The following is a 72,089-nucleotide window of genomic DNA, read 5'->3' as shown; positions in this document are numbered from 1 at the left end:
GACTTAGACAGTCAACTACTGTGGGTTGATGAAAGAAAAAGAAAGTAGATCTTGATGATAGTAGGTCACAATAATTATTAAACATAATATTTTTACCTATGAAAAAGTATGGACCTATGGACCAAGTGCTATTAGGTATACTGTTCCTTTTAATCTTCATTAATATCCTTCGGCACACAGAGAAAATATCATTGCTTCTGTAGAGAGGGTAATTCTTATTGGAAATGGAATCTATTGCATTGGAAAAGAGAAAGGTAAGTTAGTGAAAATACAATGAATTAAGTTGGCAAATGTATTTTTAAAAATTATATCAGTCAATGAGACTTCATAGAGAAACAGACACAATGGGAAGAGAGAGAACCCAGAATAGTTTGCACTCTTGTGATGATAAAATTGAGGCGAGTCTAGAACACAAATGAATTCTAAAGAATGGAGTTGAGTTCTTTGTAAGGACTAGCTAAGCACACACCACTCCCATTACTCCACAATGAGCCCCGTAGCCTGATGATAACTTTGAAAGGAACATGGGCTAATATAAACGATGTAAAAGCAAAGAAGCATGTTGGGTATGCTAATTCCACTCTAGGGAAACTTCTGGGGAGGAGCTGGGAAGGCAGCTAATGCCATTAAATAATGTCATAAGTGGAAAAATTAGTAATAGTAATATATGTGTACCACAAAGTGTAAGCTAGGTCTCAAAGCTCAGGAACTTTTTGGGTGATACGTGTATGTGTATCTGAGTTGTCTTCAGTCATGGTCAGGGCAAATAAGCTTCATTTCTTGTCAGTGATGCTATTGGTTCAGAGAAAGAAACCGTAGAAAGAATGTGCTCCCATGACCAAAGACCAGGAAACTGAGGCACAATATTTGATGATGAATCTGTGATCATGCAGTTAGAAGACCTAGCAGTAGTGTTCTCATGATTGGTAATCCCATGATTTGCTTCCTTTCATCTATGGAAGAAAGCTTGAAAACCATTTTGTAGTGGTCAAAGGGGCATTCAGTTCATGAATTTTTACCATTAGGAAGGAAAGGAAGAGAGCCACTTTCAAGGCTGCCTCAAAGGTAAACAAGCTTGCCCAGAGTGTGTGTCCCTCCCTAATACCTAAGTCCACTCTCATCTATTCTGAAACTGACCATGGGTTGGACGAGAACAGTGGATGAGATTCTAAGGAAATGGTGTGCCTAAAACACCTAGAGATTCAAAAAAGTAGAGAAATGGGGACTTCAGGAAGAGCATAATGGAGAGCATAAAACCTGATGGAGTAAAAGATTGATTACATTGAACAGAAAAGGGTAAGAAATAATTGAACCCTTCAGTCAGAGTTGCTGCTCTTAAGTGGCAGGGAAGAGAATCAAAGCTAAAACTAATCTTAAAAGAAGCAAGTGAAAACCCTGGTTTCAGGGATTTGACTTTTCCATTTCCTAAATTGATTTGGAGCAGAACTCCTCAAATCACTAGGTCCTTTCTTTTCAAGAAAATGGTATTGTTGAAGAAGCCAAACCCAGAGGATGCCTTTTCCATCTTAAACATTGAATGTTATTGTAGAGTACAAAAGACATGGTTTATAAAGAGTTGTTTTTGCTAGATATCTTCTTCCTGGTGCCTATTAAGGAATCCAACTGAATGTACTTTAAAACTAAGACATCTGAGATTACCCTTTCACCTGAGAAAATGTTAGGTGACTCTAAAAGTGTCTAGACATCATTCAGATTTTTGCTTATTCATACTTCTGAGATCCTCCCATCCTATCAAGTAGGAAGCTTCCTCCCAAATTCACAATCTAGTGGGGCGATATTGCCAAGCAAACAAGCAGTGAGGATAGAATGTTTCTAGGGAAAGCGCACTTAGAATTTCCCACAGGGGATTTTGGAATGTTCCCCACAGGAGAACTGTTCTAGAATGTACTTGTGTTTTTGTATCACAAAATGCACTTGAATGCTTTTCTGTTTCAGTTTGAATTCTTTTGGGTACAAGTTACGGAATCTAGACTGACAGTGACCTAAACAACGGTGGTGTTATTATCGCACATAACAAGAAGTTCAGAACCAGGAGTCCTCGAGGTTGGTTAGTTCAGCAGCCCAGCGATGTCAGGACTCTGAATGGGCTTCACTGCGATTCTCTTGGCTCTCTCCTCATGGCCACAAAATGACTGCTCCAGCTCCAAGCAGTCACCTCCTCACAGGAAGAGGTCCAAAGGCAGGAATGAAAAAGGGTTTCTCCTGTTTTGCTTCACTTTTTGCTAGGAAGAAAAGTCTTCCCAGAAATCCTGTCTGTCTTTCCATTATGTTTCATTGATCAGAACTGCCACCCCTAAACCAATAACTGGCAAAGAATGGGATTGACGATACTGGTTTAAACCAATCACAATTTGTCCCTGGAGATGAGCCTATCTTTCCTGAGCCCATTACTATCCAATCCCTTAAAAATTGGGGTTCTAACAGCAAGGCAAATAAAAGAGACGGTGGTTGAGTAGGCAGTTAACAAGTTCTGCTCATCACCTATAGATGTTTTCCTTTTTCTGAAAGGTCTATGTCAAAATTTGCATTTAGCATTTATTTAAAAAGCACCATCTTAGAAACTGTTCTGAATAAAGCAAATACATTTCAATACTAACCTCAAAGGAGCTTATGTCAAGAATGAAGAGAGAAACATGTACACAAAATAGGACAAGAGAGTGGACAAGAAGTGAAGGGGAAAGAAAAAGTAAAGTGTGGGATGAAAGTAGAATGTCCTACGTTCTAGCTTCTGTCATAGAAAGACTCATTTTAAGTCTCATCATAGAGGCATGGTTCCTACTTAGAGTTGCATGTCCCTGTTGTATTCTAAATAAAAATATAGATGTGGAGGAATGGCTTAGGGGAAAGCATTTTACCTCTCTGTTATTTATTATATTTTATTTCCTCAAACGGACTAGGTGCCTATTCAAGAATAGAGGGTAATCTTAAAAAAGAGATGTTGTCAGCCCCTCAGTTCCTCGCTGTAGACCCTGGAGGCATTGCCTCTGCTGCCTATGCATACGTGCCACAGCACCTGTCCATGTCTTGGGAGCCACCACTAGGAATGTCTTTCTGGGGACTCTTTCTGCTCCTATCCAGGGAATCCATAATCCCATCTGTAAGGATATACTGGAGAAGGGAGATATGCGCCTCGTGTTCTGTTTACTGAAATAACAAGCATTGATTGAATACCTGCTTTGTGCCAGGCACTGTACTAGCACTGGAGAAATAATAGCAAATAAGACAGGGCCCCTACCCTCATCATACTTACAATCTAGTGGCAAATATAGTGTATCTGCAAAGTAATGCATTTATAGTTCCCAAGATAGACAACCCAAATTTCCATATTTGTTTACTGAAACATTATTATAAATGTGGGTATATTTTCTTGAACTGTTAGAATAACACTCTCATCATATATACTATGAATTACAAATTTTCTTACATGCTCAATAATTAACCACCATTTCTTTTTTAAAAATCAAGCTTCAAAACTAATCATAGCTAGTCTTCAAAATATAATCCATTGGCAATTGAAACTATGAAACTACACCCCTTAATCTCCAAACTTAAATCTGTCCTTTTTATGTGTACTTGTCATGAAAAAGGTACCTCTTCAGTAACATGTTCAAGTATTCCTTCTTTTCATGGAAGACACCAGGTTTTTGATGGAAATTTGTATTTGAGTTTGCTAATTTCATGAGGGTCTGGGTATTGATTGACAGAACAATTAGGACGAAGTCTAAATGAAGTAAATAAATAAGTGCTTCGAAGGCCTGTCTGGTAGGCAGCCTGCTTAGGAAAGGGATATTAGGAGATTGTGGTGATTAATTTTATGTGTCAGCTTGGCTAGGCTGTGGAGGTCAGCTGTTTGTTCAAACACCAATCTAGATGTTGCTGTGAAGGCATTTGCATATGTGATTAACATCTACCATCAGCTGACTTTAAGTAGATTACCCTCAATAATGTGGGTGGGCCTCATCAGATCAGGTGAAAGCCTTAAGAGCAAAGACTGAGAAGGAATTTTCCCTCAAGACTGTAACATAGAAATCCTCATTGAGTTTCCAGTCTGCCAGCCTGCCCTACAGAGTTTAGACTTACCAGCCCCCATAATCACATGAGCCAATTCCTTAAAAACAAATCAATCAATAAATTGCTCAATCTCCCTCCATCTCCCTCTCCCCCTGCACTCCTCCACCTCTCATTCCCTCCCTTTGTCCCTACCCGTCTCCCTCTCTCCCTCCTTCTCTGTCTCTCTCTCCCCTCATTGATTCTTTTCTTTGGAGAACACTGACTCATACAAGGATCAATTCAATAAAAAGGAAAGTGACCAGAAGGGGTTTAAAATAATGTAACTTCATAAAACTAAGAGATTAAGGGAAAAAAGCCTCTCAAAGAATTGACCCGAACGGGGAAGAATCAGGAGCATCCACAGGGGGTTTTCCTTGCAGAACCTGAGAGAGCAGTTCATTCATCAATTGGCTGAGCTCTAACAGTGCCATTTTGCCAGGAAATTGGGGGTTGTGCCTGAGGCCCAAAATGACAGAACTGAGGGAACCCAAGGTCTAGGGCTCACCTCTGGATAGCTCATTTAAAACCTGCTAGCTACAAAAGCAGATCTACATTTTAATCCTTACCGAATGAGATTCAGTATTAGGCTGGATACTACAAGAAAATCACTAAGGTAGGTGGTAGCTGCAATGCCCCGCAGAAGCAGTGGTGCCTAGAGCAAAAGGTGGGTCGCCAGGGGTCTCCTTGTGGTAGTTGATCGATCCTGTTTGGGAGGACTTGGGCACCATCTGGAGACTCTCAGAAATCCCTGAAGTGACTTTGCATGAGGTGTGGAGTCCTACACGAGCTTGCCTGTGGTGTGTGTTGAAAGCCAATAAAACATAAATTTCATATAGTTTTGTTACTAAACCAAAATCACTTGAAACATTTGGAGGAAATAGCTGCTGTGGGTAGATTATAAGCTTAAACACTGTGTTGTATATGTTATATAATCCCCAGGTGCTTATTCACTATTCAAATCGTCAATATCCACAGCAGTTACACCTGAGCTACTAGCACACAGATCAGCCAATAATGAGGGTTTTCTGTCTTGCAAGGTATTAATACAGGAATACCCAAGTAAAAATTATCTTTTTTATTGCACCCAAAAATCCAGCTCTTGAGAATTGGCTCCTTGCTTTAAAGCTTAAACAATTTCAAAATCGTCACAGGTTTAACACAAACAACCATGCAGGGCCCAAAAAGAAGAGTCTTTTTTCTAAGTGATGATTCATTGTCTTCTGTGACTAATTGAGCACAAATTTCATAAACCAGAGCATATGTTACACTTTTAAGTCGGGGCTGGAGAAGGATGATTTTTTGCAAGCCACTTTACTTATCAAAGTAATAAGAAGTTCAATAAAGAGTATATTTTGGAGTCGTCATTATTCCAAGTCTTCTCCCATCCCCCCAAATTGGGTCATTGAGATTCAGATAAAAATTACAGAAATGGCTGAAAATGCTATTTGACCACATTGCTTCTGACATATACACATAAACTAATATTTACCTCTATAATGTTCAAGATTCCTCTGTTTTGTTTCCTTTTCTCCCCCTCTTCCTTCCTTCAGTCTTTCCTTCCTTTATCTTCCCATGCCTCCACTACACCTCTCTGACCTCAACTCTTAAACTCTTTCCTGCCCATGAACACCACTTGCATCAGCAGATGATCCATTACTAAGTCTAGAGCAAAAATATCACTCAGATTATCTACCCACCAAAATAGGAAGAATTCCAGTGGCTGGGAAGTCATGGGCAGGTGACATTCTGCCTTCTGTTTCTGGAGCATTGCTTCCCCTGGTGCTCTCTGGGTAGGAGTTACAGAGAAATGCCCAAGATTCCATGCGGCAGGAAGTTGTGTCCTTGCTGAAAACAGCATGAACATCTGTGGCTCATAAATCGTTGAGGAACAGTTGACGTCTTGGATCCTCCAGCGGTACATACCCAGCAAGAATTACTTAAATCCATCCAATTGTTTGAACTGCATCTACAATGAGCCAGCCATTCTGTCAAGTGCTGGGTAAACATAATGATCAACAAGATACAGAGGTCCCTTCCCTGAAGAAACTTATGGCCTAATAATGGCAAAAAGTTCTAGGCACAAACATCTAAAATTTGCTAAATATTTTCCTTCATTTGCTCATGTACTAGATGCTCAAATAATAATAAACATAGTTTAATATGTCACAATGTGAGTTGAAAGTTAAAGGGATCAGATTGATGCTTCCCACGCTTCTTATTTAGATTCAGTTACATTATGTACATTGAAGATTCATGTTCCTTCAACAATGCATAATTTTAGTTTTTATTCCCTAAAATTAGACCCTTGGTCTTTCAGAGACTAGGAAGACTAATGGCAGGGAGCTGGAGAGCAGAGTACATGTTTTTTGGTGACACTTTATCCCTGGTCGCCAGTGCCTGGGACCTGAGGTCAAAGAGAGCCTACTACCACCAGCTTCCCATTCACACATTCCAGGCACATCATGTGAAACAACACATTCTTGTGTCCAGATGCCTGTTCTTCTCCAAGCTCCTTCCATCACCCTGGATGAAACTTGCCTGAAGAAACCAGTATTTCTAGAGTTCTTTTCTTCCTCGTGGGTTTCAAAATTGTAGAATCTTATCAGGAAGGGTTTTCCAAGCTAGCCTCGAACCTGAAAGAGCCTACAGATCTACTAAAAGTCTCCCTGGACTAGTAAATTTCCAAAACTCAGCTTTGGAATTGCTTTCCCTTTGGAATTAAGGGCAGCTATTATTCAAAGTGATACCATCGAGGAGAGCGAATTTGTTCAGGATAGAATAGACTATGCTGTGGTGAACATCACTCTCAAAATCTCAGTGATTTAACCCAACAAAGGTGTATTTCTCATGCATAGGAAGTCAGCAGCTGTAAAGACTTCACCACTTTTGTGATTTTTGTTCTCTTAACAGGAAAACAAAGTCTCAGGTGGAGAGACTAGACGATTGTGCAGGGATATACTGCCTTAGCCCAGAAGCGATCCCTACAACTTCCACTCATATTTTAAAGGCCAGAATATATCACATGGCTCCACCTACCCACAAACTGGCTGGGAGATGGAATCATCATATGCCAGGACTGAAAATAGCAATATGAGTCAAGGACCTGTGAAATGGACGAGGGTGGGAAGGAGAGCGTGAATGGCTCAAACCTAAAGAATTGTTACCTCCCCATTGTCCCTTCTGTGATACATGACCCAGACAGGTTCCAGGCACTTGAAGTCAAGATATTCTCTGCCTTTGCAAAAATTTACCAAACCATCCCAGTCCTCCCCACCTCCACCCACAAACAACTAGTCTTTGCTGGGATTGAGATTAGATTGAGGATGACTTGTATCGCCAAAAAATCTGCATTGGCAGAAAGAGAGGAATAAAGGCAGGGTGGCAGGGTTATAGAAATCAAAGAGAATTAAAAGTGATGATGTAGGTATGTACTTATTAACACAGAAAGATGTTTGCTACAAATTTATAAGTAAGAAAAGTGCGTACTGGTACATACGGGTATGTGTGTATGTGTGTGTATATATATATATTCCCATTTTTGTAAATAGACTATTCCAAAATGTGAATGGTTATTTCTGGTGGTAGTATCATATGTAATTTTTCTTGTCTGTGTTTTCTAATTATTATATCATAAACATGAATTATGTGTAGAAAAATTAATCTTGGGTAATATAGGAAGCCAAACCTTCCCTCAATGTGGTCAGCACTGAGGAGGAAGACCCGAGTGTATGCATGGGTAGGAGGGAGACATATTGGACAGGACCTTCACATCAGTGTCGTGCCAAGCCATACTGGATGCAAAAGGACAATCACTAATACTGATCCTGTCTTCCTTTAAAATGTTATTTTGTTCATCATGGATTTTTGCATTAATTTTGATTTTGAAATTATATCATTAAAATATTATTTATTTTCATGACTGAGTTTTGGCACCCCCTTAAATTTGGGGGGCCAATACAAGTACCTCCTATCCTCATCTTCCTCCTGCCCTGGACCTCATGTGGGACAGGGAGGGAGGTGTCTGGGACTGGTCAGAAAACCAGAGAGACTCTGAGAAATGACCCCGCCAGTAAATACACAAGGCCAGTTGTAATTACAATAATGTGATCCACAGAAAACAGGAGACAATCTCAGAGAACTCGAACTAGGAAGGTGGGTGGGGTAGTTTTGAAGCCCAGAATACACAAATTCATTGAGTGCTAAATAGTAGAGTAGGGGTATAACAGCCTCTTCACTTTGAGATGTAATAGAAGGGCAGAGTTACCCATGGATAAATTAGGTGGTGTTAAACGCATTGATGTACAAGTAGATGACACTGGCAAAGTCAGCAATAAGTTGTTAAATAAAAAGAAAACATAACAAAATATCAAATATAATACAGGACAGGCTTAACTTTTTTAAATGTATACATTTAAGACTGGAAGGATATACCTAAAAATGTGACTGGTCATTATCTCTGAGTAGTATCATTAAAAACTTAATTTTCTTCTATAGATAACTGGAGTAGCTATTGTTCCGTCTACCCAGAACCCTTCCGTTTTCCACTCTTTTATGTAACACAACCTCTCTATCTTATGGGTAACTCTTCTATGAGCTTTAGAGAGCTTGACCTTCTCATCACTGAGTGCGGAGGGGAGCACGTGATCCAGACCCAGCAGAGAATGCTGGTAAACCACTGGTCGCAGTGCTTAGTTCAGGGATGTGCACAGGCTTTCAACTTGGCTCATCAGCACCCTTCCTGGAGCCATCAGAAAAGAGGCCCTCTCTTCTCCAAGGGATCACTATCAGCTGATAAGGCCACTGTTAACCTAGAGTTTTTATATATTGTTTTAGTAATCAGCTAGTAATAGCTTATTTTTTAAGATAATTATAAAGGCAAATCTAAAATTCTGGTTAGAGTTGTACCAATTATTATTCTAACTAGTCTACTGCATCTTTTTCTTACTTCTAGTATATAGCATCCTGTTAGTATATCTTTCATAAGTGGCTCAAAAGCATCAAAGGAGTAAACCAGATTTTCTCAAGCAGACAGGGGACAGTCACATAAGTGACTGCAGGTCAGAGGGCCCTGGTATATGATCCACAGGGTCCAAGAGGTTGTCTGTCTCATCCTAGTTCCACAGTCCTTTAAAGAGGTAGGATTTTTTTCAGGTATCATAGATGCCAACCCCAGAGCTTATCCAGAAAGATTATCAGAAAGCCAAGAATAATGTGTGCATTTCAACTACAAATCAAATAAGGAAGGAAAACAGACTACAGTAATTTAAAGATTTGTCCTCTTACTTGTATGTCAAGTCTGCTTTTTAACTCATAGAAGACAAGGCTGGAAAAAACTTGCAAAAGAAAAAGTCTACGAGGATGTTTGGAAAATATGATATAACCATAAAATCTGCAGGTCCATATGGAACAAATCCTAAGACAACAAGGGAACTATCAAGTGGGTCTACCTAAGCCTTAAAGTTTATTGCAAACAATATCATTGAATGTAATATGGAATATTTCAAAAAAGAGAGAGATCTAATTTTCTCTGAAAGAAAGATGATCCCATAAATCTGAAAGAGAAAAACCTTCGAACATCTCTACAATGGTCATGTCCTGAGTAATTGAACCCTAACTAAATTAAGAATCTAACATGGGAGAACAAATTTATGGCCCTTCTACATTGAGAATCAGTTGATCTGTTTCAAAATCATTTTGGTAATATGTATTAAGAACTTTAAAAATGTGCATACCTTTTGACCTGGTAATTCCATTTATAGAAGCTTATTCTTGGGAAATAAGCTGAATTTTTAAAAAGTAAAATAAAGCTTTTAGCACAAATATACTCATTTCCCTGAACAATTGGAATTAATGTAGTTGCCCCAACAAGAGAGGCAAGCAAGCTGGTAGGGAGATTTGTACCTCCATCAATGTCAAACTTGACCTAACTAATTTATAGGTTAACTCCCAATGATCTGCCCTTTTGCAAAGGAGACTGAGCACCATCATTTTACTCATCAGATAACCCAAGAAAGAAACCACTGTGGCAATCAAAAGGAGTTTAATGTGGCATGTGCCCTCTTATTGCATGCCTGAAACAAGTTTTCTTCTCCACATATACAAACACACACCTTGAGAGTTAGTACTTAACAAGATGACGATAAGACAACAGAGCCAGACTCAACTTCGCCCCACAAATCATCAACACATAGATAATTCGTAAGCATGGTTTTTGAAAGGTCATGTTCATTATTTAATAGAAAACTGAAAGAAAGTTTTATTTCTTTATGCCAGATGTTACAAGTGAGTTGAGACTCCCCAAACTTAAGATGCTATAGCACGTTCAATCAAGGCTTTTTGGTGAGTTGGTTGGTTGTTTGGTTTTCATTTGTTTATTTTGGGTTTTGTTTTGCTTTTCTGTTCAGACTAACAACTTAAGAGGGAGAGGGAAACTAATATTTTGGAGGTTAAAAAAAAGTAGGCAAACTAAGGCAGAAATGTACTCATCTGATTAAGCCAGCGTAATGGTGCTACTGTAGGGAAGTCATAGAGGAGAAAGCTCACAATAAAGAAAGAGCGTAAGTAATCATTACTGAAAAGATTAGGCAGAAATTAAGGCTAAATGTTTACTCGGAAGAAGGTTTCTGAATATGCCTGATACTGCTTTTCAACAGCTAAAGTGACACCTAGTGTTGAGCAAGAGAATTTAGTCAGTTCCCAAGTGCAGAGCCGCCTGAAGCTTTCTTCATTTGCTGCACGTCCTTCGGTCAAGCGCTAGTTGACATGGACCCTCCTGGCTCCTTTCATCTCAGAAACATTAATAGGAAACTGTAGGTAGAGCTGTTCGAGTCACCAGCACCGACAATGTTAAGAATCATGGAGAAACTTAACTCTTTCTTAACCGTAAGACAAGGCACATTGGATATTTATTGCAAATTCAGGTTAAAAATCGTTAATATAAAGGTAAAATAATATCCTCCGATAGAGGATTGATTAAATAAATTAGGACATATCCTTTCAACAAAACTCTATGTAACTCAAAGGTTAAAATGTTTAATGATATGGGGAAAACATTTATGATATCCCGCTAAGTAGGAAAAAAATTAGTTACAAAAGACAAAGAACATTCCAATTTTGTCAAAAATTTAAAAATGCATATACCTGTGTGTAAAATCTCAGAAGTTAATAGTAACACCATTTGCCTTTGAGCAATAGGATTAAGGGTGATTTTTTTTTCTCTTTTTATAAATATATATATTACTTTTGCAATAAAAATACAATTTAAATTTTTTTACCAAAGGCAAAAATAAGAAGAGAACTAAGAGACACTAAACTGTCATAAATTAAATAAATAAAAGTGTGACTGATTTTTGCTAAAATTAGGAGAAAATTATACATAAAATAGGGTAGGAAGAAAGTATTGATAAACATAAAATTTATAAAATGTCACATTATTTCCTGCTCATATATTCATCATTTCCGTACAACTGGATCTATTCAAACCTTGCCCCTCCCTCCTCTGTGCAGCAAATTCTGGGGTCAAGTTGCCAACTCAAATGTCTTAGGGTTTGGGAGCATATTGAAAATGGGTGAATGAAATCACTGCAGGAAGTGACAAAGGCTGTGGGGTCTGAGAAGGGCATGCCTGGTCAGAGCGCACGCAAAATCAAATGCTTTAACGTCTTCTTTCCTGCTGTCCGAATGCATTGAAGGCACTTGTCTCAGGAATTAGACTGAGACCTCCTTAAAGCAAATGTGTTTAATTCATTACAGCCCTGGCGCGTAGCACCACATCTTAAAGTTCAGAACACAGTACGTGAGTGAATGTTTTGCCAAATGTCCCTACTGCTGTACTTGTTCTGTTTAGATATCCTGGGTCAACTGCACTTTTATCTGTTGACAGTATAGCCAAGACCTGGCCAAGGTTCTGGACTCTGGAGACAACAGACTCAGATCTAGATTGCAGCCCTCCCACTTTTCTAGGATACTCAACAAATTCCTTACCCCCCTTTAAGCTTTAGCTTTCAAATCTGTACAATGAGCATGATGATATTTAATGTGGCTTTGCTGAGGATTAAATGAAATTATACTTTGAAAATACTTGGAATAGTGGAAGCTTAGCAAATGTTATTTATTACTATGTGGCTAGGCTACCTGGAATCGGTTTTTTGCCTTGCATCATGCCTCACACAGTGGTCTCAAACGATTCCTGGTTGAAACCTGGGTCCATATCCCACACCTCTTCCCTTCCCTCACTCTTCCACTAGCTTCTTTCTGAGGCTTACCAGGCCTTTCACTCACATGGAACTGAACCCTCCATTATATCAAGCTCTTAACTTTTCTGAAAGACAGTTTTCTCAATGGTTGACCATCAATCAGTAGTTAGTATAGGAACACTTCCACTACTCAGGGCAACAGTCTGGACCTGTTATACACATTGTACCTACTCAAAGCTGCATGACTGATTTGTATCCCCTCCTGGCTTCAGGCTTTGTGACTTCTCACTAATAAATGTCATTGGATACTGGCCCCTCCAAATTCTCTTATTTTATATTAATAGCCTGTGGACTCTCTCAGCTCTAGCATACCTTTAGGGAAACTTCACCTTAAGAGTTTCACAAGTATCCCAAGGATGGACCTACTACTACTAATACAAGAGATAGTTTATGCTCTTAATGCACATGACAGCCTGCATTATATTAGTTTTCCTTTTTGTTGGGGGGTGGGCACTAACATGTTAAACTAATCAGAGATTAATCCAAATGTGGGAGTTAATTTTTCAAGGTAAGGTGTAGACACACTACAGGGTTAAATTCAAATTATAGGCATAGCATGAGCAAAAATATTTATTGATGTTTATCTAAAGCTCCAAAAGCCTATATACAAATATTATATATTAGATTATATTACACACCATTAACGTTGTATAGAACTGGCAATAAACAGAAATAAAACTAATATTCTATTTTTTTCTTTTAAGAAGGAGAAGAACTGGAAAAGGCAAAACAAAGGTTAAAAGGGAAAAGAAACCAAGATATATGAGGTAATTGTATCAGAGTGATTTGTTGCTTCCAAAGGCACTGTACTATATCATGTGAGGACAAGAATAATTAAGACATGGCCTGTGCCCTAGGAGAATTTATAATCTAGCAGGGGAGATGGACACTTCGGTAGACAATTGCCAAGAATATGTGGTAGATACTAAGACAGATGCATCTCCAGGAGCTTCAGGCACACAGAAGGCCATGTTTGGAACAATCTCATCAACTGAATGAACGAAAATGTAGCAGTGTAAGAAATACTTTCAGGAAGATAAGATACTTCAGCTAATTCTCAAAAGTGAATAAAAGATTCTAAGATAAAAGAGGCTGGGGAAAATGTTCTAGGCAGAGGAGACTACATGATCACAGACACTAAAGTGCGAAATCAAAGAGAGACTACAAGTATTTTAGAATGACTAGAGCATAAAGGTAGAAAATGGCAGGAGAGGAAGCTGAACAGGTAGAGAAGGCTACAATTTACAGAGTATTTTCGACATGAAAAACATATTTTTGAAATCCAAAAAAATTAAAAATTTTAATTTAGAAAGTTTATTTAAAACAATGACTTTTCTTTCCTTTTCTTCCATTTCTCTAGTTCATAAAGAATTTCCCCTGAAATATCCTTTCCTCCATGGAACCTTTTCTGCTCTTCTTCATCATTTTGTATCTATCTTAATAAACCTATTAGTTTCTACTTTATATTATATGTATTTGCATAAATAATATTTTACCTCCCTTCCCTTTCCTCCAACTTAAAAACAAGTTGCAAATTAGGATTTTCACACAGTACCTAGTATCATAGGTTCTGAATTGAATGAACTTGTGTGGTACTTTGAACCTTTCTAACTAAGCGTATTCGTTGACACAAATTCTTGAACTAATCCTCTAATGTAATGTTAATAGCACACCTCTCCCTCTAGAGGGAGTGCGAGGCACTTCCTTTCACTCCACCTCAAAAGAGTTCTTTTTTTGTAGGTTTAAGGACAAAAGGAAATCCTCATAGATCTATAACTAGGTCATCAAGCAGGGAATACAGCTTTTAAGAGATTGGATGTAGCTTTTATGTGTAATATAAGCAGAAATGGATTGGAGAAAAACATGTTTTCTTGGAACTCTTTTCTGCATGGGACCAACCTTTTGATGGTTCTCACACTCTGAGACACATGGGATGAAAAGACCTTGTCAAGGATTTCCCCTATCCTTGGAGCCCAGAAAGAATGAAGGCAGACTTAAGAACAAACCACAAAGCAAGCGTACAGGAGGATACCGAAGCCTTCTACTAGTCTAGGTAAAGAGTTTATCCTGCTTGTTTAACCAAGTTAAGAAACCACATAGTGGTCTTGGCACTGATGTCTAGCTAGTATTAAGGATGCATTTGCCTCAAGAGCTCTCCATTGGTTTAGTTCTTGGGACCTTGCCCCCCAGGACTGAATTTAATGCCACCAACATTCAGACACTGATCACATACTAACATAACCAATAACAAGTGGAACTGCTATTATGATCCTCTTTTTCTAAAATAATGAAAACAAACACTAGAAAGACAAGCTCATTTGCTTAAGGTCACAAATCCAATTAGTTGTGAATAAATAGCAGCAGCAGAGTGGTTTACAATAGCTTAATAATTATATTATTTCAACATGAACTCGGATTTTCAATAAACTTTTAATTTAATAAAAATAAGTTACTTGAGACAAATTAGGATATTAAGCTATTTCAAAAGGAAAACTATTTTACAAGGATGATGGATGGCATTTTTGTTGTGTATATTTCGTTTTGTTCTGTTCCATTTTTTCTAAAACAATAGGAAGGCTCTGAGTTCATCACTCAATTTGAATGAAAGAATTCTCTTTGGAAGTTTGGCTGGCAACTTTCCAGGAAATCAAGAGGTCCTATGTTTGAAGGGGACTATATTTAATTGTCCTAATGCCACAGAGCTTCAGTCTCTGACAAGAATAAAAGTCTAAGTAATTACTTTTTATGAAATCGTTTCTGTTTAATACTTCTGTGAATTGTTACAAAATAGCCCTACTTTTCATTTATAACCAAGACAAAAAAATTTACTTAATTTCATCTTAAATGTGCATGTTCAGACTTAGGACATAAATACACCCTAACACACACAAACATACATGTGTATGCATGTAGACATGCACATACATGCACATTTCTACACTGAGCATAAAACTTACTACTTTCCTGATTCACTTTAGCCTTCTTTCCCTCTTTTCTCTCTTTCACCTCTTCTGCTTTCATAGTGGATTCAAAATTATTAAGGGATGGTGATGAGGCAGAAGCTTGGTGGAGGTAGGAAAGAGATTATTGTAGAGGAGTACAACAGGGTTTGCAGAAAGATCAACAAAAAACACAGAGATGAAGAAGAGTTGTTTTCTAATAGTGATGGATTCCTTTATGACCTACCTCAAGCATAATGTTAATCCACTATAATCCTATCAAAATTTCCTCCCTGCAAAGAACTGTATATCAGAAAGCACATCGGTAGAGTAAATTGTTACTCAAGGTTGCTTCCAATGTTGTGATTCTCAAACAAATGAGAGTGAAAACTGGATTTTCGTCCTCATATTTGATCCAATATCATACACGTGATCTGTAAATGGTACAATAACACTGGTACTGACATGTAAGGATTCATAAAGTCATAGAATCAGAGGATTTCTGCTTCTGGGAAAGATGTAAGCCCCATGCTCTCACTGTAGCAACTAGAAAAAAGAGTGGATAAATTAAAACAAGCAGACTTTAAATAAAGCAGTGTGGTGTGGAGGCAATGGGAACTAGATGAACTGGAAATCCAGATTAGGGGAAATCTTTCCAGGGTGAGCTGATAGCACCAGGGGGAGAGGAGGGACATCTTGGTGGATTCTGGGTGAGAACTGGAGGAACATGAAATCAGCAAGGTTTTTGGCAGTCAGATGGACTGAATGGAAACTTGAAGTATCCAAAATGAGGCCAATTTTCCCCCAGAGGACTCTTGCTGAATTCTGGCATTGCAAGTAGGAATCTGGAGGACCAACAGCTTTGAAAGGCAGAGTGAAATTTCCCATAATCTCATGATGCTTAGGAAACAAAGTCCCTTTAGCAGGATGAACCCTGCCTCAAACATATGAGCAATAGAACTCTGACACATTACTAGTAGGAGGATAAATTAGTGTACCACATGAGAAACCTCTGTGGCAGAAGCTAGTAAATACATATGCACTATGACCCAGGAGTACAACTCCTAGGTATTTACCCAAAGGAGATGACATATACCTACCCAAAGATACGTACAAGAATATCTGTAGCAGCCTTATTTGTAATAGTCAAAATTGAGGGGAAACCCTAATAGAATCAATAAATAAGTGGTGGTATATTTAAATAATAGAAAACAGCAAATACAAAGAATAAATTACTATTATTTGCATCAACATGAGTGAATCTCACAGATAAAATGTTGAGGAAAAAAGGCGAAAAATTAAAGTATACTGCATAATTCCATCTACATGAAGTTCAAAAATGAGCAAAACTAATCTGATTTTGTAGGTCAGAATGGTAAGCTTTGGGGAGGTATCAAATGGCGGATGCCTAAGAAAATGTGCTGGGGCGGTGGAAATGTTCTATATCAATCTGGTGGCACTTACTTGGCTAAAAATACATAAAAATTCATCAAGCTGTACACTTACATGAAACCTCAATAAAAAATAGAAAAAACACAGACTAATTTAATTTTAGAACTAGAAAGAAGCTCAGTGGCCACCTTGGCCAACTTCTATTTTACAGATGAGGAAACCAAGGCTCAGAAAAATTAAGAAGCTTGTTAATGTCACACAGGTAATTTATTCATTTTTTTTCAACAAGTAATTACTAGACACTTACTCTTTGCTGAGACCGTATTAGGATACAGGTTAAACCAGACAGACACATTACCAGCTTTCATGAAGCCTACAGTTTAGCTGTAGAAACAGAAATTAAACAAATAACCTAAGAAATAAATATGTAATTGCGGGTTGTGATAAATGTTGTGAAGGACCAACCAACACAACATGTTTTCAGCAATAGCACCCAGGCAGGAGCCCAGCTCACCTGGCTGACAGAGTAGTGCTATCTTGACTCCAGCAACACTGTCTTTTACCATCAACTTTGAACTTTTTAAAAACCAGGAGCAAATTACAGATCTACATGAATCTATTTCTCCTGACTTCAAAGGGCAACATTTAATTCTAAATTTAGCATAAGCAAAAGAATAAATAAATTTAAAAGGATGACTCTCTCCCAAGACTTGCCAAAAAGGACTCAATTTCAGCAGGGAAGGCATTCCTAAAATTATTGGATTTGAAATTTGTTCCGTGTTTGCTAAAACCAAGTTCTTTAGATTCATAAGGTGTATGCCTGGCCGTGGTCTCTCAACCACTTTCCCTTAGCAGAGCAGCCTCCCACGCCTGTTTACTTGATATTTATGTGGATCCAATGGTTATAAATTAGCCAACTTAGAAAAGAGAACTGAGAAAAATCTATCTTAAGACAACCAAGATAGCTGTAATAAAATTAAAATACACAACACATCTGATTTCTTAACCAACTCAGAGTCTATTAACTTGGGGATTTGTTTTGAAAGATGCCAGCTACTGCTCAATATCCGGCTGGGGCAGATTGCCTCTGCAGAAAGCCTGGTCCAATTTTCCTGCAACAAAACACAAGTCATTAGTAACCTCAGTTTGCTTTGATAAGAAACAACCATAATACCACCATCTCAGGTTTGGTTCCCTGAGAAGTATTCCCTGATTTGAGTGAAAGTAGTTCATTTGGGAGCTCACCTAGGAAGCTCTGGTGAGAATACAGCAAAGTGAGAGAGAGAGAAAGGGAAAGCTGTGCACACCTGGGGCTTATCAGATTGGCAGCCTCTAGGAGACTGTGGACCGTGCCTCAGAGTTGGCCCACCTGAGGGGCCAGGAGGCTGGGGTACTTATGTTCCAGCTCCCATCCATCAGCATTTGAGGCTACTCCTGGGGACTTAGCTCCCTGGTGCTTCCAGCTACCCCTTGTGTGGGCTGAGCACACAGCTTCAACTAGAAAAAGCCCACAGGCAAAAAGTGAAAGCTATTTGCAATGAGAAGCCGTCTGTGCACAGGAAAATGGTGAATGCTGAGGGAATATGAATGGCCACCAACAGTGTCAGCTATACCTGTAACTCAATTAGTGGAGCCTTAGTGCAAGGGCGTGCAAGAGAGTCGAGTCTTAGACACAAGTATCAGGCATGTGGAAAAAGCACCAGTTAATTAGAAATCAGCTAACAGAGGATCTATTACGAACTAGCGACTTGCTTTAAAATTGAAAAGCACTATGCTCATAAAGCTATTCTTTTCTTCTGCTATTACTTAGACCATCTGTAGCCTGTCTAATAACCAAAGGAATTACTTTTCTCAATGGGAAGATCACCCTGGGTCTTCGCGGGCTGCAGGTCTTCCTGGTCAACTTCAGTGGAAGAATGAGTGAATAGTGGTCACGCATGGTATCAAGGGATTTTATAGATATATCACTTAATTTATTTTCAATTTAATGAAAGAAAAGGAAACTAAATGGAAGCTAAAGGAATTGTTAAATTTTAAACAAATCTTTACCATAAGATATTATTTTCTAATACATTCCTCTAAGGTTAAGAAAAGGAATTATGAAATCTGTTAAGAGGTTGGTATCCTTGGGAGTTTTTAACTAAATCATGCAACTTAAGATCATATAAATTCCTTCTTTCTCCAATAGATGAAGTCATTAGCATGATGTCATTTCCCTTGCCCTGACTCCTGCTTTTTGTCAGTATAATTTTATACTGTCAAGATATAACAATTTACATTCTTTACCTAATTTTCCCAATTATGTCGTATTCACTTGATATTTAAATGAAGGCACTGCTCCTCACCAGTCCTTTTACTGCAGCTTCCCGACCTCTAGATTCTTTATTTTGATTTATACTTGTTGCCAAAGTTCACAGTCAAGCAGTTTTTTAAAGAAGGGCCCTTGAGTACTGGTAACGCTTAAGATTTTTGCTGCTTTGTTTGCCTTTAGTCTTGGGTGACATCTTAGCTGGAAATAATACCCTCACTTCACACTCTGCTTCCTTCATTGCTACTCTGCAGCCTTTTCTCCCTTAGGTCAGGGTATTGAATGTTGCTGTGAAGTCTTCTGATGCCAGCCGGAAGTATTAGCTTTGTCAATGACTCTCTCAGCCTAGAAGTTTCAAGAATTTTTCTTTTATTCTGGAAATACGGCTGTTGATCATTTGTACCCATTTTCCTAAAATATGATGAGGGGATTTTTTAATATGAATTTTCTCTTTTTTCTTTTTTTCATTTCTATAAGACGACGTTGTCACTTCTGTCTGAGAGGAGTCCCTTCTCCTATTTCACCTATTTCTTCCCAACAGTCGTTTCCACCACACTGTAGCAGAAGACAAATAATAAAGTCCCCCCTTTCATTCGTCCTTCTCCATCCCTGGTCAGGATTCCGTGGGCTTCTGAGGAACAGAGGAAATGGAATTCCGTGTGCCATGCTCTCTTGTGATTTTCTGTTTTGCTCCCTCTGGAGTTTGCTGTTTCTCTCCTCAGCTCTCACTCTTTGAGGGTGATGGCATTGAGGTTTTTCTATTGATGATGACTTTTGCTGGCCTTTTGTTATTTTTGTTACATTTCTTATTCAGAAAGGCTTTCTGTAAGGCAGTTTTATTCTTCCTTCTTAACATACATATCCCTAGAATTGATATTCATAAGCTCCCTAGCTAATTCATAGGCTCACAAAGTTCTAGATCAGTGATTTATGCATTCTTACACCCAACAGTACTCACTTTTCTCCAACCAGCAGAGGCTTATCCTCTCTGAGACTCAGTGTGACTTTATCTGCAAGAGGAGAGTAAGATCTTGCTGGCTACACCTTAGTGCGAGGCTGAGACAATGAGATAAATGAGTTAATGGGTAGTAATATACTTCAGAAAACTTTCTCACACTTGAGAGAGATGATAATATTGTTGCAGTTTCCACGTTCTCCTTACATAAACTGAGGAATTACATAAACTGAAGTATTTAGGTTTTACATCTGTTTGGGCACTATCGTTGCTAAACTAGTAGCAGACTTTTCAGAGATTTCATTCTCCACTGTGTTTTACTAGAATAGCTATTACAGTGGACACAATTAGAATGCCTTCTTTTTGTATTTTTTTATGGAGATCTTAAAACCTTGAAAATAACCTGAACAGCATAAATTTAATGATTATTTTTGAGTGGTTGATTCATTTATTTGTAACCTGAAACCGCACCATGAGGGAAGACTAGCAGCTGAAAGAGAAAAAAGGAGGAAGCCCAGGAAGCGGCAAGTTGTTTTGTATCTGTTTATAATACTATTCACACTGGATAGGTGATTACAGAAAAGCAAAGTATCATAAAAGGATTTCTTTCTCTAGTTCTACCCCAGAGACAGGCAAAGCAAAAGATGAACAGCTGAACCCACAGAGCTGGGAGGCCCACACACATTTTACCGTGTAGTAGTCGAGAAGATAAAGGACGTTACGTAAGTGTTCCCACTAATTTCTAAAACTGAAAGCTGTGTGCTGTTTTGTGGTAATAACCAAGTGGAGGCCACCTTCATCCTATGCCAAAGGAAGTTCCATGAGCCCCTTTAAAGCCAATAAATTTATACTGGGAGAGACCTAAGTAAGAGTTTGATAGATGCATGCAGTTTTATGGCTGAGCTTTCATAGGATTCTGCCAATATGGCACCTACCTATGGAGAGCAAGGGTTGATTAACTCTTTTCTTCTTCCAACAACTTCTCAACATCTCTGTTCCTTGCTGTAGACTTTCTGTCTCAGAAAGATCGTGAGATCACACGATCGGAAAGATCACACTCAACTTTCCCGACCCAATTACTTTTACTTCCTGAGAACAAAGGTCACTTCTTAGCACCTGACTTTTTCCCATCAAGCCTCAGGAGCCACCATCCCACAGCTTTCCTCAGACAGTTACAGTGAAGAAGCACTTTCAGGGTCCTGATTTCTAGAGGTTTGGAAAACAGACTTGGGATGCCTCGTGGTGCCATATGAATGTGAGGTCCACATAGAAAATGAGCCAAATGGTAGGGCATAGAAAATTTTGTTGAAAATGAACATATTTCAAAGCTGGATATCTTTTATTTTTATAAATAACATTTAAATACAGAGGTTAATCAGATGTTCTCAAAGGCTCCCATTGTATTAGCACAGACACTTCAGAGAGGAAAGACAGCACATTTAAGTGTTTCTGCCATATGACAGCAAGATCCAAGGCTGGTTATATCCAGACATCTTAGTACACATAGTACCAGATCACTTGCAAACTACAAGTTTTGGGTTTATTCTTTTTATTTGTGGATACTCCTGGATAATTTCCCTTAATACCTTCATTCCAACTGTCTACACTGTGCAATTATATCACACCAATTATATGACTTCCAGTTGACTTAAACTCATTCTTCAACTTTCATGAGTTTGCTAAAAAATTTATGAATAAACCATATTTAAATTTTAACCCATCTGCTCCCTCCTGCTACCATTTTCCCTATGAATTTATTCCGTCTGTGCATGTATGAGATAGTCTAAAAGAGCTGATAAGAAACTGTTTTTATTCATTTAACAATAGTATCCATTCTGGAAAGCGTAACGTATTGGAATTTTAGAAGTATATCTTAATATCAGCCACACTTTATATGCCAATACTTTACCTTTTAAAAAACTATTACATTTAGACATAGATATTCTGAAGCCAAAAGGTTTTTAACAAAAAAAGTTCAAATTCTTTCTTTGTCCTCAGTAGCACCAACGCAATAACTTTTGTGAAGTGGGACTCTAAGGACCCAGAAAGATGTACATTATCCACATGGGAGCGGAGAAGAAGTCATACTGTTGCAACAGATATGGCTTTATTCATACACACACATATATTTCCATGACTGCATTCACAACACTGTTACTTTATTGTGCCCACTGTATTTTCATGTTTCAAAGAGTTGAGATAGTGATTTTCCCATTTTAAGTGTTATTCCTTTCTGAGATATATGATTTTTAAAGTCTAAAAAAAAATTCTAATTTGTGGATGAGAAAAGAAATGTTTCTGTTAGCATGATACTAGTGCATTGCATAGCCTGATGGCAACATAACATTTAGAAGGCTCCAGAGCTCCTTCCAAGGACACTGCATCCCATAATCAGACCCTAGTGAATCTCCAGGATGGAATCTACAATTCTAGTTGCTCTTCACGGAGCTGCTATGACCTGAGTCACTGGCAACTTGTGCATATAGATTCACTTGTCTTGTTTTAATCTTGAGATGGAAAAAGAAATCCATAATATTTCCAAAGGATTTCTGCACAGGGAGGAAACACCAACTATTTAACAATTGAGAGAATTGAGACTAACAGACTGAGTTCTTAAAAACCTGAACCCCTCCTCTCGTAAAAGTAATATAAACACATGCCTTAAGTAAATAAATATAAATACAGGGAAGATCCTGAGGGACTCGGTCTTAGAATTTGCCTTTGCTAAATTTGATCTTGGACCTGGACCTACTTTATAAAAGCCCCCAATTCTATATTTGAAGGTGGTGAAACTCCATTCCTTCACCTTTCCAGCACATATTTTTAAAATATTATAAAGAGCACAGTACTGCATTCAGTATTTCAGCAAAAAGGACTGCTGGTTGAATTCACAGAAAGAATGCATAAAAGGCAGAAGTAAATAAACAAGACAGGATCATTTTTTTAAAAAGAACTTTAAAAATAAATGGTGCTGCAAAACTACTTTTGCAATTACAGTGTCATGTTTGGCCCCACTATGTTTCAGAGGCACTGCATTAAGATAAACAGAATCATCTAATGCACTTTTTCACAACAGTGCTTCTCAGCCAAGGGCTAGTGCGACTTCATTCTACTGCTAGGTGCCAATGACACTTTGGTTTGCTTTACTGGCAACATTTTGGCGACGCATCCTATACTAAGAGGAAGGCTGGAAACCAAGCATATGACAATAGCCGAATCCACTGCGTTACTTCTTTTCATGCTTCTTGGTTAATTCCCCTACACCCAGCTGGAAGCTGCCCCGGTTGCCACTGCCTTTCTCTTCCCTCTGCCGACTCTCCTGGGAGACTTGCTGCACAGCTTGCAGGATGGCATTCTGCACAATCTGTTTGCTGGCATTCTGCAGCTTCACCTCTTCAGGCTCATTTCCAGGTTTCTCACCTAGCCAAAATACAAGAGGGAGGGGAAAAGAACAAAATTAATTTTGGGAACTGTGACAGGGAGGGCAGGTAGGAAAGGTAGAAGGGAAGGTGAGGCTATAAGAACATACTAGAGTGGCCCAGTTAATTGTGAGGAGCCCTCTGTAGCAGATACCACCATTGTCTCCTATTCCCTGTTTCCAACAGATTCTCCATTTGTTTGCCCCAGTAATGTGCCCAACTTACATTCTCATCACCTCAGAATCCTCTGCTGCTAGTGGTGGTCATGAGACACAGTCTTGGCCAATAAGGACCTCTGGGAAAGTTTTTGGAAAGGGACAGACTCATGCCCCCTTTGGCCTTTGGCACCTTCTCCTTCCTCCTACATGGGATGCAGACATAATGCCTTTAGGTACTGCAGCCATCTCACAATAAGCATGGAGATGAAAGCCAACATTCTCAGCATGACCGGGGAAGAATACAATAGTCCAGTTTTGAAGGCATCATTGAGCATCTGCACAGCCCTGGACTCTGCACCTGTAGACTTGCATGTGAGATAAACAAACTCCTTTTTGTCTAACCCACTATTAGTCAGGTTTTATGTTGCTTGCAACCAAACATATACCTAAAGATATAACCTCACGGGGGCTGGAGAAGAATAGATTATTACTGAATCCACGTTAAGCTAACTCTGCTGTTACAGTAGCATCTCAAGGAATAAAGCCATCCATTCATCAGAATCTGTCCTCCTTGATCTAGAACAGGAGAGGGCAAACTTTTTCTATAGAGGATCAGACAGGAAACATTTTAGGCTTGTGGGCCATACAGTCTCTGTAACAACTACTCAAATATGCTGCTGTCGCATGAAATCAGCTGTAGACAATACATAAATGAATGCATACAGCTTTGTTCCAATAACTCTTTATTTACCAAAAATAGGGTACAGGCCAGATTTGGCCTATGGGCCATAGTTTGTCAAACCCTGATGTAGAAAGGTGAGAATTTTCTAGTTGGAAGGCAAGGCAGTCTACCCACCATTGATTCTTCCTTAGTTAAAAACAAGACAAAACCTTGATTTTATTTGGACTGCTAAGTAACTAGGTATAGTTAAGTTCTGACCAATGAGGTAGAAATTCATTTAGTAAAAATCCTGTAAAAGGTTTTTAAAAGGGAATAGGTAGATACAGGCTCTTTGCCCTCTCCACATCCTACTGCCTGCAGTTCTGACACAATGATTGTCATCACACGAGCTCTTGCTAACCATGAGGGAACCTTTAGAGTAGAAACCATTTTCAGGGATAGGGGAGGAAAAAGTTAGAAGGAGCCTGGGATCCCAATGATCAAAAAGCCACCGTATCAGTCCTTGGCTGCCCAATTTTAGTCCTCTTTCCTGTTAGAAAATATAATATATCTTATTTAAGGCACTGTTACTTTGGATTTTCTTTTATTATGCAGAAAACTTATTACTAATTCATATATGGCAGAATGATCATGAATTTAACATTTGAATAAAGTGCAATCATGAAAATTTTAAATTCTGCCAGCTTATATGTATAGCGATAAATGGAATGGGCATCATTCCCTATTCAAAATCATCTTTTCAGATGTTTCCTCTACTCAAAGTCCCTGCCACCATGAAAATGTATTTTAAAGGGCGGGGGGGGGGCGCTAGTTTTCACCAGGATTGATTCATTAATAGAATTCATACACTCATGAGAACAACATCACATAAGAGAATATTGAGTCGTTCTGAACACCAGACAATTCTGATCTCTAGACGTATAATTGTCATTTATTCAGCATTCTTGTCACCAGCACCATCTCCTGATGGATTTACAATCTAAAAAACAAGGCAAGATGAATATATTCAAAACTAAAGAATATTCGTGCCTGTACCCCCAAAATTAAGATAAAATGAGAAATCTATACCAAACTGAGCAGAAAAGGAGTCCAGAGCTACAACATGTAACAGACTGAAACTTCAAAGTGGCAGAGAAGAATACTTTGCATATTCTCTGTAGAAAAAGGGTAAACAGTAATGTTAAGAGAAGTGAGGGTGTAGCAATTAAGAATATGTGTTTTGAAGTACTTCAGAGCTGAGTTCAAGTCCTTTCTTCCACTTATAGTCATGCCATCTTGGGCAAGTTACCTCGCCTCTCTAAGCCTGTTTGCACATCTGTAAAATGAGAAAGTAGTAACTTAGGATGATTGCTAGATAGTTAAGTGACATAACACCTATTCGGTTCTTAGTGTGGTTCCTGACACAAAGTAAGCACGCAGTAAGTGTCCACCATTGTGTATTGGTTACAGTATAGATGAAGCTATCGTGATAGAGGAACACAAACATAGAACAGCTCACACAAGGAAGTGATATTTGTTATTCGTTCATGTAACAGCCTAGAGGTACCCAGTTGGTACGTGGCTTGGCTCCATCAGGTTATCTGGGGACTCTACTTCCTTCCATCTTATGGCTCTGCTATTTCCTATTATATTACCCTTAACTGTATGAGTGAAGCTGGTGAACCAAAATCCCATCTGGGGCTGGAAAGTAGCAAAAGAAAAAAATGGAGGGCAAGCAATTTCCTTTTAAAGAATTGTCATATCATCACTCTGCTCATATTCTGTTGGGGGAAACTGAGTCACACAGCCACACCTAGTCACAAAGAAGGCTAGGAAATATAATTGCAAACTGGGCAGTCATATGCCCTACTAAAACTCAGTGAGGTTCTAATGCTAAAACAAAGAAGCAGTTAAGGATTTTAAAAAATTATTTCCATGCAAGGACCAAGGCTCAACTGAAAAAGGAGAGCATATACTTGCAGCAGGTCAAAGCTGATACTCAGGGAGCTCTGTCTGCTACCACTGTACAGTATCCATGTGTAGACAAACAAAAAAAAAAGTTCAAAAGCTTCAGGCTTGCTCCTGGAGAGAGTATCTTAGCCAAACCAGATGTGTGTTAACTCTAAAATGTCCCTGCTGTGCAGGTATTTTTCTGTCTTTGAATGGAGGAATCTAGGGATAAGAGTAAGCTGATTCCTTAATAATAGGCAGAGAGAGAAGAGAAAATCTACTCTAAATTTAGCTTCAAGCTAATATCTGAGCTAAATTGTCATGTCCTCATCATCCAGTATGAAGATAAATTGATTAAAAAGTAAAAGGCAGTCTGTGCCAAGTTGTGTCTGGAGGACGCTTTGGTGACTGGCAAGGTTGGTTTAACCCTCACTGCCCTCATTACCACTTTGCTCTGGGTCATGAATATCTATCTATCTGTAGTGGAGGATGTAGGACATAGAAAGTGGCAACTGACTGGAGCAGAGAAAGTGAGGAATGAAGATAAGGGAGAAAGCCACCCAGAACACCTAAAAGACAATGAAAATAATAAAAAAAAATTATGCAAACCATCTACAATCACGCTCTGCAAAAGGATGTTTTGGTCAATGATGGACTAAATATACAATGGTGGTCCCATAAGATTAGTACCATATAATTTAGGTGTGTAGTAGGCTATACCATCTAGGTTTGTGTAAGTACACTTTGATGTTCACACAACAACAAAATCACCTAACGACGCATTTCTCAGAACACATCCTTGTCATTAAGTGACACATGGCTGTGCATACTTGTGTGTTAGGCACTTTGGCGTGCAAGGAAAGATACTCTCTTCTGTTACTCAAAGTTATGGTGGTGTAGGGGCAGCAGTTACTATGGGGATACACGTGTCATAGCCAGGAATCATGGAAATATTTAGTTGAGCCTCACATTGCAATTCAGAAATTGGAAGAATCCAATATAGCTCCAGTAATGGGATTATCTAGATTATCCTCGGCCATTAGAGTCTCAACTCCCCATCTGCTACCACCAGCTAACAGCTCTCCCTTTCTTCCAGAGTCTCCCCAACTTCATGGTATTTACTTACTCTTGTTTCTGCTTATTTGTGACTTGCACTACTTCATGATTTTATGTACTGCCTTCTCTCTGAGGGCATTTCAGCTAAGGTTCTGCTTGCAACTGACTGACTCTTGCCACATCTTCAGTTAAAATTCCTGAGAGAGAACCTGAAAGACTCAGTATACCACCATTATCCCTGAAAAACAGCATTTTCATGCCAGGCCACCTCTTAGGCCAGCCATAGATTGAATGCCCATGGCTCATTCTGATCTAATCAGCAGTGGCCCGAAAGGTTGGATCAAGACGTATGAACACGTTCACTTAGGAGGAGGGAACCACCACGTCCCATGGCTTGGCAAGACACTGTGGGCAGAGCAGCCATTCACAGGCTTGGCTTCGTCCAGTATAATAACCAACTGGTGCTCCTATGGCATTCACTTGAAAGGACAAGGTATTTGAGAACATCCTGGTGGAGACCGTTAATATAAGTACAGTGTACAGAGGTGCATGATAGCCTGACAGAAGGCAGAGCCAACCACAGAAATCCTCAGGGTCTTGCCATTTACTCACATGTGTTACATTTACTTGAAATTAATGAATCATCTATATGCTGTAGGTGGCCAATTGCCTAGTTTTAAATAATGCAAATGTCCTCAGCCTAATTAGAATTTACAAAACCACTTTTGTATTTCACAGAATATGATGAATTGACTTAATTAGCTTTAAACTCTAAATGCCCAATATAAACACATTGAAAGCAAGAATGTGGTGTAATTAAATTTGTCTTCGGTGTCTTTCCACCTTCGATCATTACCCACACCCCTCCACACACACACACACACACATACACACTCAGCCATCCTGTGGGCATGCTTTCCTGTGACCACCCAGCCCACCCATGGGGGCCAGCCTTCCACAGGCTGCCCTGAGCTCTGCAGTTCTCCTTGCTCCCCTCAGAGCTTGCTGTTCCACGTGCCATTCTCACCTGCCCCACTGGAAGGTACCTGAGGAACTCAATTGCAATATGCTTGATAATTGGTCTGAATTCCTTATTTATATCCATTAAAGTCATGCTTCTAATGACCATAGGAAGATCCTCCTGATAAAAATTTACCTTGTTTCTTTCCCCCTAAGAACCTAAGTGCCATTTGCCTTTATTACATTAACCTTACTTCATTCCAGTGAGGTGGGTTTTAGAAAAGGTCGGTGTTTCCCACTTTGAGGCAGAACCCAGTTAGTGATTTTCCCTCACTTGCACAGAATGTAGCAGAGGCTGTATCATAAGCAGCACTCTATCTCTCGTCTCTCCAGACTGGGTCACCAAATAAGCAAATTACAGACACAGACGTCCTTATCAGAGCAGGATAGGGCTGTGCCCCCACTGCCTGTCCAACTCTGCAACGCATAGTGCTGCTGAGGGTGACCATGCAACATACTTTTTATCTTCTCCTGTGATTGCTTAAGACCATAATGACAGTATTATCATTCATCAATGACTAGCATATGAAACACAGAGAACAAGAACTAATTCTGGGCCCTTTATTAATGGAATGATAGTCTACTTTCCAGCTCCGTAACTACAGGAATTTTCCATGAAAGACCAGATGTTAGAACTCATTCATCTATGCCAATTGCTGATGAAGCCATCCTGGCTGCCCTCCTTTGCCCCTGAATAAGCTCAAGTTGTGTGACTTCCCAGGGACAGAAAGTCACAGCCTCCAAGATTCCAGCTTCCTCCCAACCCCACCAACCCATAACCAAATGCTGTGTACCCATGTGCTACAACCAAATCAGAAGTAGCTTTTTAAGATTTCCAAAAGGTAAACTTGAGACACAGAAGGCAAGCCAGGTATTTGCAGATGTAGGACACTTCCAAATCATATTTCAGTTATGTCCCATTATTATCACCACTACCCCATCAAATTGGGTATGGGGAATTAAGAATCACCCGTTACTCTGCCTGGGATGGCCAGGCACGTCATTTCATAATGTGGCAAGCTACTTTCATAATTATATGGAGCTCTTTATTAAAAGTTCTTATCAAACAAGGTGAGATGAATTAGAATGATATGTATTGAGCATCTATACGTATGGTACTATGGAGAGTAACATAGGCCACCAAGCCAAAGTGTTTCATTCATTCATGCATTCATTCATAAATGAACTGCAGAGCACTTACTACAGGACAAACACTAGGCTAGAAATTAGAAATTAAAATGTTGAGCAAAACATTTGTGGATCCGGTCTTATTGGAGCTTACAATCTAATGAAAGAGTCAAGTGTTAATCAAATAATCAAACAAGTTTATCATTTTGAGCTGTGACACATGCCATGAAGGAGGTACAGGGAGCACATTCCAAGAGGAACTGATCTAGACCAGGGGTCAGGGAAGGATGCCTGGACAGGGGACTTAAGGGTTAATGAGGCACTAACCAATAAAAGGAAGGTGGTGGGAGCAGGAAGAGAAGAACATGTCAGGCAGGAAGATCCAACCCCAACATGTGTAGGACCAGGATCCTGCGGGGAACTGAAGGCAGCCTGAGCGGCTGGGCGCCCACTGGGGGAGGGGAAGGCTGGAGATGACACTGTGGAAAGTAGGCCAGCCCAGACGCACAGGTCCTGGGAGGCTGGGAGGCGTTGGGTCTTTTGCTAGGAGTAAAGCTGCAGTGTATCAGCAAATCTGTGCCACGCAGGGCAGCTGGAGGAGTCGGAGGAGAGTTATATAATGGAGGTGGAAACACACAGGATTTGGGGCAGGCCTTGAAAGACAGATGGAATTTGGAAAGGCCAATGGGAAAAGAAAGGGAATTCTTTCCCTAGCCTTGGAGGGAAGGACAGACATGTGACTCACTGACTCACAGTGTCCTAGAAAGCTTTCACCTTGTAGAGCTATTGTAGTACATTAGAACACAACTTATACAATATTACTGGCCTGCAATGTTACTTTTAGGAAATACATAAGGAATAGTGCCATAAAATTTGACAAGGAAAAGACAGTTTTAATCAAGAAATCAAATTTGAGTATCTTGGCCAATAACAGCAAAGGTAATTTTGCAAAAGAATAACAAATAGGAAGGACCCAATTTACAAGCTGTCAATACCAGTTTATAAAGCTATAGTAATTAAGAAAGTATAATACTGATACAGGGATAGAAAAGTTGACCAATGAAATAGAATAAAGAATCCAGAAACAGCTCTACACATATGTGGCCACCTGACTTACAAAAAAATGTGACACTGTAGTATAGTGGGGAAAGGACAGTATTTTCAAGCAATGGGGTTGGACCAAGTATTTGCTCATGCAGAAAAATAAAGAACGTTGGCTACCTTACACTATACGTAAAAAATAAGTTCCAGGTGGATTTCACATCTATATTTGAAGAGCAAAACAACCCAGAGTACAGAGGATTTTTAGGTCAGTGAAAATATTCTACGTGATATTATAATGATAGATATATACTATTATACTTTTGTCCAAACTCATAAAATGTACAACATCCAGAGTGAACTGTAATGCAGACTATGGACTCTAGTGACAATGATGCATCAATGTAGGTTCATCATTTGTAACATATGCACCACGCTGATGGGGGAGTTGATAAGAGGGAGTCTGTTTGGGGGAGAAGCAGGGGGTGTATGGGAAATCTCTGTAACTTCCACTCAATTTTGCTTTGAACCTCGTACTGCTCTGAAGTAATAGTCTTTTGGCTTTTAGAAGAAAAATTTGAAGAATATCTTTATGACCCAAGAGTAGGCAAAGATTTCTTAAACAGGAGACAAAAAATCAGCAACCATAAAGAAAAAACTGACAAATCAAGCTACATTACACTAAGTGGTTTTTGTCATGGAAACACACACATGGAAAAAGCTTTTCACTTGAGAAAGTTGAGGAGGGAGAAATGCTTGTGAAAATGCCATCTTGGAAAAGCTTTAAGTATTTAATTTTCTAAACACTTGGATAACAACTCAACCAAGACTGCGCTGTGAGTTCAGAGAGACCCAAAAGGCTGTTTCGGCCACCCCATGGATTTCTGCAAAATTTAGCTACAGGTTCCCCTCTTTTCACCCCAGAAGACTCAGGAAATCAAACTCCTCCCAGATCCTAGTTTCTTGCAGTCAGCAGCAGTTCTAGAATTTCTACGAAGGAAGGATTTATGAATGGCAATCCAAAGGAAGGCAGAAAGCGAAAATTTGTCCTGAAGCCAGAGTGCATGAGTCTCCACAGAACTGATAAAATGTCCATTTTCCGTACCAGAGAACGGGGGGGGGGGAGGGAGGAGACGGGTCCCCCCACCCCTTGTGATGGCCATTGCCCATCTTCTCACCTTCTCTAACTAGCTCACTTCTCCAGAGTGGCCGTGTCGCCCAATGTCCATTCCCCCTCCCAGAGCCGCTAAACAAACCCAGCTGGCCCAAACTGTCAGCTCCTTCATTCCTGCCCCAGGGGCATGCCAGGAAGGGAAAGTAGGTGCGGGCAGCAGAGCTCAGACTGCTCTCTGGAAATAGGGGAGTCACATACTTAGGGGACAGAACAAGTAGGCACCATGTGAACCTGTGCGTTAAAGAAAGCAACCACACTAGACCTGAATAGAAAGCCGAACAAAACTTGGAACCCTGGGGACCATGTGCTTGCTACCCATCCTCAGAGTTAGGGCTTTGCCCCCAAACGCATATCTCCACCCTCACAGACTCAGCTCCCAGTCCACCACCTCCCCAGCTGGGCCACCGCCCGTTCTGCAGCCTCTGCTGCCCCTTGGTGGTGACTCCTATGGTTGCCACAGACCCAAGGAAGGAGGTCTGCCCTGGTTCCTGGATAGCTTGTGTGTGTGTGTGTGGGGGGGAGGGGGGGGGGGGGACGGAGGGGGTGTGTGTTGGATGTGTGAATGTGTGGATGTGTCAGTGTGTAAATGAGTGTGCGAGTGTTGGTAGGGGAAATCCTTGACTCATGAGACAAGAGTATTGTTCTATTTTATCAAACACACTTAGATTAACTAGCACATTCAAGGTACTTTCTGACCACAAAAACTCTCGCAAGGCCATTTATAGATTCATCCACCCGAGAGTTCTAGAGTGGCTGGAAATATAGTCCAGAGGTTTCCTGTCCTCATTCAGATGAAAATTACTTGATCAAATTACCAGATCTCTTAAATATTTAACAAAAGATTTCAAGTTCCTAGGCAAAACCAGCCACATGCTCTCCCTTCTATCCATCACAGAAAGGGGGGGAGGGAGGGAGAGAGGACAGAAGGAAGGGAAGGAGGAAGGAAGGAAAGGAAGGAAGAAGGAACTGATATTAGCTCTCTGAGTGATTTTAAAGGAATCTTTAAAAAACGAAACCAAAAAACCCTCTCATACTGTCCTCCTTAACAAACAGCATCATCCTCACAATCGCCATTTTTCTGCTAAAGAAGGAATCAAATTCTCAACTGTGACAAGTCATCACATGCAAGACAGTGCAAGTCTAGAATTCAACTAAATAATTTCTCAAAAGTAATTATTCATCCCTGGAGGATGTGAGTACATAGCAAGAAGCTCAGGAGGCTACCCAGAGGAAGATTACGCTCTGACAGAAAGTGAAATCTTTTCTTCTCTCCTTGAAGGAGCAGCTCCAACCTTTTGAAGAAGATTCCTGTGTAGTGTCAAAATATTTCATATTTCCTTTCATGACACCATGACAAAAAGAGGCTACGAGTTCAGTAATGCTTTTCGATGAATTTGAATGTTGTTAATCACAACAGCCTCCAAATACGTTTGAAAAGTCGCAGGAGTTATGTGAGACTGTGTATTCCTACCCAAAAAGTGTGTGGTGCAAACGTGGCATCCCTGTCACTTGAAAAAGCTCCATGGCCCCAGGGTCATTCTTGCTCCCACCCCAGGCTGAAGATGTTAGAAGCAATAAAAAAGCAGACAGATCTTATAAACTAATTCCCGATGATGGAATGCCAGATAGGGGCCAGAGCGTGGGGTGGAACTAGAAACCTTCCACCGGCTTTTCTCAAATCTACCCTCTCCTAAATAGTCACTCATGAAACATTTATTAAATGTCTAAATGTGCCAGGTTTGCACAAGACAGGCCAAGTTTTCACCTTCAGAAAGGATGTGATATGTAAGATTGCTCACAGTTTTTAAGTACCATAAAATATTTAAAGACTTAAAAAGATTAGCAGACAAAAAGAATCAATTTTATGAGTGTTTTAAGTGGGAAAATGGAGGGCCAGATATTGTATAGAGTCACTCACTTGGGATCCCATCTTGTGAGTCCAGAGCTGGGATTAGAAGTGCATGCTCTGGAGTCCTTTCCATGACCTTCCTGCGGCTGCCTGGTCTTCAGGAAGGCAAAGAGTAATAGAGCCGAAGACGATTTCCTTCTCTGCACAAACTGGAAAACATGTCCACAAATGACCCCATCACCTCCTCATTGTTTTTTTCCAAATCATTGTCTTGTGATTACACCTTCTGTTTGTCCTTCTACTTGCTCCCCTGACTGCAGCCAGAGTAACCTTTTTAAATGGAAATCCAATATGTCATTCAACTGCTCAAAACCTTCCTTGGCTTCCCATTGCAGTTGGAATGAAAGCTCAACCTCTCACCACGGCCTTCAGGGCCCTGCTGACCAGGCACCTGCCTCTTGTCCGACCTCACACCCTCCTTCCTCCTCTCACTTGGCTTTGTATCCAATTCATCAGAGATAAGATCCAGTTTTGAATGTAAGAATAGCCTGTTGGCACTCACTGTGTGTCTTAGTCTGTTCAGGCTGCTATAACATAAACACCAAAGACTAAGCGGCTTAAATATTAAACATTTATTTCTCACGGTTCTGGAGGTTGGAAGTCCAAGACCAAGGTGCCAAAAGATTCTGTGTTTGACAAGGGACCAATTCCTGGCTCATAGATGACTGTCTTCTCATTGCTCTTCACAAGATGGAAGAGTCGAGAGAGCTCTCTGGGGTCTCTTATAAGGCACTAATCTCATTCATGAGGGCTCTACCTACATGACCTAATCACCTTCCAAAAGCCCCACCTCCTAATATCGTTACCTTGGGGGTTAGGATTTCAATGTATGAATTTTGGGAGGACACAAACATTCAGTCCCTAACACGGTGGGACCTTGCCCAAGCCAATTTCCTACCTATAAAATGAACACAATAATAACACCTACCTCATCAGGTTGTCATAAGGGATGTTAAGATTAAGGTTGATTGAATAAGTGAATATTTGTAAAGTACTTAGAACTGTGACTTAAAGTGAGCCGTATCTAAGTGTCTGTTAAATAAATTAAAATAACACAAGTAAAAAGAGTTTGGGTCTACACAGATTCCAAGTGGTCTTTGTCTAAAATTTAAAGCCTTTATATGGGCGTTCGACCCCTTGTAGCAATATCGCACTTACCTTTCTGACATCAGTACTGAGAAGAAAAGCCTTGTATGTGCAACACTGCTCTGAAAGTCTCTCGTCAAGAGGGAATGAACATGCAGCTGTCAGAAATGAACCTAACACGGCCCATCTGCTAATCACAGCGTGGACTGTGTGCATCCATCTTTCCTCACTAGAGCGTGGGCTCCCGAGGGCACAACTCTGGTCTGTCTTGCTCACCACTCGGTCCCCAGGACCTAGCACAGCACTGGCTCCCAGAAGACACTCAGTATTTGTTCAATGAATGATCATTGCACTGGTTTCCTGGTTTCCGTTTTCCAATCTGTTCTTCCTTTGCCTCTTTCTCTCTGCTCCCATTAATTTCCTGCTCTTGGCCTCCTTTGCAACATTTTGCTGCTTCAATGCAATTAGAGTTCAAGCACAGGAGGAAACAGCTGAAGAGACGCTCTTTGGGCACCAGCTCAGACCCTCCACGCGAAAAACAGTGCAGAAATAACGCTGGAGTAAGACTTTTGGAAAGGCTGCTCCAATTTCCAGGCTGCATAGAACTAGGCCAATTACCATTTTTGAAATTTTACAAGTTCATATCTCTCATTTGCTGTCTTCCTGGTTTTCTCCATTCCCTCCTCCTTTTGCATCCTGATAAGCTGAGGGTTGGTTCTCAACTCCCTCTGTTTGGTTTCAAATGCTTTTCAGAATAAGGCAGTGTGAAAACAAGCTCCCTGAAGCTGGGCCCATTGATGTTCTCAGGTGATTTTGTTCCTATTGGCTACCCATTTGCTGTGAAAACACTCTCCACAGGTTTATAAACGCCCTGAACCCTGCACACATCAGTATATAATGAATCTGTAGCCCTCGGCCTGTCCTGAGCAGGCCCCTGTCCTAGAGGCATAGAGTGTGACTCCCATCTCTGGGTCTTTCAGAGCTCCCCTGAACAAGCCTCCACTTTGTCATCATTAATCACATGAATATCCGTGGAAACATGTGATTCGTTTTTTAAAGCAGAGGAATGAGACGACAAGTCACCATTGCTTTATCTGCTAATTGGACAAAGAAATACAAAACTCCTTCAACCATGACTTTCCTTGGGCAAAATTCTAGTATATCTGGCTTTTCTATTTTCTTTTATTTTTCCTTTTTTATATAACCATGAGAATCTTGGCTGTCTTTACTGTGTTGGGGTTAATTAGAAAAAGAGAGCAGGTGGCTGGAAATAGAAAAGGAAGGGAAGAAGAAGATCACAAGTTTTATCTTTTTTTTTCTGTGATATTTCAGAAGGGAAAAGAGGCTGAAGGAAAATAAACCCAGACTTCAGCAGTGTTTGTTAGAGCTGTGTGACCGGGGGCTAATCTCATGTCTCACCCTGTGCATTGGGAGCTTTTGCTGCCGGCATCCAAAACTCCAGGTCACAGCACAGCAAACGTATTAAGCATTTGGTCTAAGAACCAGACACGGAAAAAAGAAGGAAGGAAGGGAAGGAGAGATGGAGGCAGAGAGGAAAAGAGAAACAATATCTCTGAGGATGCAAATTAGCTACCCCAAAATAAAACAAAGTTACTTGCATCTAATTGAAATTGTAGACAGTGCTTTAAAAAGTTTGTAGCAAGCAAACTATGGTAAATAGATATGAATTATACAAGACACATTGTAATTAGTTTAAGATGCAAGGGTTTACATGGATATACTCTTGAAAGTTCTGTCTTTTTGCTTCATTTAGTGAAAATAATATATTTGCATGGGTTTGCACAGAGAGATTTATAGCCTACAGCTCCTTTCATCTTATTTTTTTCATGAAACCTCTAGTTCCTCAGGCACAAATTCTTCTCCCTATAATTTTTTAGTTTGTTTAACCATCACTCCATATAAGAACCAGACCTTGATTGGCAGGATCTTAGAAGCCACCTGAGTGCCCCCCACCCAGTCACACCCTCTCCTTCCTGCTAAGGGTAAGCGATCTCCTGAATTTCCTCATAATCATTCCTTGCTGTTCTTTAATATTTTGCTATATATTTATATTGTTGGCTGTAGCTCTAGTTTGATCATTTTCACTGCTATATAGCATCCTATTTAATGAATATATCAAAATATGTAATTCATTCTACTACTAATAGAATTTGGCTTGATTCCAACTTTTACCCAGTATGAATGTTTGCATTCTTGACTTTGCCTATTAAGGCACACGTGTAAGAGTTTCCAGGATCTTGTAGGAGTAGACTTCTGGGTGGTAGAGAATAAGCACGCTCAAATTCGCTAAGTATTGCCAACTTGTTATCCAATGGAGTTGTACAAACTTACACTCCCAACAGCAAGTCCTATTCCCACTGTTCAAAATCCTAGTCAATACCTAGTATGTGTCAGATCTTTTAAATTTCCAACCTGGTAATCATGTAATTACATCTCATGGATTTAATTCGCATTTCCCAGATAACTAAAGAAGTTTAGCATTATTATTATTTTTAGGATTATTATGAGTTCCCCTTTTGTGAAGCACCTGTTTGTTATTTGCCCTTTTTTATTGAGTTGTTTTCCTTTTCTTTATAGTTTTGTATATATTCTGAATATAACCCTTCATCAGTTATATGTGCAGCAAATATCTTCTCCCTCTTTGTGGCTTTTTTTTCCCCTCTTAACTCTGTGGTTCTCTTAATGAACAGAAGTTGTTTATTTTAGTGTAGCCAAATCTATCAATTTTTTCTTTTCTGGTCAGTGATTTTTTTGTGGTCATGAGCTCTCATTCCTGAGCTCATGAAGTTACTCTCCTCTATTATTTTCTCAAAACCTTACAATTTTGCTTTTACATTTAGGATTTTAATCCATTTGGAATCAGTTCTTGTGCATGGTGTCAGATAGGGCTGTGATTTCCTGCATTTCCACATGGGATGCTGAATTGCCACAGAATTAGTTTTGAAAATTCTGTCCTTTCCCTACTGACCTGCCATGGTACATTTATCAAGTGCCCGCCTGCGTGGGGGTCTACTGTTCAATAATTTATTCTGTCCCAACGGACTATTTGACTTGCACCAATTTCTCTGCCTTAAATACTTTTGCTTTATAAACTTTAATATCTAGAAAAGTAAGTTTCTCCATCTTATCCTTCTTATTAAATAATGTCTTAACTAATTTTGATCCTTTGAGTTCTTATGTGAATTTGGGGATCAAGATGTCAGAAACATCTAAACAAAAAAGCCCATTGTGATTTTGATTGGGATTGCTCTGACTCCATAGGCCCACTTGAGGAGAGTTGTGTATTTTAGTCTTCTGTTCCATGCCCATAGTGTCTCTCTCCATTTATTTAGGTCTCCTTCACTTTTTTGAGTTTTGTAAGTTTTTTCCGTAAAGGTATTGTACACCTTTTGTTAAATTTATTCCAAGGAACTTCATACCACAGTCAATGGAATTTTTTTCTTAAAATCTATGTTCTAAGTGTTGCTGACATATAGAAATGAAATAGATCTTTTTATGTTAATTATTGATTTTAAATTCAGAGAACTCACCGTGTTCTCCTATTAATTCTAATCATTATTCCATTGAATCCTCCATGCCCAATGATATCATTGCCCAACAATGACAAGCTTCTGTCTCCCTTTCAAATCCTTCTGCCTTCTATTTATTTATATATTTACTTATTGACCTTTCTACACTGGTTGGAATCTCCAGTAAAAGACTGAATAAAAGTAGTAATTCCTGTATTGTTCCTAATTTCAAAGAAAAAGTTTTACCATCCCAACATTAAGTGTGATATTTGCTAGAGTTTTTTGTAGGTACCATTTATCAATGTAAAGAATTTTCCTTTTATTTCAAGCTGGCTAGGAACTTTTACCAAGAATGGCTGTCAAATTTTCTCAAATATTTCCCTGCATCCATTGAGATAAACGTGATTTAATCTGGTTGAATCTGTTAATCTTCCAAGTTACATTGGCCAATTGTCTGTCTTTCTTTTTGCTGAGGATGATTTGCCTTAAGCTAACATCCACTGCCAATCTTCCTCTTTTTGTATGTGAGCTGCTACCAGAGCAGGGCTACTGATAGAGGAGGGGTGTAGATTTGTGCCTGGGAACTAAACCAGGCTACCAAAGTGGGATGTGCCAAACTTAACCACTAGGATGTCACAGCTGGCCCTAGCCAATTTTCTAATGTTACCAAATCTTACATTCTTTGGATAAACCCAATCAGTTGTGATATATTATTCTTTTAACACATTGCTGAATTTGTTTGCTGATATTTCATTTAAAGTTTTTGCACCTATGTATCTGATGGAGCGTGGCCTGTAATTTTTTTTCTCAGACAATCCTTGGCAGATTTTGGCAGCCTCATTAAATGAGCTTCCTTTCTTTTGATTTTTCTGTAGGAAGTAGTAAAAAATTGATTTTACTTGTCCCTTAAATATTTAGGAGAACTTGCTTGGTGAAAGCACTTAGTGTGGAGTTTTTGTTTTATGTTGTTTGGATTTGGTTCTTAAGTCATTTGTGGCAAGCTGTCTATTTAACAAGTTGTCTATGAATTTGTCCATTTGATCTAGATTTTCAAAATTTTTGCCATGAGGTTATTCGGTGTTCTTTTCTTATGTATTTTTTAATTGATGAAGCATTTATAGTTAAGCAACTTTTTATTTGTAATATTATAGGCTTTCTCTCTTTTTTCTTATACCAACTTTATTATTCTATCCAAAAATCCAATTTCCACCTTTGTTGATGCCCTCTATTATGTTTGTTTTCTATTTCACTAAGTTCTGCTTTAACTTTATTGTTTCCTTCTTCATGCTTTCTTTGGATTAATTTTTCTCTTTTTTTCCCTAACATATGAAGATGGATGCTGATCTCATGAATCTTCAGTGTTTCTTCTCTTCCAATACAAACATTTAATGCTGTACACTTTCCTTTAAGTACTGTTTTAGCTATACTCCTTCAGTTTTGATATATAATTTTTTTATATATCAAATATTATTGTTATATTATATTATTAAATATATTGATTATAGTTAAGATTATATTATTATTCATCTTTGACCCATAGGTTAGGTTACTTAGAAGTATACTTCTTAATTTTTAGTATATAGTGGTTTTGCAGTTTATCTTTTATTTTAATTTCTACTTTAATTTTATTTTCATCACAGAAGAGATATGCTTGATTTTAATGCCTTGAAATTTTTTAATGGACTATGTGATCAGTCTTTGTCAATGTTCCACGTGTGCTTGTAAAGAATTTGTATTCTGCAGTTTTAAGGACATTGCCTTATTGAAGTCTACTTGGTTAAATCCCTACACCGTGTTTTCAATATTCTGAGTTCTTACTGATTATTACAAGTCTACTTGTTCTAATTACCCATAAGGAGTTTTGGAAATACATTCTTCATGGCTAGAAGGGATTTATCAACTATTGAACCTAATTCATGAAGTCACTGTAAGACTTAAATTAAAAATAAATGCACATATATATTAATATATAAAATGTTCTAACAGTGCCTAATACATAGTAAAAAGTTGACACATTTTAATTGAAATTTAATCTTCCTATAATAAGTAAGGGCAACTTTTTTTAAGATTTTTTTTTTCCTTTTTCTCCCCAAAGCCCCCCCGGTACATAGTTGTATATTCTTCATTGTGTGTCCTTCTAGTTGTGGTATGTGGGACGCTGCCTCAGCGTGGTTTGATGAGCAGTGCCATGTCCGCGCCCAGGACTCGAACCAACGAAACAGTGGGCCTCCTGCAGCAGAGCGTGCAAACTTAACCACTTGGTCACAGGGCCAGCCCCGAGTAAGGGCGATTTTGCCTACGCATGGATTTAACAGAATTCGGAACACTCTGCCTCTATCTTCTTTCAGTTTGTTGAGATGAGGGAAACATAAGAGTCTTGGAAATGAAGGGCAAAAATACTGTAGAGAGCATTTAATCCAAGTCCTAATTTTACAAGGTAACATGCTGTGCTGTGTCAAGAGCTCATATCTCATTCTCAGGTCAGTACCCTTTCCTTCAGAGTAAAATCTGAGCACTTGAGGATTTCAGGGATAAGATGAGTATGATTTTTGGCAGAGAGGACAAATAAAGTTATCTTCCTGAAGTAGAACATGACTGAGAAGTCAGACTTTTTCTAAAATGTAAGTGTTTCTTATTGCATTAGAGAAAAGACAGCACTAACATTTCATTTTTTTGTTGCCGTTGAGTAGAATGTACTTATCAGAGCAGGGTTCTAGAACATAGAATAAAGGATAGGCATCAGAAGTGAACTCTGGGGAAACTGTGCAGTTCAGCTGCACCTTAAAAAGTGAGCCAGAGTTTGTGGCAGAAAAACAAGGTGAGAAAGCAGAGAGAACTGTGGATTGGTTGATATTATTTTTGATATTATTTTAACCACAAAAGTGATGGTAACCAGAAACCCAAAAGGAATCCTACAAAGTAGACCAGAGCATCCACATCAGACTGCCCTGCCACCACCGATGTCTGCCTTGGCACAGGACCCAGTTTATAGTAACCACCTTATAATGAGGAGAGTCACGTGCAAATGAAGGAACTAGTAATGACACGGAGCTCTCCAGGGTCTAGGGAGGTCTGGGAGGGGTTTGTACCACAAACGAAGAAAATTATGTTATAACGGAAGAAAAGGATTTATGTATAAAAGAGGTAACTTGAGTTGATACACTCTAAAGAGATTCTAGGAACTCAAGTTGAAGTCAGTGAAAATAACAAATAATATAGTTTCATGGCCACATTGTCTCGCCTGGTCTATTACTAGCATCTTCTCTTAGAAAGAAACCCCAGAAATCAGGAACCCAGAGCTGGGACAAGTGGTTCTCATCTCCTGGTCCCTGTGTAAGGATTCAGAGCAATCTAGCTAACCCTCTGCTCTGCTCGCTCTCTGCTCTTGCCCTGCAGGGCTGGGCCTGCCAGAGGAGAGAAATGACACATGGAGGCATTCAAACATTTATTGAGCATATACTATGTCCAGGAAATGTCCTAGGCATTGAGGATATTGAGATAATTCACATTTTTCTGGTCCTCAAGATGTTCACAGAAGACACAGGATATAATCTGGTCCTATGAACAAGCCTCTTAACTTCCTAGCCTAGTGTAACTTATCTTTAAAATCACAATAGAAATGCTTTCCCAGGTATATTTCATAGGGTAAATATGAGGACAAAAATTATAATAAATATTTAAATACTATGAAGAGTTGAATGTGAGACAGATATATATATGTATGTGTATATATATATATATGAAGAGTTGAATGTGAGACAGAAACATATATGTATGTATATATATATATCACATCATCATATATATATGCTGATGGGCTGCTTCTTTCAAATTCTTCCTTGAATTCAAAATTCTCATTTTGCAGATTTCTCTTTAGAATGACCTAAAATCAGCACTACTAGGGATGTAAAGAAGAAAGGGCTTGCCCTGTCATGGCACAGGAGATAGAAAGCAGAGGACAAAAGGAAAAGTGATAAAGAGGATGATGTGTTACAGAAAAGGTCAGATCTAAGTGACAGGCCTCAAGCAAGTCATCGAGCTTCTGGTTGGTTTGTGGTTCTCAAAATTCAGCGTCCTACAAACCACCTAGGATTGCTGATTACAGAGAAGATTGTATGGGATGTGGCTCAGGAATTTACGTATCTAGCCGTGACCTCAGGTAATTCTGACGCAGGTTTCTGATGGGCCACCCTGTTATCTAAGGCTCACCTTTGGTCTATACCCACAGAGCATGAGGAAATGCAGTGCATTGACCATTTCACAGTTTATTTAATTAATGGGAACAACCAAGCAGATGAGTCAAGCCCAGAACTGCTAGGCAGGGCTTTTCCATTTATTGAATTAGCTAACTACCAAATCTGTACTGTACTTTGGGAAACAAATCAGCCATTAATCTTCAACAAGGTTTTAACCCTTAATTTCAAAATTCGGACTGTTAACTTTATCTACTGCCTCTCCACTTCTCAAGTTGGGGTTATGGAGATTAGCATCATTTCCAGGGTTTTCCTCTTTCATTATAGTTAAAATTGTCAAAGCACTCAGGTTCCTGACAAGAAACAACCTTTTGTTGAGGGGAAACGGAACTGCTTCCACGATAATTTTTGCATCGTTGAGAGATGGAAGCAAATTAAGTGGAAAATATTCAATTTCTACTTTGTTGTGAGGCCAAAGCCATCAGTGGCCAGAAACAGCCTCAAATTAGACGCTCTTATCTATGGAAAAATTTCCTTTTATAGATATGCTTTAAATTGTTTGTATGTTAAACTAAAGTTATATCGTCTTCTTGGCAACCTTCAAGCTATTGATTTCAATACCTGATTGGCATTAATAGGTATGAACTAAAATGGGTTCCGAGAAGTAAGAAAATTAAAAGACACACTTCCAAATCTCATGAAGCATTGACAGGTGAATCAATGTAGAACATTCACAAATGATAAAAAAGAAATGCCAGCAGATAATGTTATCAATATGTGTGTTCAAAAGGCTGAACAATATGACTCAGTATCTTGGGGATCCATCTGGTGTACTTCTGTGAGTCACATAACGTACGGGACAGTTTATTTTAGAAATCCAGTAGTACAACAACTATGTCTTTTTAGAAAACTAGGGGGCTGGGGTGGAGAGGAGGGCTGTAATTCTAACTATCAGATGAGCAGGAAAGATCATTGCACATCTGAATAGATAGCATAGGTAGATATTGCACCTGTTTTTGGAAAATATTCTCTTACCATGTGTAGAAAATCTAGACCAAGATCAAAAAAGGACAGTGAAAGAAAAAGCATCTCATATTTGAATTTAAATGCACGTGGAAATGATTTTATATAAAATCATGTTACCTCAGTGTGAGGGATAAATTCATTCATAGCAAGATGCTAAAGGATGAAAAATATACTCTGTTAGTGCCTGCTATCATTGCAAAGTTCATTTGCCTTAACAGGCTAGAATTCAGTGAAGCAGAGGAGTAAGCAATTCACTGTTTGTGATCTGGGGTAGGGCTAACACAATTTAGAGCCACTGGTGGATTGCAGGTATATTACAATTTTGTATTTATTTTATCAAATATATTTTTCAGTCATTGAAAAAAAAAGTTACCTCTGGAAAAGGAAGTAAAATATCTGTTCCTAACTTCTACTGCATTATCTCTAATCCAATGAACTCAACTGTTTTGCATAGACGTAAGAAGGTCAAGGTCATACCTATAGTCTGGAATGAACCAGGAGTCCTCAGTCTCTTCCAGGAATACAGATAGCGTCTTTCAGTCATGTAAGCTTTCTTCAGTATATCTGCCAGTGGCCATGGGGGAAGGGGTAAAGGGGGAAACTGAGTAGCTCAACAAAACTTCATTATATGAATGGATAAAGAAGATGTGGTGTATATATATATATACAATGGAATACTACTCAGCTAAAAAAAGACAAAATTGTGGCATTCACAACCACATGGATGGACCTTGAGGGTATTATGCTGAGCGAAATAAGTCAGACAGAGAAAGACAAATATCATATGATTTCACTCAAATGTGGAAGATAAACAAACACATGGATAATGAGAACAGATTAGTGGTTACCAGAGGAGAAAGGGGTGGGAGAAGGACTAAAGGGATAAAGTGGCACATATGTATGGTGACAGATAAAAACTAGACTATTGGTGGTGAACATGATGCAGCCTATACAGAAACTGAAATATAATAATGTACACCTGAAATTTACACAAAGTTGTAAGCCAATATGACCTCAATAAAATAATAATAAAAAAACACTTCATCACAACATTTGAAAACATTTACAAGCACCTGCCTTACAAGTAATACATAATACATTAGTGTCATTCTTTATACAAAGGGCAGCTCATAACCTTTATATCATCCATACAACATAAAAATAAATTGGTGGAATAATGCATTCCCAGTCGGATGGCTAAGGGAAATTGCAACATCATTGGTCTTTTTGCATGGATATTAAAGAGTTGGAGTAATAGTTGGGGTAAAAACCATTAATTTTTATTCCATCATATCTCAAATCAACAAAATTTATAAGTAACATTGTCTTCAATTATTTGAATTAATTTCCACCTTTCTAGCCTATTAATTTTCAAGTCATCGTTTCATTTCCTGTTGTTTACAACTGATGTCTCTCTTATGCTTACTCCGACCTGCCAGTCAAATAGCTTGTAGAGTATAAAAACTAACTGAGGAAATATGGATCAGTACAAATGCCCATTAAAAGAGAAAGACGAACCCAGCCAGATATTCTATTGATATGTTTTAACCTGTGATTCTGCTAATCAAGAGGAGATGTCATCCCAGACTTTAATCAGTGCCTAATAAAAGCAGCTAAAATGGGTCATCAGTTACTGGCTCTATCCCATGTTTGGCTTGTAACTGGAGAGTGGCAAGGCTTGCCTAGCAGATACCTGTCAACACCCCAAGGGTGGCAGGAAAAGATGAGTAAGGTGCAAGAAAGAAGAGCAGCAATGACGAAGCACTTCACTCCCTTCTGCTCCATCTCCTCTCTGCAATTACAATATGAGCTTAAACTCCTAAAGTCAGTGTTAGTTAGAACAACGAGACTCTGGGGCCTCACCTAGTTTTTGAATAAAGGAGAGATGAGAGTTTTCGAAGACAGGACGCTAAGGGGTTCTATCTGAGCACTTGTTCTACCTCCATGCCCTGTCCTCAAATCAGGTAAAAGGGGCTCTACCCACATATCCACTATGGCCTAAGTGGAACCCTTCACAGATAAGCTAAGAATATCTATAAATGGGTTTCTCGAGGTAAAAGAAAGCTGTAATATAGGAAGAGTGGATAGAGGCCTCAGGGCTCCCACTCCTCTAAGGCAGGCACTGCCAACCCTTCATGGCTGTAGCCTCAGAAACCTTCACACAGTGCTCCACACGGCCTTTGCCAGTGGATCCTCGTAGAAAGCAGTTGCATTTCCTCGATGATGGAACCGGCACTGGGCGGAAAACAAACATCTGGACTTGCAGCCGGCTTCACCACTCACCTACTGAGTCACTTCAACAATTCATTCGACCTGTCTGGCTTCAAGCTTCCTTTTCTGAAAAGAAAAATTCCTCTAATATTCCACATTTTAAAATGTGTTATGCAATTATTGTGATAAGCTATTATTTTCATCACTTTTAAACTATCTGATTTTTAGCAAATTAATTAAAATGTAGACAGTATCCAGAATGATTATAAGCATCTATTAGCAAGAAAGTTCCCTGACCTAAATAACAAATTACCTAAAGTATCATGTTGTCATCTGTGTATAAGCCCCCCTCCAAGTCATTATTATATTACTGATTATTGGTAGGAATTAAAATGCTCAAGTCTTACAGCAATGAATTTGGTTTGTGCTGTTTTGCCACAATGAAATGCTAGAGTTTTAATTTTTCTGAATCAATAAATTTGACTCCTCAGGCACTAGTGAGTTGCCAACTTTTCCCCTCTCATTTTGTCCTTGGAGGCATAGAAAACATCTTTGCTATGCACTTTTCCATTTCTTTCCTCCCTGACATCAGGCACATAGAACCATTGTCCAGTGCTGCTTCCCAGAACAAGGCACCATTTTGTATTCAAGAGCAGACTATCTGATTCTGAGGGCCACCATGATATTTCCACATACTTCAGGGAACAAAAACCATATTTGAACCATATCTCGATGATAAACATGCAGAAAAGACAAAAGTTGTTGATAAAAATCAACTCCAGATAGAAGAGTCTGCTCAACATGGATAAAAAAAGACAAAACTTGATTTCATTCTTGGTTCCTCTTTCCCCAAAACTCAAAATGACACTTGAAATTCTTTTCTTAAAAGTTGACAGAGCATGATTTAAGGTTGCAAGAATGTTAATCACAGTAAGCATCTCGAGTAACTCTCAGTCAGAGTTCACGCAAACAAGTGAGCATCTGTTTCCTTTCAAATCAGTGATAGGCACTTCTTTTAAATACATTTCTGCTCCTAAAGTCAAATCTTCCACAATGTTTTTCACCATCTGCAAAAAGCAGCAAGTGATCAGGTTAGGTGACAGTGACTAGCCATTTGCTATGTCAACATACAAACGTGCTAATTATTAAAGAATGGTCTCCCTTCTCTGCCATATTAAAAAAGAGAAAAGGGAATTAAATGATATATGAAGGACATTACATGTGATTTTCATTCCTACATTCTAACATGTTTTAAAAATTGTATAATAATTAATCCCTGTGATCCTGGCACCAAAACAGACAGGTGGATAAATGGAACAGGTTAGAAAGCCTGGGTACCTGGAATTTGGTAAAGATGGCAGTTCAAATGAGCAGAAAAAGGTACTGAGAAAATTGGATAAATGTTTTTAAAATCTCTAACTCCCAAAGGAGGAAAAAATAGTGACTTTTTTAAAAAAAAACCTGAAAAACATCTCCTATAGACACTAGAGTAGATGTATATGATTGGAGAAATGAAATGGAGAGGAATGGCATGGAGGCTGGAGGATTAAAGAGCAAAAAATAATAAAATAAAAAGTAGAGACTCTGCATGGATCAATGATGATGGTGGACCATGAACTGAGAAATGTGATCAAATTCAGCACATTGGGGATCAAAAAGTAAGAAAAAAGAGAGAAAAGGAGGAAGAGAGGATCAAAAATACATAGTGAGCATATATCTGATCTTGAGGTGAAAAAGTGCTTCTAAGAATAAACACAGAGAGGAAGATGGATAAATTATACTATACTACAATAAAATATTCAAGAAAAGTAAAATAAGTCTGTCAAGAAAAACACAAATAATTTTTAAAAGGGAATAAACTAGGAAAAATATTTGCTATATGTGTGAAAAGGCATTGATATCTTTATATGAAAATAGATCTTGAAAATTGGTAACAATCCCAGTAGAAATATGAGCTAATTGTAATGGATAATTTACAAAAGAAATAGTGATAATGATCAACAAAATACAAACATTAGCCTGTGCACCTTCCAATGTATAAAAATACAAAAAGGAATAAACCCACAACCATGAAAAGAAGGGAGAGTCAAACAGAGGGCACCAATGAATAGAGATCTCTACAAATTTCTGGAAGAAGGAAAGCATATGGGATTGAGTAGACATAAGAAATAGTCAAGAAAAGCCACAGCCTGGAATGTACCCTAAGAGAATTGCCAAGAAAGTGGAACTCAGTCAGCCTAAGAGAACAGAGAAACCCTGGAATCAAAATCCACAGTATTGTGGAGATAGAAGTAAGCAGTAGGATTCAACACAGGCAGAACGTCGAAAAACAACAGCAACATGTATTCATCCTCCTTCTTCAGCCCTGTCTTCATCCAGAATAAAAATATTACAATATGCATTTCTCCCCTGGCGAAAGTAAACCAATAATAAAAATAAAATGATGGCTATTGTCTCCCTCATGTCCACAAGATGGCTGCAATAGATCCAGGTAACACATCCTTATAAAACAACATCCAGAGGCAGATAGTGGACTCCTTCTTCTTTGTGACTGTTTCTAAGAGCTAGGAAATTTTTTTACAAGATGTCTTCTACACTTTCCATCCCCTTCCACACACATGTCAACCAGAAGGCTTCCTTTCTTATTCTTTGGTCAAACGGCCACCTCTGAACCAATCACTGGCAATAGACATGGAACCATCGTTATAGCCTAGATTAGTCAGCATTTACCTGAGTCACATGGGTGAAAAGTAGGACAAAATGAAGACTCTTTCATACTCATGAAAGAGGAGTTGCTATTGTTTAGGCAAGCATCAATGTTTGCCACATCAGTGTTGTCAACTTTGCAGAAACACCACGCAACATCATTGCATTTACAACAGAAGTAATGTTTTATAGGACAGCTTCTTATAAACCATTGCCAAACAGGGGTAAGGATAAACACATAACAGTGGTTTGAGTTTTATGACACTGTCTGGCTCTACCTTAAATATTTTATTTTTCACTAATCCCCAGTACAAGCTTTTTCCTACAGTCTGACCGGCACCAGAAAACACACCACTTGTATTTCCCCAAGTAGCCTTCTTTCATACTTTGACCCCACTGAAGTGCTCTATGCCAATCTTTGTAACAAAATTACTGCTGCTGAGGCTGCTACTGTTTCTAGCTAACCTTCACTGAGCAACTTGCTACGTCCCCAGCACAGTTAAGCACATTTCATGAATTATCTCACTTATTCCTCTAAACACGGTTAGGAAGTAGCGCTGCTTTCCTACACACGGGCAGAAAGATAGGACCACGAGCATAGGCTGGAGCTGACTGTAGAGAATTCTACTGTTTTCTCTCCCTGCCCCCAAGTCAGTCTGAACACAATTTCCCCTGCATTGTGGTTGCTGCCAGAATTTTGTCACTTTCGCTTATTCTTAAGCCCTGTTACCCAAAAAGGGGTAACAATCTGTGCTCTTATTTATCACGTACGTCTTGACGTGAATGAAGAGTCTACAAACAGGGTTGGGTGAAGTAAAGAGAGGACAGTAACGAAAAATTTGTATTTAGCAGACCAGAAGGAAGCAATAAATAAAAACATAACCCATCTCCTTATTCTGCCATCGACAGGCTTTCTTAATAACCTAAACAGCCAAAGCACCCACCATTGATTAAGCACCTACGTTATCTACTAATCACAAAAGGGAGGTATCGTTTCCCCTGTTTTATAGATAAGGGAAATGGGAGCTTGGAAACGCTAAGTACCTTTTCGAAGGTAACACAGCCAGTAAGTTGCAGATCACAATTCAAATCCAAGCCGCCCGATTCTAAAATTCATGCCCCTTCCTCCTCAGGATCACACTGTCTTCATGTTTCCATATCTTATTTTGTCTAAAATGCCACTTTATCTTGAAACCTATTATCAACTTTTTGTATCTTTATCCAAACATGGTGTGTAAAGTGTGAACCCTTCCTTATGGTTCCTGCCTCCAAATCTAGACTCCCTAGAAATGTGGCGTTTGGATGACATGGATAATAAACAGGTGCTCATCTCTCTACATGAGGCAATTCTTAATGAAAGTGGAGGGACTACAAAAGAGACCTAAAGGAGGTGTATTAGTCAGGGGTCTCCAGAGAAACAGAACTAATAGGGTACAGATAGAGAGAGAGAGAGAGGTAGAGATCGCAGTAGAAGTAGGGTAGAGGTTTTAAGGAGTTGGCTAACACAACTGTGGGAGCTGGCAAGTCCAAAATCTGCAGGACAGGCCAGCAGGCTGGAGACAGGAGGAAGAGTTGATGTTGCAGTCTTGAGCTCAAGGACAATCTGAAGGAAGAATTTCTCCTTTCTCAGGGAACCTCAGCCTTTTCTCTTAAGCCTTCCTCTGATTGGATGAGGCCCACTCAGATTATAGAGGGTCATTGGCTATACTCAAAATCTCCTGATTTAAATGTTATTCACATCTAAAAACTACCTTCCCAGCAACATTAAGACTGGTGTTTGACCAAAATCTGGGTACCATTGCCCAGCCAGGTTGACACACAGAATTAACCATCACAGGAGGGTTGAGAGAAAATCACAGTGAGGACAGAAAACACAGAGCATGTCAGCACAGCCACCACCTCTGCCTGAGACCATGACAGACACCATTCGTCAGCCAAGGCCCTCTTCCCCAGTGAGTTCGACACAGCTTAGCTCCGGGAAGCCAGGCTGAGTTGGAATATTAAATGGAATCTACTAGCCATCCATGGCCTATGAGATAATATTGGTAGCATCCTTCCCTATACCAGCACCATGACCATGGATCATGTTCAACGTGCCCACCAACTAACTTGGCAACTCCAGTCTCCTATGAGGTCCCTAGAGGGTCCGATGGACAGATTTAGAAAATCCAGATAAACTAAAAGTGAGAAAAGCACTTTTTCTCAGCATATTTCTTCACAAAATGATAAAGATTTATAATAAACTATCCAAATACTTCTTTAGGAAAGAAATGAGCATACTCATATTAAAACCTGTTCATATTAACTATTTACAATTATAGTCAATGCCCAGCAATTATAGTTACTTTTCACCTGTGACCTTTCAGTCCCGTGCTGGACTAAAGTTTTAATAACTGTAACCATTGGAGATTCTACATTGGGTACAATTATATTTGTATATAAGATGGGCATACTTTCTGTATTACTAGCTTACATATCTGGGATATTCAAAAATATTCTGATTTTTAACAAAAATACTGCCTATTATGCATTATGTGGCAAAATATATGGTACAGATTTGGGCAGAAATTATCCGATCCTATCAATCACAAAATAAAGGCAAAAAAAAAAACAACTTTGCCATTGAGCACAAATGTATCACAATTTAAAGAGAAGGACTATTCCTTTTGTATCAAGTCTATCTTTGACTCCAAGGATCTCTGGAGACAGACCACACATTAGTTGACTTTAACTATTTAAAGGTCTACTTCCATGATTGCCAGCTCTGTCAGTTTCCACACTCCATAGTCTGACCTTAAGTAATAAGTACTCACAACTTTAGTCTCATGACCCCAGTTCTTTCACTGCATGACTGAGGAACTTAACCCCTGGGCTTTGATTTCCTTATGTGCAAATTAGGGGTTAAACTGGCAAGTCTAGAATTTTGAGTCTCTGCAAACTAAAGAATTTAGACACTCCCCTCACACATTTTACATGCTCCATAATAACACCACCCCCTTATATTTACTACTTAATATGTGCTAAACATTTTATGTATGAATTGACTCATTTAATCATAATGAAAACCATATTAAGTCAGAAGCACGTTGTGTTTTCCAAAATTGATCACAGCAATATCTCTGGTCCCCCATGTTCTTCAGAACCTTGCCATCAGTCATCAAGAGATGGAGTCTAATTCCCTTCCCCTTACACTCGTGTGAGAATTTATGACTGCCTCAATTAATAGAATATGGTAGAAGGGACGTGGCACGACTTCCAAGGATAGGTGATATAGCTTCCACCTAGCTTTTTCTCCCTTGGAACGCTCATCTTGGAACCACCATGCTGTGAGGAGACCCAGGCCATGTATAAGTGTTCTAACCAACAGCACCCAGCCAAGATCTTAGCTGACAGCCAGCATCAACCATCAGTCATGGAAGTGAAGGTGCCTTCAAATGTTTCCAGCCCCCAGAATTCAAGTCATCCTTGCTGATGCCAAGTGGAGCACAGACAAGCTGTCCCTCCCACCTCCTATCCCAAATTGAAGATTCACGACCGAAACGAATGGTGTCATGTTGTTAAGCCACTAAGTTTTGTGGTGGTTCATTAAGCAGTAATAGAAGACTAGAACAAGTGTTTTATACACATGATATAGATGAGGAAACTGAGGCAAAGAGAGTCTATGTAAATTGCCCAAGGTCATGCATTTTGTAAGTGGAATTTGAACCCGTGCAGTCTGATTCCACAAGCTGGGCTCCTAGACACTATGTTACACTTCCAGTTAATAGGTAATTATTGAAGAATGATTAGTCATGGATTCATAGCCCTACTTATTCCATGAGCTATTTCACAGCGCACCTTATCTAACCAAATTATTTAATATATTATATATTTTACATAATTTTTATACAATTGTATGTATTTTCCCCCAAAAAATTGTCACCAAAGGCTAAGATAATTGATAATAATATTTTAGGGGAAAAAAACTCTATATCAGAAAAGAGTATTTCTTGTTCTCTTCTATTTATACTTCCCCAAAATATAAGAAATTGAAATTTTACTGCTTGGAGAAGCAATTTTGCAGGAGACTGACAATTCATTTTTACCATATCTATCAAATGCCCTCTGAGGAAAGTATTAAGCCTATAAAGATCAGGGTCCTTCCAATGAAGGAGTTGTGATAGAAGAAAATAGGGTGGTATCTAAATTATACACTTTTTGATTTAAAGTTTATAGCATAGATGGATATTTTGAAGCAAGGTAAATGACTTGGTGAAAATCTTATTTAAACATTGTCTGAGTTATAACGTGTGAAAAATGTTTCTTTTCACAACTGGTTAAAAATTCTTTAATCATTAAAATCCTCTAAGTTGATGTTGTAATTTGCAAAATAGTGTAATAAACCACTCTAATTACTACTAACCATGAAAGTGCACAGATCCTTTCCCAGGAGACAACTTGCTTTTACTGGCCATAACACTGCTGCATAATGCATGAGAATTTCCTCAGGACTAAATGAACACAATTGCTAAAACCCTTCTGTAGAAATAAACAAAAATTTTAAAATATCAAATTATAGTATGCTGTACTTGTTTTTATGTATGTTGTATTATATTTTGCAGCTTTCTCAATTTCTGTATTTTTTTGTTTTCCAAATCCTTGATTCAAAATACTGACATTTTCCCCGTGTCCAAAAAAGAAACAACCATCAGTGACATGAAAGGATAACAAAAGCAGCTGGCGACTCTATTGTGAGCCAGAACAGAAATGAAGGGTTGACTTTTGTTATACCCTACTTGGAATGAAATTACGTACTTTCCTTTGAAGGAGAAAAACATGATCAAGACAACTGACAGGTATTGTTCCTCTAGTCTCTGTGCCTAAACATCCTAAGCCTCCTGAGAGCAGGGGTCGTGTCTGTTTGGCACTAGCCCAGGTCTGGGACATAACGTTTGCCTAATAAATAATTAACTAACATGAACCAAGCTCTGTTACAGATGCTGGGAATTCAGAGATAAGGTTCAAAGAAAAGTCTTGACCCCTAGGAGTACAGAAGAGTAGTGGGGTTGGCAATCATTAAACGCTTGATGACAGTGAAGCAGCAGCAGCAAGGGCTATTAAAGCCCCTGTCCCATTGGGCCTTCTTTGGGACGATCTCCCCTCTGCCATCACCTGTGCTTGGTTAGAGATCAAGAAATAGAATTATAGGAAGAAAAATGGGATGGGGGATTAATTCTGGGCTGTCTTGGATCTTTGCTCACCCACTCCCAGCATTCTTCCTGGCACATGAAGAAAATCCAAGAAAGATGCTCTGAGCACTTGCCCAGAGCCCTCCCTCCACATTCATTCTACATCTGCTCTTTGCTCCCTGCCCTAGGCTTCCTGGCTGCCTAAACCAGCTTGTCTCCCAGGAACAACTTCTTTTTTTTAACTCTTAGACTTGCAGGGAAGTTGCAATTGTGCTGTAAACTGTGGTGTTGGAGATGATTCGGCCTGCTTACACAACCCTGGGAACCATCATATAAGGAGGTCTAAGCTTTGAGGGCCACCTCTCCCAGTGTCCTGCCCCATGGGAGAGGCAGTGTTCATGAGGATTCTCTTTCAAGGGGGCACTGCCTATAGGGACACTGAGGTCCACGTGCCACATCCAGGAGAGGTCAAGTTTCACCTTGTCTGGCCTCCTCAGCACCTCGACAGCAAACAACAGTAAGCACAACTGACCACTCAGATGAAGCACTGAGGGCTTAACCTTTGCAGAGTAAACAGTCCCTCAAAGGGCAGAAAGTGGTCGTCTCAGGCGGAGTGACCATGACATTGTACAACACAGAGCAGGCCGTACCATAAGGACAACTCCACTGAAAAGGAGAGAACTAGCCTGCATGCAGGCCTCAGATACTATTCCGAGACAGAATACCTACCTTTCCAGCAGTGCCTTTGATGTGGGGGGCTGTGCTGGGTCCTGAGGGATGTTAGCAGCATCCCTAGCCCGGAGGGACTAGATGCCAGTAGCCAGGGCCAGCTTCACGGACATGTGACTGGTGCAGTCACACACAGCCCCACATTCAGAAGGATTCTGTACTTGGTTTAATGCTCTGCTGTTGCCATCTTGGTATTCTTAATAATTTTATCTTTGAAGTTGCCTTTTGTGAGTGAAGTTCGATGGAACAATGGAACATACACCTGCACAGTGGAGATGCATGCAGTATGTCATTCCCTGCCACACCTTTTGCACTTACATGTCACTTTAGCAATGCCCCATGAGCACAGAATTCCAATAGATCATGATGTATATGAACGCGGTGAGGCTCAAAGCAAGTACAAACTAACTGTGTTACGTCTACGACTGAGTAAGGGGTTGGAGGGAGACCACACTTGCTGTTAGAACCACAACTTACTTAGAAGACGAAAAAAAGGAAATGGCATTCTGAGAAACATGAACAGCCAAGGGACCCTGTCATATTCTTTCTTGGTCTTGTTATTTCCCTGTATTAGCCAGCCACTTGTGCTGAAAATAATGACAGAAGGAAAGAGAAAGATAGTTGCTTTACTTTACGTCCTCCCTGACTCATTGGTAAGCCAAAGGTAGAGCATGTTGGTAGAACACGTGAATTTCAAAAAGTGAAATAAAAATAGTTCAATAAGTTTTATGCAGACATATGTTTGCACGCACAAGCGACGAAATTCGAATTGTGCAATTTCATCATTCGGCGTATGAGTCATATTTAATTTAAAACTAGTATTGCATGGTTTTAAGGTGAATGATGAAGTTCATGCTAATAACCTAAAATTTTAGTTTTCCTTGACTTAGGAAAACATTTCGTAGCAAATTAAAAACAGTATGACAAGTTGAAAGAGAAAGGGACAGGGACAGGGAGACCAAAGAAAAAAGGAAAACCTTTATATTTTATCACTTTTAATAACATTTCATCCTGCTTTTTAAAAAAGGGGCCCCACATTTTCGTTTTGCACTGAGCACTGCAAATTATGTAGCTGGCCCTGCCAGCAGTACCCCTCAGTCACGACAAGTAAAAATGTCTCCATACCTTGTGAAATGTCCCCCTGGAGAAGGGGTAGAGGGACAAAATACCCCTGATTGAGAACCACTGCCTAGACAGTGCGTGTTTAGTAAAGACTGGCCGTATGAAAGTGCAGTGTTTTAAATTCTGCAGACTCTGTAAGATCCAAGTGCTGTGATAAGATGCTAAAACTTAAGATCCTTTCCTGAATGTTTGGTGCCTCCCAGGTTTTTCTGTTACAGGACGTTGTAAGATTAGGGGATGGCGAGACAGATCTCTTTCTTTGGTATAAAGAGGAAAGGGCAATTATAAAAGTGGTGGCGAGATAGTAGAAACTGCAGACTACAGGTGGTTTCTCAAGCAAATCAATTTTGAGAACATATATTTAAAATAACGACAAAGAAACTGATTCCCTGAAAAGTCTCCCTGTAGCCCTTGGAAAGTCTTCACATGCTTTCAAGAGTACGTATAGTTCCACTCAGAGACCAACTGTGGCTTCAGGATGTGTTGGTCTTGGGGATGCAGCAAAATACAGCAATTCTCAAAGGCCAGCACCAAATGGAGTCAGGCCCTCAGTTAGCTCAGTGGCAGCAATGGGCTCATAAAAAGGTGCAAAACACTTAAGGTTATCATGGAGCATGCAACGTGAGCCTCTAAGTAAGGTTAAAAAAATTAAATACAAATTATAACTCAAATTTTTATGTGGTATATAATCTCACAACCATTTTACAGTAATTTTTCTATAAATCATGATCACAACCCTATATGATAAGAAAGATTATTATTACTATTCTATAATTAGGTAAACTGAGGTTCAGAAAGACTAATAGCTTTCTGATTCCAAGCCAAGTAGTGTTTTCCAGTGCCATGCCACCTGTATAACTCGTATATTAACTCTGAATTATACATTTTTTAAGATCTGAAGACTAATGAATCATTTTAAAGACTAAATATATACGATTGCCTTTTATGGCAGTATAACAAAACATTTAGGCAATTCAATTCCAGAATTCCCAAAACAAAGTGAGACACTTAGCATATTAAATAACATTAAATATTTATTTTCAGGCTCATGCATTGTATGCAACACTCCATAAATATTAAATATACTATTCTTACTTTACCGTATATAAATTGCTTCTAAGTTAAATTATGTAACAAAAATATAAATCTTAAACCAAAATTAAATTATGTAACAAAAATACAAGTCTGATTTGAAAATAAACTTTCCTTGATTCTTTTCTTCTGTGCTTGAAATTTGTGGTAATATGCTCTTCTAAAACGTGGGACCAAGAAACTGTCTCTATTTCTCCATTTGACAGATTATTGTAGAAACATGAAAAGCTACTTAGAACATCATTGAGAGGATAGAGTGTCCACACTGCCAGAAGGAATCCCTGACACATATGTCGTGAGTTCTGCCTTGCTCCTCCTCAACTGTGACTCCATACCCGTCTAAGAGTCATGCCTGCTGCAAACCACCAGGCAAGAGGGATATTACCCCCAGGGTCCTCAGTGCAAATCCCTGGTTGATGTCCCTCTGGGAACCACGTGCTTCCACCTTCTGCCCTGCATTGGAAGACTGTGCTAACTCATTTCTGACCACTGGCATAGACACAGTAGGACTCTCCTGCCTACGGATATACAGACCCTCCTGTTAATTGATGTGTATAATCCTGGTTGTATGACTGCTATCGTCATTGAATGATTGAAATCTCACTATGAACAACTGGGACAAGACCACTCCCAGTTTCTAAAGAGTGATAATTCTACAGTCCTGCCAATGACAAGAAGAGGTATCTTCCTCAAACCGGGGCAGGGCCCAGATGGAAAGGACTCATATGGGCTCCAGAGTTAGAGTCTTCTCTTGGTTTTTACTTTAATAGGATGACTGCGACGTGAAAAGAAAGATGACCATTTGTTTGTTCATTCATTCAGTTATTCAACATGTCCCAAACACTTGTATGTGCCCTGTTCTGAGATGAGAAGACACATGAGCAACAGGAGGGTAAAGAATCAGGCACGCTGTTTGCCTGGTGTGCTTTCCCTTTGAAGTTAGATCAGTGGTTCTCAGCCCAATGCACAATCAGCCACCTGGAGAGCTTTCAACAAACACTTATGCTTTGGACACACCACTAGAGATTTTTATTTTACCAGCCTGAGTTGGATCCAGAGCATTGATATGTTTTAAAAGCTTCCCAGATGATTTTAATGTGCAGCCGGCACTGAGAACCCCTGAGCTGCAGCACAGATAGCAGTGGGGTGAGCTGGAACAGGGACCAAGAAGTAAAATATCTATAACCAGATCAAAATCCTGACCCTCTTAATGTATTTGTATGCTAATTTTCTTTGGGTACTCCCTTAGTGTTTAATAAAAGTCCACCTTAGCTATGATGGGGGAAACAGGAAAAGACACATCTATCCATGCTGGAGACAACTCTTTAAAGAGAGCATAGCACACCCTCATCCCGTCCTGGTGGTAGCAGTGGCCATTAATGAGAGATGATCAAGCAGAAGATAAACTTCAGGGAACGGTCAGGCCCAGGTCAAATACATCTGCTCCTCTTAGAGAGACTCCTTTCAGGTCTTCCAATGCTCTTGCCTTAAGGGTATCTTTATTGTCACTTAAAGGTAATAGAGACCATTTCTTTATACGGTGCATTTACATACCTAAAAGCACAAGACAAAAGGAACTCTCTCTTTCTCCCTTGGTGTTCACTGCCTCCCCATCCCACACTCCAGCACTTACAGACAGGGCCCTTATGCATGGCCCAGAGGCCCTAAAGAACGGTCCATAGAAGTGGGTTTCTCTACTGGAGTAAGGCTTTAACCATTCCCCAGGGCAGGCTGCCCCAGGAAGAATCAGATGCAGGCAAGACAGCCACTTCTTCCCCACCAGACTTGCCCCATCTCTCCTCTTCATCCCCCTTTACTCTCTGCCCTTCAGTCACCGAAGTCTAACACTTTAGCATTCTTCTTTATATTAAAGTCCTAGTGTCCACCACCTAGCAGAGCACCTAGCTTAGAAAAGACAGGCAGTAAATGTTTGTTGAATGAATGAATGAAAATATCTAGTGTTAATACCCTATCCACACTAACCTTCTTATGGCCTTCCCTGACATCCTCAGCTCCATCACCACCAAGGCTACCATCATCCCTTTCCCAGGCCAGGCTGCACATGACCTTCACAAAGAGACCTGCTCTGGTCTAAGGTTTTGGGTGGAGGAGTGATCATACTGATTCTTTTTTGCTAAATTCCAGTCTAATGGCCAACAGCTCCACCCAACTAGCATTGCCCTGAAGGCACAAGAAAAAAATGGCAAGATAAATGGAGCTTTAAATATTGTTCTCCTTGACATTATTTTAAGAGCAAAATAACTCTTATTTATTGACTTGTACAGCATGGCCTGATGATGCGGTGAAGTAAGCTATTCTGAAGCATGAGTGAGATTGCAATTAAGGCTATAGGGAACTTCATTCTAAATTCTCTGGTTAGGGATGATCCAATCTCATCTATGGTACTGCAATAAACATATAATGTTATTTTTTATATCCACAAAAATGTAAAATTAAAGTGGGAAGGCAGAAATGAGCACACAAGAATGTTAGAAATAAATTCAGCAATAAAAATTAATAACTTGTGTCAGACAACACAAGATGTGGATTCCATGGAGGCCTCTGGTCTAAATACCAAACAGACCCATCATATGTGGCTTATGAGAGGTGTCCAGAACAGAGATATTACATTCATAATTTGAGCATATTTCTTGAGTACAATAAACACTATTTCTCTCATTTTAAAGAAAAATAAAAACAATTCTTTAAAGGAATGGGAGAAGACATTTTATGTTTATCTACTGCCTTCAGCAAATAGATCATCTGTGACTATTTGGAACATGAAACAGCATTTTAGCCACAAGTTAAAGAAAAACAGTTCTCATTTTGCATTTACTTTATAAAGTTGTTCCTTGCTTTAAAAAAAAAATGCATGTGGCATACCCAGCACACAGTAGGTCTTCTACAAATGTAGCTCCCTAGCCTTTTCTTACATTTATCTCAATTTATCTCCTCTGCCCAATAAACCTCTGTGCTGAGAGCTGAGATGCTAAGCCCGTAAAATGCTGAGGATGACTATTTAAAAAATGATTGAGAAAGAGGCACAGGAAGCAGAATAACTAACTCAAAGTCACATAGCAAGTCAGGAAAACTCCCATCCCTCTCCCAATCTCCAGTTAGTGACCGTGTGGTTGTTGCACCAGCAAAGTTTCTTTATAAGAAGGAAAAAAATGTTTTCTGCCCAAGAGTATTCATGTAGGACAAAAGATATTGTTCAAAGAATAGTATCTAAGAATATGTGTGGGGCTACGACATAAGACCACAAAATGGAAACTTAGGTCTCTAAAAAAATGGCATAGAAAATCTGAAACAATATCTCAAATCCCAAACCACAGATTTACCCTAACTAAATAGTTAAATATTAAAAACATAATGCATTATACCCTCACCAGAAAATCATCATTCAGCTTTTAAGTTTAGACAAGATCAGAATTATTCAGATCAGCAAGATGGCCATCTGCTTTCAAGCATGCAGCTGCTAGCCTTTAAACAGCAACTTTCCTTGATTCATAACTTATTCATCCCAGGATGCACTCAGACATCTGCTTTATCATCAATTCAGCTTGTCATAGCATTTTGCTTTAAAGTTTCATAATCTCTACCCAGGTAACATCGTGAGCCAGTAAGTCAGTCTTCTTCCGCAGGAGGAGTCAACTGTATAGCTCCTCGAGACTGATGATCCAACCTTAAAATCATACACGTGCCTATGTATATAAAAACACATTATTAGTCATTCCCTTTTAAAACAATAACATCAGTATAGCTACCATTTAGCCTACTGCACTTCCTCTGTATCTTCATTACCACCCTGGAAAACAGGTATTATAATCTTCATTATAGGAGCAAATCAGTAAGATTGGACAACTTACCCAATGCCACTAAGTGTGGACGTGGCAGAGGTGAGCTGTTTGAACCCAGACCTCTTTGTCCCAAACCCAATCTTCTGCAGCAACCAACTCTGTCTCATATTTGAACTGCTGTGAAATAACAGAAATATTCCACAGAGACGGAGAGACTATACTTAGTTCAAACCCATTTATTCTCAACTCAAGGAATGTCTTGCATATGGGGCTTAGTTAATATAAATGCTTTGAAAATTATAAAGCACTGTGTAAATTTGTTGGATCTTCTTATTCTCCTGGTCAACTTTTGGCAATCCTGGCTGTCCATTCTTTCACTCTCTATCACTAAGACCAGCAGCCTGCAGAAGATGAAGAATCCAGGAAGTGTGAAAGGACAGAGCCCTTTTCTGTGTAGTTGAGAGAAGAACACCCTGTATACTCTAACCTGGAAGAAGAGGTGCTCAATATTAAGAAGATTTCCTCCAAAAGAGAACAGTTTTGTCTCTTTTTCTTTGTTGCTAATTCTAGTGTGCAAATTGTGTGTTGTTGGCTGTTTATTTAAAAACTATGTTGTGTATAGAAAATAAGTGAATCCAATGTCAAATCTTGGTTCTGCAACCTAAAATTGCACAACCTTACTTTTGTTTCCTTTTTGGTAAGGAAGATTGTCACTGAGCTAACATCTGTGCCAATCTTCCTCTATTTTGTATATGGGATGGCTTCACAGCATGGCTTGACTAGTGGTATATAGGTCCGTGCCTGGAATCTGAACCTGCAAACCCCAGGCCCACAAAGTGGAGCACACAAACTTAATCACTACGGCACCAGCCCGGCCCCTGGAGTCTTACTTTTATCATCTACAAAAACGGTGATAATGACTTCTTTTATTCTATGTCTTTTTTTTTTTAATAATATGTAGAAGACAACCGAATGGCATGAAAAGATGACAACAGTACATTGTGTAAACGATCATGTCAAAAAGTAATATGCGTGTCAGGAAAACATTTTTCTTTAAAAAAGTGGGAGATATATTCATAGAGATAAGGTCTGAGAAGTTAGATATAAAATATTAACAGTGGCTACTGTTGGATAATATTGTGATTTTTATTTTCTTTTTGATTATCTATGCTTACTAAAATTTCTAAAACTATAACAACAAAAATTTCAAATGATGAAATGTTATTTAATTTTAAATGATAATGGCAGGGCCAGCCCCATGGCTGAGTGGTTAAGTTTGTGCACACCACTTCAGTGGCTCAGGGTTTCATGGGTTCAGATCCTGGGAGCAGACCTAGCATTGCTTATCAGGCCATGCTGAGGTGGTGTCAAACAGAGCACAACTAGAAGGGCTTTCAACTAGAATATACAACTATATACTGGAGGGGCTTTGGGAAGAAGGAGAAGGAGGAGAAGAGGAAGAAGAAAGAGGAGGAGGAGGAGAATAAGGAGAATAAGAAGAAAAAGAGATTGGCAACAGATGTTAGCCCAGGTGCCAATCTTTAAAAAAGTAAATAAATGAATGAATAAACAAATTATAACGGAGGATTAGAAAATGGAGTAACAGTAACTATAGAAGAAAGACATCTAGGCAGTCAGTAGCTAACTTAAACCACCTTTAAAACTATATGCATTTGATTAAAAAGCAAGACCCAACAATATACTGTCTATAAGAAACCCACATTGAATATAATGATAAAGTTAATTTAAAAGTAAAAGGTTGGGAAAGGATATGTAGCCTATTCTCATTATTCACAGTAGTTTTGTTCTATAAAGTAGCTACAAACACTGAACTGACTAACATGGAACCATTGTTCCTAAAGGAAATACAAGGTTAGGTTACTGCGAGCCTCTGGTCACAACGTTTTTGTCAAATGACCAATACATAACCTTGTTTTATGTGTGTTTCTGTTTAAAGATGCTTTATTTAATATACGTTATTGACTCACTAACACTGACCTTATAGCCAACAGCACTATAACTCATACCCGAATGGAGCTTATCTAACAATTTCCTCCATAAGGCACATCACAACCTTCTTGTGTTTAGGAACACTAGACAACACCTCAGCACTATACTTGAGGGCCATGTTAAACAGTGAAAACACCAACAAAAAGCACAAATGTATGAAAAACTAAATGGACCACTAAACACACACTTGTTTACAGTATAAGAGCTGAAACAAGAAGGCAAAGTGTTGCCTTGTTCAACCTCAACTGAGAATACACATGTCAGGCAACTCAAATATTTTGCCATTCTGTGAACATCCTTGAATGACAGAGAAACTGTTGCAAGTATTGATTTTGATTGATCTATTTTAAAATATATTTTAGTGAGCAGGTAAATTTGCAAATGTGGAATCCATTAATAATGATGATCAACTGTACCAGGCAAACACTAATAAAAGAAAGCTGGAGTGGCTATGCTATAATCAGTCAAAATAGACTTCAGGGCAGGAAAAATTACCAGAGATAAAGAGGGACACCACTTAATGATAAAAAGTCTATTCATCAACACATAACACTCTTAAATGGATATGCACCTAATGAGAGCGCTGCAAAATACATGAAGGAAAAAGTGATAAACCAAATGGAAAAATCCACAAGTTTTGCTAGAGGCTTCAGCGGTCCTCTCCTAGTAATCAATAGGTCAAGTAGGCTAAATATGAGCTAGGAGAGAGAAGAAGTGAACAACATGCTCAACAAACTGTATCCAAAGGACATTTATAGAGCACTCCACCCAAAAAGGCAGAATACACATTCTTCTTAGTGTACATGAAACATTTACCAAGATAGACCATATTCTTTCTCATAAACATATCTTGCCAAATTAAAAACAATTGAAATCATAAAAAGTTTCCTCTCTGACCATAATGGAAGTAAAATAGAAATCAACAAGAGAAAGATAAGTAGGCAATTCCCAAATAATTGGAAACTAAACAACACACTTCTAAACAATCCATGGGAAAAAGAGGAGGTATCAAGTGAAATTGGAAAATATTTTGAACTGAACGAAAATGAAAATACAACATTAAATTTTGTAAGATATACTAAAGCAATGCTTAGAAGGAAATTCATAGCATTAAATGTTCATATTAGGAAAAATAAAGACCTCAAACAATCTAAGTTTAATCTTAAGTCTAGAAAAAGAAGGACAAAATAAAGTTAAAGCAAGTAGAAAGAAGGAAATTATAAGGAACAGAAATCAATGACATTGAAAAAAGGAAAAAAAATAGAGAAAATCAATGAAACCAAAAAGACGTTTCTTTGAAAAGACAAAAATTTGAACAAACCTGTAGCCAAACTGACAATGAAAAATAAATAAAAAACACAAATTACCATTATCAGGAACAAAAGGGAGATACCACTGTAGACCCTATACATATTAAACAGATAATAAAAGAATCTTACAAACAAATTTGTTCACATAAATTCAATAAGTTAGATGAAATGTACCAGTTCCTTTAAAAACTACCAAAATTTACCCAAGATAAACAGAATGGTCCTACATCTCTTAAACAAATTGAATTCATGTTTAAAGAACTTTTTTTTTTTTTAAAGATTTTATTTTTTTCCCTTTTCTCCCCAAAGCCCCCCGGTACATAGTTGCACACTCTTCGTTGTGGGTCCCTCCAGTTGTGGCACGCGGGACGCTGCCTCAGCGTGGCTCGATGAGCAGTGCATCTCCGCGCCCAGGACCCGAACCAACGAAACACTGGGCCGCCTGCAGCGGAGCGCGCGAACCCAACCGCTCGGCCACGGGGCCAGCCCCTAAAGAACTTCTTACTAAGAAAATTCTAGGCCCAAATGGTTTCACTGATGAATTCTACTAAACATTTAAGAAAGAAATTATACCATGCCACATCATCTTTTCCAGAAAATAAAAGAAGAGGGACCACTTCCCATCTCATCATGAGGGACAGCTTGAAAAGCAAACTACAGAGAAATATCTCTCATGAACATTGACCAAAAAAACTTCAACAAAATATTAACAAATTGAATCCTTCCATATATGAAATGAATAATATATCGTGATCAAATGAGTGTTATCTCAGGGATGTACGTTTGGATCAGCACTTAAAAATCAATCAGTGTAACCCACCATATTAGCCCTGATGATTTAGTGGTTAAGATTTGGTGCTCTCACCACCACAGCCTGGGTTCATTTCCTAGTCAGGGAACCACACTACCCATCTGTTGGTTGTCATACTATTGTGGCTGTGTATGTTGTTGTGATGCTCAAAGCTATGCCACCAGTATTTCAAATACCAACAGGGTCACCCTGGTGGACAGGTTTCAGCAGAGCTTCCAGGCTAAGAGAGACTAGGAAGAAGGATATGGTCACCCATTTCCAAAAAATTGGCCATGAAAATCCTGTGACCAGCAGCATACCATTGTCTGATATAGTGCCAGAAGGTGAGAAGATGGCACAAAAAGACTAGGCAAGGTCCCTCTCTGCTGTACACAGAGTTGCTAGGAGTTTGAATCAACTCAACAGCACTAATAACTAAATCCACCAAATTAACAGTCTAAAGAAGAAAATCCATATGATAACATAATTACAAGCAGAAAACTACTTGACAACATTCAACATCTATTGATGATAAAAGCTCACAGCAAACTAGGAATAGAAAGAAATTCTCTCAGCCTAATAAAGAGCATCTACAAAATATTCTACAGGTAATGTCATACCTAATGGGGAAAGACTGCATGCTTTCCCCTAAGACTGGAAACAAGGCAAGAATGTCTACTCTCTCTACTTCTGTTTAGTATTGTACTAGAAGCCATAGCCAATGCAAAAAGGCATAAAACTGGAAAAGAAACAAAATGGTCCCTATTTGCAGACAACATGATTGACTATGTAAAAACTCCTAATAAATCTACAAAACAGCTCCTACAACAAATAAGAGAGTTAACCAAGATCATAGGAAACAAGGTCAACATACAAAAATCAATCATATTTCTATACTAGCAATGAATGTTTGGAAATTTAATTGTTTTTTAATGCCATTTACAGTAGCTCCTCTCAAAAGAAATACTTAGGTATAAATCTATCAAAACGTATGCAAGATCTGTATGTTGAAAACTACAAAATACTGATGAAATAAATCACTTAAGAGCTAAATAAATGAAGAGACATATCATGTTCATAGATTGAAGACTCAACATAGTGAACTTTAATTCTCCACAAACTGACCTATAGATTTCACGGAATTCCAATCAAAATCTTGGCAGGGTTTTGTGTAGATATAGGCAAGCTGATTCTAAAATTTACATGGAAAGGCAAAGGAACTACAATGGCCAAAACAATTTTGAAAGAGAACAAAGTTGAAGAATTCCCACTATTTGATTTTAAGACTTACTCTAAAGCTATAGTAATCAAGATATTGTTGTTAGTGGAAGGATAGACATACACATGAGTGAAACAGAATAAGGAGTTGAAAAATAGGCCCACACAAATATAGCCAATTTTTAATAAGTTGCTAAGGTAATTCAATGGGGAAATATTAGCTTTCCAACAAATGGTATTAGAACAATTGCACATTCATAGGCAAAAAAGAATCTTGACCTATAACTCAAACCATATCCAAAAATCAACTTGCTATGGACTGACAGTTTGCATCCCTCCAAAATTCATGTGTTGAAGTTCTAACCTCCCATGTGGTGGTATTAGGATATGGAGCCTTTAGGTTTAGATGAAATCATGAGGGTGTATATCCAATGCCATGATTGGACCTAAATGTATAATTATAAAACTTTTAAAAGGAAATGTGAGAGGGGCTGGCCCCGTGGCCGAGTGGTTAAGTTCGCGCGCTCCGCTGCAGGCGGCCCAGTGTTTCGTTGGTTCGAATCCTGGGCGCGGACATGGCACTGCTCATCAAGCCACGCTGAGGCGGCGTCCCACATGCCACAACTAGAGGGACCCACAACGAAGAATATACAACTATGTACTGGGGGGCTTTGGGGAGAAAAATGAAAAATAAAATCTTAAAAAAAGAAAAAAAAAAGGAAATGTGAGAGAAAATCTTACTGACGTTGGATTATGCAAAAGTTCTTTGATATGACATCAAAAGCAAAATCTACAGAAGAAAAATAGATAAATTAGACTGCATCAAAATTAAAAACTTTTCTCTGAAAAAAGTAGTGTTAAAAGAATGAAAAGTCAAGCCACAAATTGGAAGAAAATATTTGCAAATCACATGTCTGACAACAGATTTGTACCTACAATATATAAAGAGCTGTCAAAACTCAACAAAAAGAAAACATCCCCCCCCAAAAATGGGCAAAAGATTTTAACACACTTCACCAAAGAAGATATATATACGGCAAATAGACTCCTGAAAATAATTATCAAAATCATTAGGGAAATGCAAATTAAAATGACAATGAATACCATTATACATCTATCAGAAGGACAAGGATACAGAACAACTGGAATTCTCATACATTGCTATCGGTAACACAAAATGGTACAATCTTTCTGGAGAACAGTGAAGCATATACTTACTAAAAGAGCCAGTATCCACAAGCCTAGGTACTTACCCTAGACAAATGAAAATTTATGTTCACACATACATGTACAGAAATGTTTCTCAGAGCTTTATTCATAATCACCAAAAACTAAAAGCAATCTAAATATCTTTCAATGAGGAAAGGGCTAAACAACGTTGGGTACATCCATACAGTGTAATACTACTCAACAATGAAAAGGGATGAGTTATTGATACAAGCAACAACACAGATGAATCTTAATGGCATTACACTGAATGAAAGAAGCCAGTCTCAAACGGTTTCATACCGTATGCTTCCATTTATACGACATTCTGGAAAAGATAAATCTATAGGGATGGAAAACAGATCAGTGGTCACCAGAGGCTAAGGGTGGGGCAAAGAGTTTGACTACAAAGGGATAGCAGGAGAAGATTTTTTGGTACAATGAAACTGTTCTGCGGTCATTGCACAACTCAATGCGCTCAACTAGACATGTTAAAACTCATAGAACTGTACACCAAAAAAGTGAATGTAACTGAATGCAATTTTTTAAATTAATAAAATTTTTAAAATCTCTAAGTCAACATAAGAGGATTTACTTGGGTTGGCAGATTGTAAACCTTACAGTTAAGACAGTCTGCTATATAATTTATTTATTCACTGACCTCTCAGGAATTGGTAAGAGGCTACATAAATAAATAAAAGCTATAACTATGTTGCAATAAATATTTTCTTAAATATTTTTGATAGATCTCTCTATAAATATTGTTGCTAAATGTTTTTCAAACTAATCTTCGAAGTCAAGGAGCTGGCTGTTTCATTTCTTACAATGATATGATTTTTATTCCCCCATGAAATCCTTGTTATCATACCTTGCCTAATTCATGTGCAAGAGAAGAAAGATCTTTTTGTTGACAATAAATTTTCCATGAAGGCAATTGAAACAAGCCAAATATGTATTAGTTCTATTCACAGAGAGGTGCATTAATCCCTTAAGTATATACTAATCATTGGGGGAAGTGGAGATAAGGAAACTTCTGTCCACACTTTCCACCTCACACTGTATTCCCTATTAGCTCTTCCTCAAGAGAGAAGTTGCCAATCTGATTGCTCAGAGTCTGGAATTCTTTGAGTGAAACCATGGCATTGAAAAGACATTTGAACTTATGAACATACTCTCTTTCTCGCTGGGAGCATATCTCCTCCCAGAACATTTTTTTTGCCTCCCAAATGGAAGCTTTTGCTATAACCACAGACTAAGTAACCTGGGTCAGCTTAGTATTATGCACAGGAGTCAAAATATTTTTGTGTATATTGATTATGTCACCCTCTTTCCTTTGGCCCTGGTGGTCTGCTTCTAAATCTTCTCACATTGCTCTAGAAAGAAAGATTCCAACTTCAAGTTCAGGAGGAGGAAGGAGGAAAATAGATAAGAGATTTAGGAAAAGGAAGCAAGGGGCCTCATTTTGGTCTTTAGCCTCGGCCATGTGCCCTAGCTTAGTTTAACTTGTATTTAGGGATATATGGTACTTAGAGAGAAATTAATATATTTATATGTTATTCCTTATTTTACTGTTATTAATTTTGTATAATTTCTTTGGAGGGAAGAGCAAATGAGTGACAGACTTTGGGTAACTGAATCCTTAAATAATTACTAGTCATGGCCCCTTGCCTTTAAGAGCTTTAAAAATTGATATGCACAAAATTAAAACACTCCTAAATTACAAAGTCTATGAACGGTATAAAAAAGAGGAAAAGTATAGAATTGAATTGTCTTGTCTGCCCTATGTAAACCAAGAAACCACCCAAAGCCCCGCCCAACTTAAGTCCTGCTCCTTACAATGCAGACTAACTGAAACAAGAGAATTCGAGAATATTTTATACCATATGATAAGAGTGAATCCTAATTAGGGATATATAAAGTCCCATTCCATTTCTCCCTCACTCCCTCATTCAGAACTTCTGTTCTGAAACCTTGCTTCATGAATCTGTTTCACCTTTGCCTTTAAGGTAAGCAAGAAGGCAGTGAACCATTCAAAGATACACAGAGGCAAGACTAGAACTAGACCTCAGGATTCTTGTTTCCCTTTGTTAAAATTCAAAAAGCTATAATGAGTTTTGAAGGGCACAGACCCACTGACCCAATTTTATAAACAGCTCACTGTTAATTTATTGTTATATTCATCTTGGATTGTCTAACACTTTTATTAATTTTGGAGTGATCATAGCACATTCTCCTGTTCCTTCCCTTGCTGAGTGTTAGGTAGGCTTGGAGAAAGGGATGGGGGAGTATTTCTCTTGACTAGTACAAAACATCTGGATCCCCAGATTATAGAGATTTAGAAGAGCAACAGCCCTAGAAATGAGGTTGTAATTCTGAAAATCTGGCAAAGTTCAAAAACAATTCACCACCCTGATTTTCTTTTAGAATAATATCACTACATGAGTTAGAAGACACATGATCAGAGATGAGAAGCTAAGCTGACATATTTTTAGCACTTTGTTCTTATTGCCCCAAAATGCTTATGATTTTTCAAAAGAAACTCAAAACTGAAGAAATCATCCAAAAAGTGTTATCCCACAGGTTTCTGTACATATCCTATCCAGGTCAGTCCATGCCATCTCTGACAGTTATGAACAACTCTTACTTTCCCCACAGGAAAAAACAAAAACTAACACAAAACTTGGAAGAAAAAATGGAAAAGTAAAGCCCTGTACAAATAGTGGGCTGCCTAAGCCAAATCAGTCCACTCCAGAAATTCCCCACTGTTCATTACACAATCCTTCACCCACATCATGTTTTAGAAAATGTCGAGTTAACATTACCCAACAACTCTAACTCGGTACAACATCAGCCCATCCTCCACCTCAAAAATGGAAGGACACTTCCCCTTGGCTACATCTGACCTTGAACCAAAAAGCCTCCATCCCTGAAACTGGTGAGGCATTTTGTCAGGAAGATAAGCTCTGAGGTACAGGAAAAAGAGGCAGAATCTGAGGTCAGAAAACTCCAGCTGAGGATAGCAAGACTGTCTGGAATCAGCTTCCCTGGGTGTGTAAAATAGGGATGACATTGCTTACCTCAGAGGGTAGTTTGAGGATCAAATGATGTAACGGCATGAAAGCACTTTATGAAGTGTTAAGCAGTTAATATATGCAACAAAGAACTGTTGTTTTCCAACTTCACAGATCCTGTGTTGACTGAATGTCCTTCACTGTACAGAACAATTTCTCCCACTGAGTTATTTGGGGTGGGCAGCAGAAGGGTTCCTAGGCTTTCCTCTAAGGCATTCCTCTGAGTCACTGCTTGTGGTGACTGTTAGAACTGACAGAAACTCATTCCTGCCTCCCCAGCTAGCATCCTGATGGGGTGGGGGGGGGGGGGGGCAGGAAACTTCCTCTTTTCAAGTTTTGCTAATTGAATTCTTTGAAGCCCAGACTCAATTCTTCCCTTTTAAAAATGCATTATACCTTTCTTCCTCAGCTATTTGAGGTTTATGGCCACAGCAAATACAAACAACCTCTCAAGTTAAAGAACCACAACACAATTATAGAGTTCTAACCCCCTCTACTCTTTTCCCTACTCCCTTTTTCCCACAGCAGTATGTAGTGAAAGCAGAGACTAGAATTTAAAAGAAAAAAAAAAAGGCTTTGTTTCTACCCCTAGAGACAGCTTTGTGCTTTAACAATGACCACACTTTCCCTAACTCCGCCTGACCTCACCTGAAACAGGCACTCGTGTACCCTTTGGTAAGCCGGACAACCGCAGACAAATCTGACTCTTCGCTAACTTGCAGCCATAGATAGCAAGAAAAAGATCAAAGTCCTTCACTGGTAGCTCCAAAAACACACTGCAAACGCCAGCGGCACCGCAGTAGCAGCCTCTGTGCTGCAGCCTCCGACTAGAGTTTCAGATCTAATTCCTTAAGAAGCATCGCTCCTCTGCCCTTCGTCCCACTCCCTGGCCTTCACTCACTTCTCCCCTCAGGAGGTTGAGAAGAAGTGGGTCACTTTGCCACTTCTACGGAGGGGGATGTGGCAGTGAAAAGGATTCCTACCGAAGTAACCCTAACCCCACTACTCTTTGCCCCATCTCTCCACCCTCCTGCCCTCTAAGCGCCTGTGCTGCTGGCGAAGGTCCCAGTTCTCAAGGTGCTTGAGCTCCGATGGGATATGGAGGAGCCAGGCGAGAAGAACAGCGACGGGACGATGGCTGGAGATTGTTAGAGGACAGATAGGACGGGTCTGTGGAAAGGAGCGAAGACCCCGCACAGAGACCCTCTCCCGCTCCTTGCTCACAAACAGTTAACTCCAAAACGCGCAGATGGGTCGTGAGGTAAAGGCCTTTTCTCGCTATCGTCTCCCTTCTCTTCCCGGCTCCCCGCCTGAACACTTGGTGAAAAAGCAAGGTGCAAGTGTACCTGGAGCGAACACCATGATTTCCTCCAGCAGCTACGCCCTAGGTAAGGAGAGACAGACAGACAGACGGAGGCTGGGAGGAAAGCCAGGACTCGGAGAGGTCCGGCGCAGGTGGGCGCGCAGGGCGCAGACCGACTACGGGTCGGGGCGGTCAGCACCTCGGACAGCTCCCCACCTCAGGCTCCTGGGGCCGCGGCTCCAGCCGCCGCGGCGCTCTCAGCCTCCACAATGCACTGCTCTGCCGGCGGCCACCGCGCCGGCGGGAGGAGGAGACCGAATCCCTGCTCAGTTCATCCCTCGTTCCTGTGCCAGCTCAGCGTACGTTACTGCTTAGGGAGCAAAACACTTCAACCGCTTCCACGGGAGAAGGAAGGATAGAAGAGGAAGAGAGAAAAAGGTAATTGCCCGGCTTCCCCGCAGGGGGACAGCTAATTGCTTCTAATTACCTGCTGTTGCTCGCCCCCGTGGATATTGGACTGACATTTAGGATGGGTTTGCCCTTTAAAATAATAGTAATAATAATAATAACTCAAAGAGCTTTACTCTCGAGGCTGGCTCTGAGTTCTCCGAGTTGGGCTTGCTGGCTCTGAAGAGAAGGGTGGGGCCTCCAAGTTAATCGGTCCTTGGGATCCATGAGTCCTCTCTCTCCGGAGTCCCAGTCGTCTGCTAACGTCAGAAAACGAGGGAGAGGGAAGGACAGGGTGACTATAGAGTGCGTGAGGAGGGCGCCGCCATCAGGCTTGCTCCCAGGCGGCCCATCCCGCTCTGAAAGCTCCCAAACTTGTAGGCCCTCAAGGTCATCACTTTAGGCTGGCCAGGGCAGAGAAGAGTGACCTTGGTGAGGCAGGTCTCCTCCACCAACAAGCTCTCACACTCTATAAAAGGTTGAACCAACAGAGTCCACTTCGAGTGTGAGAACAGCCTTGAGACGGATCAAGAAACATTGGTGCTTCCCCTGCCTTCACCCAACCAAAAACTGCCCCCACGTACACCGAGTCTACTCTAAACATACTAGGATGCCCCATGCTCACTTCATGCTTC

At 39.3% G+C, this 72,089-nt stretch overlaps 1 protein-coding gene across 3 annotated transcripts; it reads right to left on the bottom strand.

The window, feature by feature from the left end:
* Positions 1-20,366: 20,366 nt before the first annotated feature.
* Positions 20,367-71,704, bottom strand: AKAIN1 (A-kinase anchor inhibitor 1). 3 transcript variants are annotated; one of them, XM_070513308.1, is made up of 3 exons: positions 34,595-35,513; positions 33,446-33,585; positions 20,367-23,340 (listed from the first exon to the last, which is right to left on the bottom strand). In XM_070513308.1, the coding sequence occupies exons 2-3, from the start codon at positions 33,507-33,509 to the stop codon at positions 23,147-23,149; spliced, it is 258 nt and encodes an 85-aa protein (XP_070369409.1). In that variant the 5' UTR covers positions 33,510-33,585; positions 34,595-35,513; the 3' UTR covers positions 20,367-23,146. The 3 variants fall into 3 exon arrangements, with proteins under 3 accessions (XP_070369409.1, XP_070369410.1, XP_070369411.1); XM_070513309.1 differs by lacking the exons at positions 33,446-33,585; positions 34,595-35,513 and adding an exon at positions 71,495-71,704 and having other exon boundaries at positions 20,368-23,340; XM_070513310.1 differs by lacking the exons at positions 33,446-33,585; positions 34,595-35,513 and adding an exon at positions 71,051-71,421 and having other exon boundaries at positions 20,371-23,340.
* Between the last annotated feature and the right edge of the window lie 385 nt (positions 71,705-72,089).

The sequence above is a fragment of the Equus asinus genome, chromosome 7 (genome assembly GCF_041296235.1).
Source record: "Equus asinus isolate D_3611 breed Donkey chromosome 7, EquAss-T2T_v2, whole genome shotgun sequence".
Lineage (NCBI taxonomy): Eukaryota > Metazoa > Chordata > Mammalia > Perissodactyla > Equidae > Equus > Equus asinus.
Note: the sequence above shows the minus strand (reverse complement) of the source record. Positions and strands in the feature narration are given on the sequence as shown.

What these genes read in the sequence shown, in the direction of transcription:
- AKAIN1 (XM_070513308.1), bottom strand. Translation starts at nt 33,509, where the DNA reads ATGGAAAGGACTCCAGAGCATGCACTTCTAATCCCAGCTCTGGACTCA. An exon ending in CTCACAAGATGGGATCCCAA is followed by an intron (nt 23,341 to 33,445) that starts GTGAGTGACTCT and finishes TATTTTGGCTAG; the next exon opens with GTGAGAAACCTGGAAATGAG.